At 42.0% G+C, this 58,104-nt stretch overlaps 1 protein-coding gene across 1 annotated transcript; it reads left to right on the top strand.

Moving 5' to 3' along the window:
• The first annotated feature begins 18,944 nt into the window (after positions 1 to 18,944).
• Positions 18,945 to 47,893, top strand: LOC140548811 (nuclear receptor ROR-beta-like). The gene is made up of 10 exons (XM_072671977.1): positions 18,945 to 19,416; positions 31,990 to 32,075; positions 33,768 to 33,909; positions 36,232 to 36,699; positions 37,502 to 37,623; positions 37,989 to 38,121; positions 39,473 to 39,580; positions 40,441 to 40,551; positions 40,706 to 40,818; positions 42,374 to 47,893. Exons 1-10 carry the CDS (start codon positions 19,410 to 19,412, stop codon positions 42,533 to 42,535), a joined length of 1,452 nt encoding a protein of 483 aa, XP_072528078.1. The 5' UTR covers positions 18,945 to 19,409; the 3' UTR covers positions 42,536 to 47,893.
• The last annotated feature ends 10,211 nt before the right edge of the window (positions 47,894 to 58,104 follow it).

Raw genomic sequence — 58,104 nt, 5'->3', positions numbered from 1 at the left:
TATTTTCTCTGATTTTCTTTTTTCTCTCTCCTTATTTCTCCTGTCCTCTCATCCCCTCCTTCTTTCACTGTCACTCTGTTCTCCTGTCCTGTCATATATTTATCCTGTCCTTAATTCTATTGTTCTTTCTTCTTCTTCTCCTCTCCACTCCTGTCCTCTCCACTTTTGTCCTTTTCTTTTCTGTCCACTCCTCTGCTCTGTCTCCTCATCTCCTTTATTCTATTTTTCTTTTCTCTCTCCCCCTCTCATCACCTCTTTTCTGTTCTTATTTCCTCTGTTCTCTCCTCTATTCTCCTGTTCTGTCCCTTTGTCTTCTCTCCTCTTTTCTTTTGTCCTCTCCTATTTCTCCCTTTGTTTCCTGTCCTCTACTCTTTTCTCCTGTCCTCTCCTATTTTCTCCTTTGTTCTCCTGCCCTCTCCTCTTTTCTCATAACCACTCTTCTGTTCTTTCTTTCCTCTCCTCTGTTTCCACTCTCTTCTGTATTGAGTAAGAAAGCATAGTTGGTCATCCTTGTTATGTCAGTCTGCTGCTTTCAGTGAAACCTTGCTTTGCTGACCAGTATGAAAGTCACCCACATGTCCAGCACTGAATTAGCTTTCCTCCCGCTTCCACCCTCCGGCTCTCGCGTTTTTATGTGCTAATGTCGGCCGCAACTTTCTGCCCAGTCTGTAATTTACTGTCTGCCTTTGCTTTTTCTGCCCTGTGGAAACAATAACACAAGACAGCAAGACTGGCACAAATGAGCCCAGATTCTGATCCGTATACACACGAATTAAGCTTGGTTAGCAAGTCTGTCATGTAGACGGGCCTTATGGAAACCCTAACTAGCTTTTACAGTAAAAAGCCACACCATTCCTGCAGCAGCCTGGCAAACAGAAGCCTGTGTGTGTGTGTATGTGTGTGTGTGTGTGTGTGTGTGTGTGTGTGTGTGTGAGTGTGAGTGTGTGTGTGTCAGTTTAATTATAAAATGAATGTGTTATGTCTCTTAAAACTGTTGGTTTAGATGTCAGAGCTTTTCTCCTCAGCATTTTCACCAGAGAAGACCTGATATAACCTTTTATAACATCATATGTCCATACCCAGTTAAACCTCTCAGCTTGTACTGCAGTGTGTGGTTAGGCCTTGTGTGTGTGTGTGTGTGTGTGTGTGTGTGTGTGTGTGTTGGGTTAAATGTCTGTTATGTAAGAGAAATGTTGAAATACTCAGTATTGCCAGTAGGAGGCTCCACTTACTCACCTTTCAATGTAGACTCAAGTAAGAAGAATGCAAAAAGGAGAGGACAGATCCCTGGAAAACATGAGTGAGACACAAAAAACAAGGAAACGATGAATATTAATAAAATCTAATCACTGCCACATTATTAGAAAACACCTACCTTGTTCTTTTACTCACTGGCCTCTTTATTAGAAACACCTACCTTGTACTTTCACTCACTGGCCACTTATTAGAAACACCTACCATGTTCTCCACTCACTGGCCACTTTATTAGAAACACCTACCTTGTTCTTCCACTCACTGGCCACTTTAATAGAAACCACCTACCTTGTTCTTCACTAACTGGCCACTTTAATAGAAACACCTACCTTGTTCTTTTACTTACTGGCCACTTTATTAGAAACACCTACCTTGTTCTTTTACTTACTGGCCACTTTATTAGAAACACCTACCTTGTTCTTCCACTCACTGGCCACTTTATTAGAAACACCTACCATGTTCTTCCACTCACTGGCCACTTTATAGAAACACCTACCTTGTTCTTCACTCACTGGCCACTTTATTAGAAACACCTACCATGTTCTTCATCTCACTGGCCACTTTAATAGAAACACCTACCTTGTTCTTTTACTTATTGGCCACTTTAATAGAAACACCTACCTTGTTCTTTACTTATTGGCCACTTAATAGAAACACCTACCTTCGTCTTCTCACTGGCCCACTTTATTGAAACACCTACCTTGATGTTTCTGATAAAGTGGCCAGTGATTGGAAGCACAAGGTAGGTGTTCTGATAAAGTGGCCCGGTTTGTGGATATATGCAGTGTATATAAATGTAACAGTGCAGAGCTATAAATAGATAGAATGAATAAATTGGTGTTATGTGATCCGAGGCTCTGTGTGTGTAACTCACTCAACCGGATCACTGTATTTATATTCAGCTGTTGTTCTGCTGTTCTGAGGGACGAGCAGAGGGAGTAAAAAATAGGAGTCCTTGTAAAAAAAGATGAGAAACATGAATCCGATGAAAGCAGAAATAATGAGGGAGGAGGAGGAGGAGGAGGAGGAGGAGGAGAAAGCAGAGCTGCTGAAGCTGCTGGGTGGAGGACGGAAGAGAGAAAAGACTGAATACAGACCAGAGAAAGAAACACTGCAGGAAGAATACCGTGGAGCACGATTACTCACAGCGATAGGGGATTTGAAAAGTGCATGTGTGTGTGTGTGTGTGCGTGTGTGTGTGTGTGTGTGTGTGTGTCAGTCAGTCAGAGTGGATACATAAAGGCATAGGGATGAACAGAGTGCCCTGTGCTGCCTCCAGGCAACAAGAGCGAGACAGGATGAGAGAGAAGAGAAAGAGACACAATAAAGAAGAGGAGAGAAAGAGAGAGAGAGAGAGAGAGAGAGAGAGAGAGAATGAGAGAGAGAGAAAGAATGAGAGAGAGAGAGAGAGAGAGAGAGAGAATGAGAGAGAGAGAGAGAGAGAGAGAGAGAGAGAGAGAGAGAGAGAGAGAGAATGAGAGAGAGAGAAAGAATGAGAGAGGAGAGAGAGAGAGAGAGAGAGAGAGAGAATGAGAGAGAGAGAGAGATGGAGAGAGAGGGAGAGAGAGAGAGAGAGAGAGAGAGAGAGAGAGAGAGAGGAGAGAGAAAGAATGAGAGAGAGAGAGAGAGAGAGAGAGAGAGAGAGAGAGAGAATGAGAGAGAGAGAGAGATTGAGAGGAGGGAGGAGAGAGAGAGAGATGGAGAGAGAGGGAGAGAGAGAGAGAGAGAGAGAGAGAGAGAGAGAGAGAGAGAGAGAGAGAGAATGAGAGAGAGAGAAAGAATGAGAGAGAGAGAGAGATGAGAGAGAGAGAGAGAGAGAGAGAGAGAGAGAGAGAGAATGAGAGAGAGAGAGAGATGAGAGAGAGGGAGAGAGAGAGAGAGAGAGAGAGAGAGAGAGAGAGAGAATGAGAGAGAGAGAAAGAATGAGAGAGAGAGAGAGAGAGAGAGAGAGAATGAGAGAGAGAGAGAGATGGAGAGAGAGGGAGAGAGAGAGAGAGAGTGGAGAATGAGAGAGAGAGAAAGAATAAGAGAGAGAGAGAGAGAGAGAATGAGAGATGAGAGAGAGAGAGAGAGATGGAGAGAGAGGGAGAGAGAGAGTGAGAGAGAGAGTTTAGAGATAGTGTCAGAAAAAGAGAAAACTGCCAAATCATCCACTCACTGGCCACTTTATTAGAAACACCCACCTTATAGGTCCACTTACTGGCCACTTTATTAGAAGCACCACCTTATAGGTCCACTTACTGGCCACTTTATTAGAAACACCTACCTTATAGGCCACTTTATTAGAAACACCCACCTTATAGGTCCACTTACTGGCCACTTTATTAGAAACACCTACCTTATAGGCCACTTTATAGAAACACCCACCTTATAGGTCCACTTACTGGCCACTTATTGGAAACACCTACCTTATGGGCCATTTACTGGCTCACAGACTAAACGCTGCTACTGTACATGCTCACATGGCAGCCTGGGAGTGAGAGAGAGAGATCTGAAGATATATAAGAGGAGAGAGAGAGAGGTTTACAGAAAGAGAAGAGAAGGGGGAGAGAGAGAGCTGTTGGAAGTAGGCCACAGGGGACCCAAAGAGACAGGGGGGACGCCAAAATGAAAAGATGGAGGACAAGATGCCTTACTGTGATGTGAAAGTGAGGTGTGTGTGTGTGTGTGTGTGTGTGTGTGTGTGTGTGTGTGTGTGTGTGATTAACCTAATCCCTCTGCTCATCAGCTCTGCCTGCTTTTTGGCTCTAATCTCTCAGTGCGAGCCCCCCGCTCTGCACATCCTGCCATTATTTTCTCCCAGCAGTCAAAGTTCTGAGGCTCGGCCTTCAGTTACTGTGAAGCTTTGATACGAGGGGTTTCTGAACTCTGATAATCAGCTCGTCCATCGACACTAGATCTTAGCAAAATGGTCTTGACCTTTTAACCTTTCATTTGCTTTTATGTTTGTCATAAAGTGCATTATCAAAAGTGATTTATAGTCTGAACAATTAATAGTAAATACTAAATAATTCATAGTGGACACAGACAACTTAATTGTAGATTTGAAATAATATATGCAAAATATGAAATAGTTAATAGTAAATACATTTATAGTGGATCATAAATAATTTGTAGCGATAAGGAAATTAATAATTCTAATTCTAATTCTTAATTCTAGTGGATGCTGAGTAATTCTTTGTAAATATTAAATTAATACTCATTTGTAGTAAATACTAAAAGCCATAGTGGTTACTGAATAATTTACAAAATAATAATATATAATATTTACTGAATATTTTATAGTAGTTACTAAATTATACATATAAAACACTGAGTAATTCATAGTGGACACTGAATAATTCATAGAAGTTTTTGAATAATTCATAATGGTTACTGAATAATCCATTAATAGTTACTGAGTAATTTGTACTGGATAGTAAAAATTCATAGTGGATACTGAAAAAGATCACAGTAGTTACTAAATAAGCCATATTGAGTAATTCATGGTGGATACTAAATAATTCATTGTGCACACTGATTAGTTAATAGTAAATATTAAATAATTAACAGTGGATATTGACTAGTTAATAGTAAATCCCAAATAATTCATACTGGATATTGCAACTTGTTAACTGTAGATGCTAAATAATTCATGCAGAATACTAAATAGTTAATAGTAAATACTGAAGAATTCATAGTGGATGTTAATACTTCTAGTGGATATTGACTTATTCACAGTGGATACTGAAATGTTCACAGTAGTTACTAAAATATCCATATAAAATACTGAGTAATTCATGATGGATACTAAATAATTCATAGTGCACACTGACTAGTTAATAGTAAATACTGAATCATTCATAGTGGATATTGACTTGTTAACAGTAGATACTAAATAATTAATGCAGAATAATAAATAGTTATTAGTAAATACTGAATAATTTATAGTGGATCATGCAAAATGTGTAGTAAATACTAAATGATTCATTGTGGATATTAATACTTCTAATGGATGCTGAGTAATTCATAGTGGATATTGAATCATTCATTGTGGATGCTGAATCATTGAATCAAATATAGTAGTAGTTTGTACCAGATTTAAAAATTCATGGATATTGACTAATTCACAGTGGATACTGAAAAGTAATTCATGGTGGATACTGAATAATTCATAGTGCGCACCGACTAGTTAATAGTAAATCCCAAATATTCATAGTGGATATTGACTTGTTAATAGAAGATACTAACCATTTATGCAGAATACTAAATAGTTAATAGTAAATACTGAATGATTCATAGTGGATCATGAAAAATGTGTAGCAAATAATGAATGATTCATAGTGGATATTAATACTTCTAGTGAATGCTAAGTAATTCATAGTGGATACTGAATCATCATTGCGAATGCTGAATCATTGAATCAAAATAATAGTAGTTTGTACCAGATAGTGAAAAATTCACTAACAGTTATCTAAATTAACAGTAGATACTAAATAATCCATGCAGAATAATAAATATTTATTAGTAAATACTGAAATAATTTATAGTGAATCATTAAAAAAGGGTCACAAATACTAAATGATTCATAGTGGATCATGAAACATTTGTAGCAAATAATGAATGATTCATAGTTGATATTAATACTTCTAGTGGATGCTGAGTAATTCATAGTGGATACTGAATCATTCATTGTGAATGCTGAATCATTGAATCAAAATAATAGTAGTTTGTATCAGTCATTCATGGTGCGCACTGACTAGTTAATAGTAAATCCTAAATAATTCATAGTGGATATTGACTTGTTAACAGTAGATACTAAATAATCCATGCAGAATAATAAAAAGTTAATAGTAAATACTGAATAATTTATAGTGGATCATAAAACATTTGTAGCGAATACAGAATGATTCATAATTGATATTAATACATCTAGTGGATGCTAAGTAATTCATAGTGGATACTGAATCATTCATTGTGGATACTGAATCATTTATTGTGGATACTGAATCATTGAATCAAAATAGTAGTAGTTTGTACCAGATAGTGAAAAATTCACAGTGGATATTGACTAATTCACAGTGGATACTGAAAAGTTCACAGTAGTTACTAAAATATCCATTTAAAATACTGAGTAATTCATAGTGGATACTGAATCATTGAATCAAAATAGTAGTAGTTTGTACCAGATAGTGAAAAATTCACAGTGGATATTGACTAATTCACAGTGGATACTGAAAAGTTCACAGTAGTTACTAAAATATCCATTTAAAATACTGAGTAATTCATAGTGGATACTGAATCATTCCGAGTAGTGATTCATTACAATGACCCACAAACTCACACAACACTGAAGTGGTGATCATGTTTAGCTCATCTTTAAGAAGTCGTCTACTGTATCTGTCCATCAGCGTGTCTGTCAGTATCTGTCCGTCAACTGTGAGTGAGTGTTGATGTGTGTGTGTGTGTATGTGTGTGAGAGTGTGTGAAGAGCATGTACGATGTGTGTGTGGGACACGGAACAGGCCTACATGCTACGTGTGCATGTGTGTATACATACAACACAGGTAAGTATGCTGATGCTTGCAGCTGTGTGTGTAGACGTGCTGGGGTGTATGGGTCTATCTGTCTTTGGGCAGTAGGTTTGGCCTAGGTGTGCCCGGACTTATTGTGAGTGTGTGTGTGTGTGTGTGTGAGGTGACCAGCATGCGTGTGTCATTTTAGTAAGTAGGTCAGTCTGTCTTCCACGTTGTATCGTGCTGATTCATCAGAGATAAACAAATCCCGGTTGTGTTTTCGGCAGCAACAGCTCGGTGCCCACCTCCTCCGATCCAGCGATATCGCTGCAATCACACGCTCGGCCTCACAGACATCTGGAACCATCCGCCGGCGTTCATTATGTTTACGGGAAGATGTCAAGACTTTGTTTGTCTTATATAAACGCCATCGTAATTCTGCCCCCATCGCTTCATCTGCTGCGTCGGTTGAGGACACAGGTCCATCGGGCCGGCGCTGGTTAGTGTTCATTACAGGCCGCACAGCCCAGAGCACAATATGCTGCTTGTTTACCTTTATGGTGCCAATTGTTCTCCAGATAGTTAACGGGAATTCACGTGAGGCCAAAGTGCGCTGAAAATAAAGGCCTTATCTGGAACGACGCTGCACTGTGATTACATTTCCTTCTTATAAAACAGAGCCGATTACCGTCAGCCGGCCGCACCTGTATGAAAGCAGGGCGTGTTGCTGGGCTGGTACCGAGCGCTCCAGGTTTACTTGAGGTTTTAAGGTTGCTGATCTTGCGCCAGTTTTAGCTTCGGGCGTGCAAAAACAGGCGGTGCAGGATCGGACCGAGTCTAGGCGGGTACCGTTCCTCCAGTGCTCAAAGCCTCAGCAGTGAGATGATGTGTGTGTGTGTGTAGGTGTGAGGTTTTAGGACAGATGTTGGCTCTGAAAATGCATCTGGAATACACGGTATATGGGCAAAAGTATTGGGACACCTGCTCATTCACTGTTTCTTCTGAAATCAAGGGGATTCAATAGAGTTGATCCTGCTTTTGTTGAGTAACTTTCTCTACTGTCCAGAGAAGAAGGGTTTCTAGATTTTTTAGATTTGGGAGTAACATTGCTGTGAGGATTTGATTGATTGCATTCAGAGACAAGAGCGTTAGTGAGGTCAGGTTGTTGGGTTGATTTCCACCCCATCCCACCTCATCATCCCCAACTCCCCATCAAAAGTACTGGATGGAGCTCCTCCACCATCATCAATCCAGAGAACACGGTTCTTCCACTGCTCCACAGCTTCTCAATGCTGGGGGGCTTTATACCCCTCTAGCCCACACCTGGCATTAGGCAGCATGGAGCCAATAGCTTCATGATCTGCTCCAGAGAGTCCTGTTCTATTGGCAGTACTTCTAGACAAGCTGTGTGTGTGTGTGTGTGTGTGTGTGTGTGTGTGTAGTGTGTGTGTGCGTGCATTTGCACATCTTTGTCAGCTGAATACATTCATTACAAGGGGTGTCCACAAATATTTGGACAGTGTAGCATTTGGGTGGTAGATCATTCTTAGGGTAGAGCTGGATTGGCCCAGTAAAGCCCAGTAAAGCCCAGTATGGGATTCATGTCATGATGGGTGTAAGTAAGTAAACTTCCAACCCATGTCCTGACACTGCATAAATACAGGTTCTAGAGTGTTCTCCCCATTCCACCAGGTTCTAGAATGTTCTTTCCATCCAGACTGTTTTAGAATGCTCTCCGCAATCTGCAGTTCTAGAACCCTTTAAAAAGGTTCTAGAATGTTCTCCCCTGTTCACACTGTTCTAGAATGTTCTCCCCTGTTCACACTGTTCTAGAATGTTCTCCCCTGTTCACACTGGAACTGTTCTCTTTACTCAACCCTTGAAGAACCCTTCTTAAAGTGTAGGAGGAAGTGTGGAACGTTTAAAGTCAGCAAGAACCACTATCTTAGAGTGTGAGTGTGTGAGTGTGTGTGTGTGTGAGTGTGTGTGTGTGTGAGTGTGTGTGTGTGTGTGTGTGTGTGTGTGTGTGTGTGAGTGTGTGTGTGTGTGTGTGTGTGTGTGTGTGTGTGTGTGTGTGTGTGTGTGTGTCAGAAGCCTGACCTTCAAGATAGTTGATTCATTACTACGACAGCTCTCTCCCTGGTTACCATGGCGGCCAGCAGAGACACACACCAAGGTTGGATGAGAGAAAGAGAGAGACAAGGATGGAGGAGAGAGAGCGAGAGAGAGAGAGAGAGAGAGAGAGAGAGAGAGAGATTAAGAGAGAGAGAGAGAGAGAGAGAGATTAAGAGAGAGAGAGAGAGAGAGAGAGAAGGAGGAAAGGATGGAGGAGAGAGAGAGAGAGAGAGAGATTGAGAGAGAGAGAGAAGGAGGAAAGGATGGAGGAGAGAGAGAGAGAGAGAGAGAGAGAGAGAGAGAGAGAGATTGAGTGAGACAAAGAAAGAGAGAGAGAAGAATGGATGAATAAGACTGATCGGGTAGAGTAAGAGAGAGAGAGAGAGAGAGAGAGAGAGAGAGATTGAGCGAGACAAAGAAAGAGAGAGAGAAGAATGGATGAATAAGACTGATCGGGTAGAGTAAGAGAGAGAGAGAGGAGAGAGAGAGAGAGAGAGAGATTGAGCGAGACAAAGAAAGAGAGAGAGAAGAATGGATGAATAAGACTGATCGGGTAGAGTAAGAGAGAGAGAGAGAGAGAGAGATTGAGCGAGACAAAGAAAGAGAGAGAGAAGAATGGATGAATAAGACTGATCGGGTAGAGTAAGAGAGAGAGAGAGAGATGGAGGTCAGCCGTTGTCTCTCAGACTGACGGTTATGATACAGATAACACGTCTCTTTGCAGCTCTTTCTCAGGGGCTCTTTTGTTACTTTTTACTTTGTTTCCTAATGTCTCTCTCTCTCTCTCTCTCTCTCTCTCTCTCTCTCTCTCTCGGATTCAGATTCTCAGAACTGGTTTTGGGGGCTTGTGTGAAATTGCAGAAAATGACAGTAAAATTACAGAACAATTATTTCCTCCTTTAATCAGGCTGACTATGTTTACCCGTATTTGCATTAACGGGCCACAGCAGCAGCCAAGCACACACTTAGTGAGGGAAAACACACTCCAGAGAATGACGGTAATAACCGGTGTTTCTGTGTCATTATTCCGAGGACAGAGCGTTCGTCCGCCCGGCGCTGGCTTCAGAGGCGGTTTACCGTCTGCTCTGCATGTCTCCTAAACAGAAAAGGCCGAGATGGCGTGCGGTCGCCCTCCTTCCAGAGCAGCACGGCGTCTCCCAGCTCTCCCTCTTCTGGAGATCCGCCGCTCTGCCACTTTTCCTTTGTTTCAGTCTCTGATTCGGATTCGGTGACTCATCATTCCAGCCATTATTTTTCTCCAACAAGCGCTCTCATGACGCACTCTCTCCATCTGGAGAGAACGTAGACGTTCGAGGAAAACATGAGCTCCAGCAGAAGACGGAGGAAACTCTCCCGCCAGCGGAGAAGCAGGACCGCTTTGGGAAAGATCGATGACCGTAATTAGCCACAGCCATTAGGGCGCGTGTCTTCGTCAGGCCTCTAACTGCACTGATTGTTTCTTTGTTGTTGTTACACGCCCCAAATTAAGCCACCCGGGATAGAAAGCAGGTCTTTGGCAGGGCAGTAGATCAGCAGAGGTGGTTGGCGATCCAGTGGGAAGCCATGACTATCAGACCTAGGCCTTCCTAGCCCTCCTATGGGTTTCTAGTTCATTCATTAGCACTAAGCTAATGCCAATACACCTGAACAGATTTCAGAGGCCGTCTACAAGACAACTTCGAAGAGAAGAGAAGTACTGCCAATAGAATAGGACTCCCTGGAGCAGATCAACATTGATGAAGCTATTGGCTCCATGCTGCCTAATGCCAGGCTGGGACTAGTAGCATTGAGGAGCTGTGGAGCAGTGGAAGAACTGTGTTCTCTGGAATGATGAGTTAGGGAGTTGGGGATAATGGAGGTGGGGTGCCAATCATAATCCAACACACCGACCTCACAAACACCCTTGTCTGTGAATGCAATCAAATCCTCACAGCAATGCTCCTCCTCCAAAATCTAGTAGAAAGTCTTCTCCCTGGACAGTAGAGACAGTTACTCCAACAGAAGCTCTTTTTAATACTCTTGATTTCAGGACAAGCAATGAATAAGCAGTGTCCAAATACTTTTGTCCATTATTCTATTATTATTATGTACATTATATATGCTTTTTTAATTTGTTTTTAACCATTGTTTTCCATGCAGTGAATCTGGCAGTTGTTCTTTATATCATATCAGACTTTTATGATGAACAGACCAATCGAAATGCCTCCAAAATGACTTTCTACCTTGACGTCTGTTGAAAGTTAAGAAGGTTTTTCCTTCTCCAGTAAGGCTGCAGTTCTGAAGATTCCAGGTTTCTGAGTGACAGTGATGATACCCTTGCAGTTTTGATGTGTCTCAGGGCTGCCTTTGCTGTTCTCCACTGGCTGAGGCCTTCTCACACTACTGCTCACACTCAACTATCTAGAATATCTAGACTATCTAGAACCTCCAGAAGGACTAGAGTGCAGTTTGTTTTGGACGAAACCAGTCCCACCTACCGGAAATCAGAACAGTCGGCCTCCTAATTTTGTTGGTGATCAATCTATATGCTCTGGATGTGGAGTGTTCGGGGTGCTATAATTGTTGGGAGTGTTGGAATAATTAGAAGTGTTGAAGTACTGGGAATGTTGGGAATGCTGAAAGTAAAATTGTTGGGGTTGTTGAATCAAATCAAATCAAATCAAAAATCAAATAAAAAAATTCGAATAGAATCGAATCCAATTTAACGGAATCAAATTGAATCAAATTGAATAGAATTGAGTTAAATCAAATCAAATGGAATCGAATCAAATCCAATTGAACTGAATCAAATAGAATCAAATTGATTTGAACTGAATCGAATAGATTTGTATTGAATTTAATCAAATTGAATTGAATTTAATCAAATTTAATTTAATCAAATGGAATTGAATTTAATTTAATCGAATCAAATTGAATTGAATTGAGTTGAATCAAATTGAATCAAATGGAATCTAATCGAATCCAATTGAACTGTATCAAATTCAATTAAATTGAATTGAATTGAATCTAATTGAATCAAATTGAATGAAAATAATCGAATCATATCAAATCAAATGGAATGGAATCAAATCCAATTGAACTGAATCAAATCAAATGTAATTGATTTGAACTGAATCAAATAGAATTGTATTGAATTAAATCAAATTCTCATTACTCATTGCTCCCAACCAGACACATATAAAGTACCAGAGACTCAGACCTGAGTAACAGTAGAGGTGCTCTGTCAGAAAAGGGACTTGAGTAGAAGTAGAAGTGTCTTTAAGCTCCAGACTTAAGTAAAGTACTAAAGTACTCAACATTTTCTGTACTTAAGTTCTGCAGGTAGTTAATTGTAAAATGTACTACTGAAGTACTGATAGTAAAAGTACAGTACTGTGTATATTGTGTAGTTCTTACAGAAGCAGTCAAAAGTTTGAGCATCAGTGTTTATATTAGTTCAGATTAGTTCAGACTGAAGGCCTGTCTCAGCTCCTCTGGCTGTAGTAGAAGGACAGGACTGTAGAAGACAGAGTTCATGAGCACGAGTCTTCAGTTCACTCTCTAAACAAACTCTCTCGCCCAAAAGAGAGAGAGAGAGCTGAGCAGACCTGACTCCACCCGCCACATACAAGAGCTTCATCTGTAAAACCAGTGAGGAGAGCAGCTCAAACCCCTGAGCTTCACTCTCTGTAAACTCTACTACAGCTGAAAGAGCTCAGGCCATATACTCATATACATATAGATCTCGGACACATACGAGGATTTGCAGGAGGTGAAGATGGAGGAGTTTCTTCTGGTGGTTCTTCTTCTTCCATCTGGGGAAAAACTAACAGAGCTCCAGCGTTAGTGTCCTCACTGCAGCAGCGGAGTGAGAGGAGGAACGGCAGCATTGATCGCCTGTTCTGCTCAATGCTGAGGCGGCTTCATCGAACCCGGTGACGGCGCCGTCTAGCGCTCTGGAGGTGATGATGTGGGTGGTGGGTGAAAGGATTCTGTTACTGATACTGATACTGTTTTTATAATTGTAGCGAGTAACAATGCAGCACATAAACAAACAACATAACAGAGTGAACGTATTAAACTCATCCAGAATATGCAGTGAATTAAACAATAATCCTCCAGTCGATCCAGATACAGTATTTTAGTACTTAAGTACAGTAGTGTAGTACTTCTACTTCCTTACTGTACATCTCTGCTCCCAACACTACTGCTTTTTCCCAAAAGCCGAAATCTCTCAGCATTCTAAGGAATCCAATTCCCAACATTCCCAATATGGTCAGCGATCCCCACAATGCCAGTACCAGCAACCACCCTATCAAACACTCACAACACCCCAGCACTCCCAGCATTCCCAATACTCCCAACACTAAACTAAACACTAAACACTGCTATTATTCATAGTCCTGGTCACTGAATCCAATTGAATTTAATGGAAACGAATCAAATCAAATGGAATGGAATAGAATAAAATCGAATCAAATTGAATCGAATCAAAACGAGTCAAATCAAATACAATTGAACTGAATCGATTTAAATCAAATCAATTTGAATTGAATTGAATTGAATTGAATTGAATTGAATTGAATTGAAACAAATTGAATTGAATGGAATGGAATCGAATTCAATCAAATTTAATTCAATTGAATCAAAACAATTTTGAATTTAATAGAATCTAATCAAATTTAATTTAATCTAATTCAGTCTAATTGAATTAAATAGAATGGAATTGAATTAAACTGAATGGATTTGAATCAAATGGAATTGAATCGAATGAAATTGAATCGAATCAAATCAAATTAATCAAATTAAATTGATTTGAATTTAATTGAATAGATTTGAATTGAATCGAATCGAATTGAATCTAATCCAATCCAATTGAACTGAATTCAATTGAATCGAATTGAATGAAATTTAATCAAATCAAATTGAATTGAATTGAATGGAATCTAATTGAACTGAACAGCCGATGGAGGTGATGTGGAGTAAGAGATGAAGAGAGAAAAGTAGAGATGCAGGAGGGATGAAAGGAGAGGAGGAGAGGATGGGTGAGATGAACTTTCAGCAGAGGGATTATACAGAGCTGGGAGAGGAGGGGAGGGAGGGGAGGGCGAGGCAGCAGATTAACGAGATAAGAGCGAGGGGGGGGGGGATTACAGCCATGAGAGCCGGAGCCTAAAATAATCCTCTCAGGCAAAAAAATAAAACCCTGCACTTTATCCACTGCTGGGAGTGCAGAGGAGAACAGCCCAGAGCGTTCTATCTGTATCCACATCTGCCTTTTCCACACCCTCTACCAAAATTCCCAATCCTCCAGCACTCCCAGTACTCCAGCACTCTCAACACTTCCAATACTGTCAGCGTTCCCTACATTGCTACCACTCCCGTTACTCCAGCACTCTGAATGCTGTGAAACTTTCCAACACTCCCAATCTTCCAACATTCCCAATCCTAGCAACACTTCCAGTACTCTTAATAATCTCACCATTGCTCCCACTCCTAAAACATTCAGCAGTACTAGTTTGTGAAACTCCTAAACCTGCATACTTCCAACAATTCCAACAGCATTCCCATCTCTCCAGGTAGTCTCCATGCTAGTATTCATAATATTCCCAACAGTGCCAGCTCTCTAAATCCTCCCAACACTCCCAACTTTACCCACCTGCCAAAGTATCTCAGTATCCTTAAAAATCCCAACATTCCCAACACTCCCAACTTTACCCACCTGCCAAAGTCACTCAGTATCCTTAAGAATCCCAATAGTCCCAACTTTACCCACCTGCCAAAGTTTCTCAGTATCCTTAAAAATACCAACATTCCCAACACTCCCAACTTTACCCACCTGCCAAAGTCTCTCAGTATCCTTAAGAATCCCAACGTTCCCAACACTCCCAACTTTACCCACCTGCCAAAGTCTCTCATTATCCTTAAGAATCCCAACATTCCCAACACTCCCAACTTTACCCACCTGCCAAAGTCTCTCAGTATCCTTAAGAATCCCAACATTCCCAACACTCCCAACTTTACCCACCTGCCAAAGTCTCTCATTATCCTTAAGAATCCCAACATTCCCAACACTCCTAATTTTACCCACCTGCCAAAGTCTCTCAGTATCCTTAAAAATCCCAAGAGTCCCAACAGTCCCAATACTGTCAACATTAACACTTACAAAGGTTCAGCAAGACCAACATTCCCATTCCCATTACTCCTAACAATGCTAAACACATGGAACATTTCCAGTACTTACAGCATTCCCAACACATTCCCCAAAAGGCCTACTTGTAACACTCCAGTATTCCAGATATTCCCAACACTACCAACAAGCATAATAGTTTGAATATTCCCAAGACTCCTGTTATACTCCCAACAATCCCAGCACTCTCAACACTCCTATTTATCCCAATACCGCAAATACTCCCAGCACATCCACATTCCCAACACCCCAGAATTATACTCCCAGCATTCCCAACAATCTCAGTACTCTAAAACTCCTAATTATCCTAACAAGACAAATACTCCCAAAAAATCTCAACATGCAACATGTCAGTGTTTGTTTTATCCTCTCTCTCTCTCTCTCTCTCTCTCTCTCAGTGGTGTGTAATCTGCAGAGTGGCGTACGTGCCTCCCTGTGCCCCCCCCCCCCCTCCCCGGGTTCTCTGAGCTCCAGTTAGGAACACTGTGCCACATGAGTTATATAAGATAGAGGGTCAGGAGGTCAGTGATGCTGCATGTGTGTACGCATGCGTGTGGGTTTGTGTGTGTGTGTGTGTGTGTGTGCGTGTAGGGGGGAGGGGGTTGTGTGTGTGTGTGTGCAGTGAGAGAGAGAGAGAGAGAGAGAGAGAGAGAGAGAGAGAGAGAGAGAGAGGAAGGGAGCGCCATTGAAGATGAGTTAGTGTGAGCAAGGGAAGGAAGAGAGAGAGAGACACTGTGAGAAAGAGGAAGAGAAATACGAACAGACGACGAATAAAGACGGAACTCAGGTTCTAAAAACACACATACACTGCATGTCCAAATGTTTGTGGACACTCCCTCTAATGAATGCATTCAGCTACATCAGCTGACACAGATGAACACGGATGAACCTATTGGCACCATGCTGCCTAATGCCAGGCGTGGGCTATAGGGGTATAAAGCCCCCCAGCATTGAGGAGCTGTGGAGCAGTGGAGGAACTGTGTTCTCTGGAATGATGGTGGTGGAGCGCCATGATGATTTTGATTGCTGAATGCAATCAATCAAATCCTCACAGAAATGCAATCCTCCAAAATCTAGTAGAAAGTCTTCTTCTCGACATAATAGAGACAGTTACTCCAACAAAAGCAGGATCATCTCTTTTTAATACCCTTGATTTCAGAAGGAACAGTGAATGAGCAGGCGTCCAAATACTTTTGTTAATATATTGTATAGAAGTTCTTTTCAAACACAGGCCTTAAAAAAGTCCACAGAGGTGAACTGAGGTGGGAGAGAGTGTAAAAGTCCCTTCTATATAAAAAAAAAGGAGAGCACACAACATACAGAGCAAACACACCCAGAACCGGACCCCCGGCACAAAGGACGGGCCACACAAGGGCGGGGGGGGGGGACTCACACATAAGGAGTGAACTCTTATCGCGCTGAGGGACGGTGTGAGTTATAAGAGGAAGACAGAGAAAACACAAGCTACACCGGACGAGAGACACAGGATGCCCGTTATAAACAAAGCAGTGGACGAGGGCGGGGGTGCGGAAGAAGGGAACGGGGGGGTGGGGGGTGGTGGTGGTGGTGGAGGGAGGGTGGGGTGGTGACAAAGCCCTCTCAGTTCCAGTCTTGTTCCACTAACCTACTTACTATAATCTCTCCTCTCCTCATTTCGTAATAGAGACTCCCAGGTTACATCATAGGCCCTCCATCTCACCCCCCCTTCCCTTCCTCACTAACTCCCTCCCTCACTCGCTCGCTCGCTCACTCACACGTCCGACCAACTATTATCCTTCACTGCCTTTGTTATTATTAAACACATGGTTAGAAATAGACATCATTCCCACACCATGACCATTCCCTTCTTTCCCCCTCAGCATTCAGGGTTCTAGATAGCTTTGTTGGCATCACTGTAATGAGAACAGCACAGCTCAAGCAAAGTACAAGCAGGCAGTTAGACAGTCGCTCCACCCCTGGGCTGTGAACGCACAGCCTAAGCAATTATTGGTTAAGCAATTATAAGGTGTTGTGAAGTGGTGTCTAAAGGGGTTGCTATGTGGTTGCTATGGTATTGATAAGTGGTTACAATGATATTCCATTTGGTTGTAATGGGGGTGCTATGCTGTTGCAAGTGGTTGCAATGATGTTGCTAAGTATTTGTTGTGGTATCCCAGGTGGTTTCTGTGGGGTGCTAGGTGGTGCTTTGCTGTGGCAAGTTCTTACTAGGGTGTTTCTAGGTGGTTGCTATGCTATTGTAAGTGGTTGCTATGGTGTGCCAACTTGTTTCTGGGGTGTTGCTAGGTAGTTGCTGTGGTGTCCCAAATGGTTGCAGATAGGTGCTCAAGGGATGTAGCTTGGTGGTTGCTAGAATGTTATTGTAAGTGGTTGCTATGTGATTCTTGGTGGCTGCTAGGGTGTTTCTTGGTAATTTGTGTCATTCCAGGCTGTTGCTAGGGCTCCGGCTTCTTTCTTACTTCTACTGTATCTCTCTCTCTCTCTCTCTCTCTCTCTCTCTCTCTCTCTCTCCCCCTCTCTACGTTCTCTTATTCGGCTCTTTTGAGGTCAACTTCTGGAGTGCATCAGGTTGTCAGAAGTATATGGACGCATGCCCCTCAGTGTTTCTTCTAAAATCAAGGGTACTATTAAAAAGTTTGTAACACTAGATGTTGGGACATTGCTGTGAGGAGGATTTGATTGCTTACAGCCCCGTGAAAGCATCAGTGAGGTCAGGTACTAATCAAAATGTAATGAGAACAGCACAGCTCAAGCAAAGTACAAGCAGGCAGTTAGACAGTCGCTCCACCCCTGGGCTGTGAACGCACAGCCTAAGCAATTATTGGTTAAGCAATTATAAGGTGTTGTCAAGTGGTGTCTAAAGGGGTTGCTATGTGGTTGCTATGGTATTGATAAGTGGTTACAATGATATCCCATTTGGTTGTAATGGGGGTGCTATGCTGTAAAGTATAGATTTGATTAAAGATTTGATTGCTTACAGCCCCGTGAAAGCATCAGTGAGGTCAGGTACTAATCAAAATGTAAAAATTGGGCCAATACTAGCACAGGGGAAACCAACTGCTGGAATGTGGAGACACTGGAGACACTGGAGACGGCGGGACAGTTTAGGGAGATGGGAAATTGACTGTCTTATCATTGAAACATATGGGGATGGGCGGAGCTACACATCATACTGCAACCAGCCAGCAGAGGCGCTAGACCTGTGCATCTTGTGCTGTCCATGTTTTATACAGTAATTTGACCGAACAATTGAGTTGGAAGGTAACATCCACAATAATAATAATAATAATAATAATAATAATAATAATAATAATAATAATAATAACAATACTAAGAAACAGAAGAATAATTATATAAATCGGATACCGATAAAGCTTTAAAAATATTGCTTTGCAATTTGCAACCATACAGCTTTATTATCATTATACTAATACAGGCGTGTGCCTCTCTGGTGCAGAATAGGTAGGACATACAGTAGTGCAAGGACAACAGACAAAACACGGGACAGGGTGCACGGACAATAAGTACAAAGACAATAAATACAGCAAATACAAAAATATACAAATATGTGCATTAAGTAATAATTCTTAATTTCATGGAATTGCATCATATGCAGTGTGTAATAACTGAGGCCAGAGTGTGTGACACATTGACCCCATTCTTCTGTTTCGCCTTGCCTTGACCTCACCCCTCTCATCTGGAGGGGAAGAAGGCAAACCGAGGCGCGAGCAGCCAGCATGCACGCATAAACACGGGACTGGGACTGGGACTGGGACTGGGACTGAGGCGCGAGGCGATCGCATTCCCACAGTCCTGCAACTACTGCCGGTGACACACTGCCATAGTTTCTCACACACACACACACGCACGCGCACGCACGCACACACACAAACACACACACACACACATACATACACCCGGGGGCACGAGGCGGGCTGGTCGAGCTCGAGATCATGTGAGAGTCCACGCGCCGAAAGTAGGTTAGAGAGAGACAGACAGACAGAGCGCGCGCGAGAGAGAGAGAGAGGGAGAAGCAGGCGAAGCCGCAGAAGAGGAGAAGTGCATCGTCAGAAGTGACTTTACTGCTAACAGCGCGTGCATGTGCGTGCGTGCATGCATGAGAGCAAGACAACAAACAAAACAACAAAAACAAAAACCTCGCGTGCGCGAGACTGACTGCATTCTGAGCTCGGGACGAGCATCAGGGAAACTTATGTGCTGTAGCTGCTTCGGTGTGCGTGCACTGCTCCGCTCAGGAGCCCTGAAGACTTCACCTGATTCAAGCACGCGCCGTTCAGATGTCCTGGAGTTGCATTATTATTCGCAGATAATAATAATAATAACAATAACAACAACAACAACATAGACCCGGCTTCAAGATGAGGGGTAAGTGTTGTAGGGAGGGGGTTCAAATGCTTCTGCAAACTTATGCATTGCCCTAAGCATTGATTATAGCAGCTGCATTGCTTTTGCACGACCGGAACCCTAAAAATCTCATTTCTGGGTCTTTTTAATGCATAAAATATACACTGCGCTTTGTTTTCGAGCATTTGCATTGCTTTAGGACTTTTATTTGTGTGTTTTGTGATGCGTACTTTGCTGAAAACCCTGTTAATAGCAGGGTTAGTGACATAGGAAGGGCATATGAGCTTTATAACGCTGTTATAAGCGTTTATAAAGGCACGTAAACAACTTTTCAGCTCGGTTTGGCACATTCGCTGCTCGCACCTGCAGAAAAAGTGAGCACAGGGTTGCAGGGTTGTGTAAGAGTGGGGCAATGTGCTTAAACCCGAGTCTAGGGTCGGTTCTGAAGCCGAGCTGTGGCCCTGGTCCTGGTCCTGGTCCTGGTCCTGGGTCCAGGCTGCGTGTTTATCCACGGCTGCTGTTTCCCTGTAACGCAGCGCACCCGCCATGTTGTTTGGGCTCCTCAGACTTTTCCGCCCTGCTGTTTCTGAGACGATATCGCCTTTAATACGCACGGCAGGCACTCCTGGACGGGCCAGGCTCGGTTTTTTGGAGTGTGTGAGAGTTTCTGGGTTGGTTTTAGGGAGGGGACGGCAGTGCTGGCAGTGTGCGGCGGCGGTTGTTGTCCTGCTGCTCCTCGGCATGGCCGCCCTGAGTGTGTGTGGCACCTCGCTGCTGCTCTATTGACCTACTTCTGTCACTGGGAATTAAGCCGCGGACTGAATAGGGGGTGGGGGGACGGGTCCGAAGTGACCAGCGACGTGGTGTTTGTCGACTGTCATGACTGTTTAAGTATGAAAAATGGGACGAAAGTGACCCCCTGTTGAATTATGTACTGTATTAAAAATGCGCTGGAAAGCGAAGTGGTGAAACAGCGCCGCGCTGGCGGCGAGGTGTCACTGCAGGTTGGATGTGCAGGTGTTAAAAAAATAGGTGAGGTGCAGGTATCTGTCAGTGCACTATGTACAGTGAAATGTGGTACTTAACACACACACACACACACACACACTAGTGATCTAGGGGCACTGAGCAAACACACACACATACCCCCAAAGCAGTGGAGGAGCAGAGAGGGTGCCAACAGTGGCAGCTTGCCGAGCCCGGGTTTAGAACCTACAACCCTGTCAACTCTAACAGCTGAGCCACCACTGCCCCGCCCCCCTAAAAAAAGAGGTCTGTGTGAAAATAATTAAATACTGGTTTGATTTTCCCCAATTAGATACTAGTTATCTTATTTTAAATTGCAGTCAATTACAATATAAATACAATTAATCAGTATTTATTTATATTTAGTGTTTATTGTAAGTGCAAATCTAAAGTGACAGTGCTAGTTAAGTGCTCAGCGCCCTAGGTTATTGATAACAGGGTTGTGGGTTTCATACCCAGGTCTGCTAAGCGTCCACCCTCTCTGCTCCAGGGGTGCCATAGCATGGCTTTCCCTATGCTCGGACCCTGACTTTCTAAGAGAAGTGCTTTAAAAGAATAGTGACAATAAAAGTGCCTAACTGAACTGAAGTGGCTGTATATATGGCTAATCAACTAATCAGCTCATTATCAAGAGCTTACTGAGTGCAAGTGGTTGGGACATCCCAGGGGAATCCCAGAAAAGGGCAGAAAATTATGCCTAGAAGTCCTATTGTGTCGTTCAGTATGAGCCTCCTAACTCGATACAGATGGGCATTGAACAGTACGTGCAATAGAGAGCTGCAAAATTTTAATACTGATTAGCATTAAAGTATAATAAAAATTAAAAAGCTGAAATTGGGAAAAGAAAGCAGAATTTAATTGCATTTAGGTCAAATAATTGCATAAAACGTTTTAGATATTTTTTTTATAAATAATAAATATATAGCTAAAATAGTATAAATAGAAACAGCAAATATTAAATAAATATTTAGACATTCTAATTAACACTCTTGAGGTAGATTTCTGTTTTTGTAGAGGATTGTTCAGATGCAACACTTTAAAACACGTTAAAATAAATAAATAAAACTTAGTTTAGTAGATGTTTCAGAGAAGTTTAGGAACAGGTTGGTTCACACAAAATTCACCAGTAATTACTGACACATTTATAAAATTTTAAAATGTTATGCAAAAAAGTTTAGATTTTTCTGTTTAATAAAATTTAATTATTTAAGACAAAAACAGCTGGATTTTTTTCCAAAGCTTGGAAAAACTGTTGACGAACTGATTTTATTATGTAGGTGTTTATTGTTCGCTGACATTTCCCACCCAGTACCCAGGAAAGTGCATTACGATAAATTGCATCATCCTGGTTATAAAATATTATCACACTGCCCAAGTGAGTCGGCCAACATGAGGTTAAACTGAACGTACAGTGAAATATTTACTTTGCTTGTTTTTAGCACTGCTTTTGGCTTCCAAGGAGAACGCACAGCTGGAGAACACAGCGTTTTCCAAGTGTATCCCGCCTCCACTCCTTTCATCCACCTGTTTGTCACAGGATCTGGCACTCGACTCACATCATTAACTAAAGATCACTTCTACCCTGAGTTGAACAAGGTGTGTTAGAGCACGAAACCACAGAGGTGCTGCGTGCAGGTGGACCGAGGGACCGGTTACACTGTGTACACTGTTGTCAGATTTAAAGGACATCAGAATTATGGGAAAAGGTAGATGGTGGAAAGGCCTTGTCGTGTCCTGGAGCCCCTAACCCAATTAAGTGGCCGTGCAGTGGCCTGTCCGTAGTCTATAAATGTCCAGGAATGCTGCACAGGCTTCATGAAGGTGTTCTCCTGACACCTGTTCTTGTTCCCATTGAGCTGCCCGGGCCTGAGCTGTTGGCAGAGTGTGTATGTGGGCTAAGCCACTCAACCGGCTCTGGCTCCTGCTCCTTTTCCATTACAAATGCATGCTTGGGGACATTGGCCTTGGCTTAAGGTTGAGCAGCCTCTCATTAAACACTTTAGGAGTGAGTACAGCATGGTAACACGGTCATTCACAATAAGACTGCAGTGATTAGCTGATTAAGTTAATCACGAGTTAAGGCTAAAAAAAGCTCTCTAGAATGCTATTGAAAGTTTAGGTCATTCTGATACACTGCAGTTCACCACAGAAAGGGCAGGGGGCGCTCTATAATGTTCTGTAATCTTCATAAGATTCACACGCTCATTCTGACAGAATGTAATACACTACAGGAAGCGTAGGGGGCGCTCTATAATGCTGTATAATGTTTATATGATCCACACGCTCATCTTGACAGACTGTAATACACTACAGGAAGCGTAGGGGGCGCTCTATAATGCTCTATAATGTTCATATGATCCACACGCTCATTCTGACAGACTGTAATACACTACAGGAAGCGTAGGGGGCGCTCTATAATGCTCTATAATGTTCATATGATCCACACGCTCATTCTGACAGACTGTAATACACTACTGGAAGCGTAGGGGGCGCTCTATAATGCTCTATAATGTTCATATGATACACACGCTCATTCTGACAGACTGTAATACACTACAAGAAGCGTAGGGGGCGCTCTATAATGCTCTAAATCTCTCCAGTTTAGTTGAAGACTGGGCCTAATCCCTGTGTGAGAAACTGACTCTTGGGGTTTAAAGGGTTAATTAATTACCTGAGAACAAATTAGAGAACAAGGCATATAAAGATGCATTTGAGGTCTTTAGCAGACCAGAGAGTCCAGAGATACCTCCACACTTAGGATTCTGCCCAATACAGTGGTTATCGAGATACTCAGCAGCTGCCTACATCAAACTGAGCGTCTTGCCCTTTGTGGAGCAGCTCTTCATACAGAGGAAACGTAGAGAGTAAATCAGGTGGGGGTGAGGTGGGGGTGAGGTGGGGGTGAGGGGATCGGCCTGATTTCATTAGTCGAGAAGGTTTTCGCACTCAAGTCCGTGACTGCTACCCAACGCCACCTCACGCCAGGATAATCAACAGCCATCAACGGCCACCCTATACCACCTGATCCGCTGCTCCAGTCCAGTGTCATTACTTCTACTGAGGAATGATTGAATCCCTGTGTGCATATTTAACCACCCTGCGGTGTCACTGCCCCAGATTACCTTACCAAACACAGGAGGGGTCCGATTTGAACCTGCTCATAATCAGCCATAGACTGAAGGATGTTCAACAACCTGTTATTAATGCAGCCTCGTCTTTATTTCAGTATTTATTTAATTATTTAGTTAGTTAGTGATTTTTTTTTAAAGTAAAAAATATGTTGTAGTTAAGTATCAGTGCATTATGGGTAGTTTCCTTTATTACCAGAAATCTCCTCCTCGATTACACTATACATAATAGTCTGTCTCTGTGTCTGTCTATCTATATCTATCTGTCTGTCTGTCTGTGTCTGTCTTTCTGTCTGTCTGTGTCTATCTGTATATCTGTCTGTCTGTCTGTCCGTCTATATACCTCTATGTCTATCTTTTTATTGATCTGTCTGTCTGTTTATTTATATATCTCTGTCTATCAGTTTGTCTGTCTATCTATCTGTCTGTATTTGTCTGTCTGTCTGTGTCTATCTATATATCTCTATGTCTCTGTCTATCTATCTGTCTGTCTATATCTGTCTGCCTGTCTGTGTCTATATACCTCTGTCTGTCTATCTTTTTATCAATCTGTCTGTCTGTTTATATATATATATATATATATATATATATATATATATATATATATATATCTGTCTGTCTATCTGTGTCTGTCTATATGTCTGTCTATCTGTGTCTGTCTATATGTCTATCTGTCTGTATTTGTCTGTCCGTCTATCTTTCTGTGTCTATATATCTCTATGTCTATCTATAAATCTGTCTGTCTGACTATGTCGGTCTGCCCGTCTATCTGTCTGTATCTGTCTGTCTGTCTGTCTATCTATTTCTCTGTATATATTATATAATGTTGAACGGACCAATAGAAATGCTCCAAAATGTAAATAACGTTACATAAAAAAATAAATCTTTTTTTTTTACATTCATTTCATTAAAGAGATTATTATTATATTATAATATAAGAAATTATTGATGTGTCTGATGTTCATCAAACTCTAGTAGTTCATCATTATTACATTACTTCTGGTAGAAAGATGCAAATGCAGGCTAAAAAACCTGATAGTTATGACCGTCCACAAACCTGTTTTGAAAACAGATAGTCGGGAGTCAGGCTCGCACCCCTGGGAAGAGCTGATTCTACGAAGTGCAAATCAAGAGAAAGCACCAGGTAAAAGAATACGCCACCTCCAGCATCTGCCCATTGACTTCTATTATCAGTGTCTTCCCAGTGAACAGGTGTCCTGTACTTTTCCGAGTTCAGGGAAACAGCTGCGATCATTGTTTGTGGTGATCGGCTGTACGCTCCTGATGCAGCAGGTAGAGGCCAGGTCGAGGAATTCTGGAATATCCCTTTAAGGCTGATGAACAGACCCGGGCCGAGGGAGTGGAGAGAGGCAGGTGTGTTCAGGTAAACACAGGGCTGGTGATTGTTACTGAGCTGTAACGTTGTTTGTGCGTCTCTGTTGAAACGCCAGCGTTGGACAGATTATTCTGACATCTGTCAGCATGCTCACAGAGAGGGGGGGAAGCGAGCCGCTCGGCTGTGATTAATGCATTACATTACATATACATTTTTCTTTACTTTTTTCTTTATTTTTAATAATTTCGACTTGTACTTGGAAAAACAGCCATGCATGTACCAACTGTGGGTATTTCAGAGGTGTTGCTCTGTTGCCGTGGCACAGTGTGTGTATGGGTGTGTGTGTGTGTGTATCTCTTTACCCTTTAGAGCCTTGAGACTCAGGAGACACAGCTGTCCAGCAGAGGTGGGACATATGTAATAGTAGGACATATAGCCAATACTGGAAGGCCTGATTGGACACTACATGTCACAAAACTTCAACACATCAACACTATTGGCATCATGCTGCCTAATGCCAGGCGTGGGCACAGCATCGAGCTGTGGAGCAGTGGAAGAACTGTGTACTTCCATCCAATACTTTTAGGATGAGGTGGGGAGGTGGGTGGATGATGGAGGTGGGGTGGTGGTGATCATCATCCAACAACATCCTGCCCTCACTAATGCTCTTGCTGCTGAATGCAATCAATCAAATCCTCACAGCAATGCTTCTCCTCCAAAATCTAGTAGAAAGCCTTCTGGTAGAGGCAATTACTCCAACAAAAGCAGGAGAAATGGTACTGTGTAAATGATACTGATTTGACAAAAGTATTGGGACACCTGCTCATGCCTGAGCCCCTTTTTCAGTGCCATAACTGACATTACCCGGCCAGCGCTCGCGGTGTGCTCTGAAAGGCGCACTGTGATGTAATTCATTTCGATGTCGGTTACACACGCTCGCACTGCCCACCCCTGCAGTCCTGCTGTAGTGAATGTGGGTTAGGCCCTGCTCAACCCATTATGCAAATGCAAAGTGCAAGGTAAACAGGACCTTTGTAACTGTGCTGATTTGTTTGATTAAAACCCGATAAAAGGCCAAAGTCTGCAGATAGAGCTGGACGTGCTGCTGACACACTGACTGACTGACACACAGACAGAGAGCAGAGCAGATAAGCGAAGCTAGATTACTTACAGCTTCTTTCCTGATAAACACGCCACTTTAATAAATCACACCTTAATTAGTTTTCTCTGGAATGGCGGCGGCCGTGCTGAACGTGATAAACCCAACAGGGCTGCTTTGATTAGGCTCGATTTACTTGTTTGATTATGACTGTATTGGATAAACAAACACTGACCTGGTTCAGGCCCAGCAACGTGAGCTGACCGGCACTGAGAAAGGTAGGGTGCTCCGCTTAGCCGGTTTAAATGTGCGAACTATTTATACACAAATTAAATATAAAAATATATATAAATATGTTTTATTTCATATTTATTGGCTTTTTGGGCTAATAATGACTCATGGAGCTCATTCAGAAGCAGAAATTGACTACAGTTCCCACAATGCTGTAAAAAGTCTGAACGCTCGTCTTCCATGGATCTTAAAGGATGGCGGGTCGAGCCGAGCCGTACTTGAAGCTGGAAGGGCTCTCGGTGCAGATCAGCTTTTGACCATCGCCATCAAGTACGGAGGGGCTGGCTGGTCCAGTCTTGGCTTTGTAGGCCAGAGTCAGGGGTCTGAATCTGATGAGGTCAGCAGCTGACCCACGTTTTCAGAGAGTCCACCAGAGATGTTCCTTAAAAACAATTTTTAGGAACTACAGGAGAGATGTGAAAGTCTGAGGAGTCTTAACTATGCCAGATATCTGCTGAGCTGAGTGAGTTCAGGAGCTGACCTCAGATTATTATTATTATTATTATTATTACTAATAATGACTCATGGAGCACATTCAGAAGCACCTAAATATATATAAAAAAAAACCTAACCCTAACCCTAGCCTCCATAATAGTACTCGTGAATTTACTACAGTTCCCACAATGCTGTGCAAGTCCTCACTTTACTTGCTAATGGCTACAGCCCAAGGTTTCCAGGTACCGTAAAACATGGAAATAACCGTAAGATCTTTTAACTGTAATTGCAGGACACACTGAACCGTCTGTATTACTGTAAAATTCTGACCACCACATTTTTGTTATTGTAAATACAGGGTAAATATGGGTGCTTTCTTACAGTAATGCACCATAAATATAGCTATTCTAGGCCATAGAATTAACGGTTGCCAAAATAAGAGATGGTAATATCTTGTAAGACACAGCTGCCAGTATTTATTTTTTTACAGTAAGATTTTTAACACCCCTGCACTTAAACTCTTGCCAATTCTTTGAGCATTGCCATAGAAGAATATTTGACTCCTTAAAAAAACATAAATTTAAGGGTTCTTCACTCTCACACAAAGAACAGGGTTCTTTATGGGCCCAAAAGTGGTTCTTCTATGGCATGGAATATGTATAATAGAATAAGAGAGCACTAGAGCAGAAAAGAAAAGTCAACACACCACCCAGACTGAAGCAACAGCAAACCGAGCAAATACATAAAACACCATTAATCAGCTTGAGGGTTTTTATATGCACTCAGCACTGGAATAAAAGCTGGCGTAAAGACATTTACCTCTTTGATCTTCACTTAATACACACACATCTATCATAACCAATGGTGTTTATCATCAGAAATAACGAAACTTCATATTTGGAAAGTACACACACAGCTTACATTTGCTTTGAAGGCCTTTAGCAGACCTTCGTCTCCAGACCGATGCACAGCAGAGCTTCACTCAGAAAGTAAAGACCCTTATCTAGTAAAGTATCAGCTAGAATCCAGAAGATCCTCTAATCTTAGACTTTACTAAACACAAGTCAATATGGGGACCATAGTACTCTTCTCTTCACCTGAGTACTCTCAGAAGAGGAGGGTCTTCAGTCTGGGTTTGAAGACTTCCGTGGATCTTAAAGGATGGCGGGTCAAGCCGAGCCGGACTTGAAGCTGGAAGGGCTCTTGGTGTGGTTTGGCTTTTGACCATCGCCATCAAGTACGGAGGGGCTGGCTGGTCCAGTCTTGGCTTTGTGAGCCAGGGGTCTGAATCTGATGAGGTCAGCAGCTGACCCACGTTTTCAGAGATGTTCCACCAGAGGCGAGATGTTCCTCAAAAGCAATTTCAGAGAGATGTCTGAGGAGTCTCAACTATGCCAGATATCTGCTGAGCTGAGTGGGTTCAGGAGCTGACATCAGATTAGGGTTTGGTGATGTGGCAAGAATAGAACATGTCGTCGCTGTCAAGCAAAACCTTATATCTCCATTTTTGTCGCTTTAATTGTTGGGGTTTTTTTGTTTTATGTTTTTTATGTCAAAATTTAGTTATGAATGGACCAATAGAAGTGCTCCAAAATGTTGAGAAGGCATTAAGCTACTTTAAGCTGCACCCATTTCTGACACAGATGTGCAAATGCACACACACAGCTTGTCTAGTCCCTGTAGAGAAGTACTGCCAATAGAATAGGACTCTCTGGAGCAGATAAATTACATGAACCTACTGGCACCGTGCTGCCTAATAATGCCAGGCGTGAGCTAAAGAGGGGTATAAATGCTGCTCCTCCAAAATCTAGTAGAAAGTCTCTTCTCTGGACAGTAGAGACAGTTACTCCAACAAAAGCAGGATCATCTCTTTTAATTTCAGAAGAAACAATGAATGAGAAAGCGTCTCAATACTTTTGTCCACATAGTGGACTTTACTATAGATACTTTGACATATGTAAAACGGGTCATTGTTAACTGCAGTATCTATAAGCCTTCCCAGTGGGGTTAGCTTTTTAGCTAAGGTAACGGCTAACGAAGGACTCTTCGTAACGCCACAGCCGGACCCTGCCGGAGAGCCTGAGTTTAAAAATAGTTTTATGATGGAGCTCAGCGTCCGCAGGCTATTGAATTCTTGACATGGTGCCACAAGCTTAGAGCAAGTGTAAGTTACTGGACATATCTACGATCCGTCCAACGAGGCGGAGCCGTGTCTTTTCCCTTTCGCTGTTACGTAAAAGAAAGGTCAGTGCATTTGCGTTTATTTCCTTTCTTTTTCTATGAAGACATCCTCATTGTTGCTTTTCAGCTCTAGATCAAAGCATTGCTGTCATGAGTTATTATAATATTCAGCTCTTCTGCAGTAAACGATGGATAAGTCAGTGTTTGTGCCTTTAATATCCTCTCTATTATAGGACCTCTCATTGTTTACACCCAAACATTCTAGATGGTCCAGATATCTGCACCACCCTGGACATGGATTAAGCCTAATCTTGGACTAAACTGTGATACCAGTGGTATTTTACCAAGTCCCAAATACAAGCTTTGGTTTAGATCTTAATCTGGATCTGGTAAACTGCCCCCTATTTGTCCAAAAGTCTCCAGACGTCCCCTTTTTAATGAGTGATGCCCCCTTAAGGTGCACCCATGGCTTTCAGAGACCGTGTCTGTGCAGACACACTGACCAATGAAACGGGAGAATGTACTGTTTATATACACGCTTGAATCCCTGCATGTTTCCTAAGTGCCCCTCACCATAAAAGGCTGAGCAGTGTGACCGAACTTCTGTGCAAAAAACGCAGGAAGCCATAAAACATTTTGCCTGTAAAACTCTATATAACATCCCCCACTTAATTACACATAGTCAGTGGTCAGTGAGAGTGTCTACCTGTAATTAACTCTATATCGCATTAGAACAAACCCAAATAAACATGTCAGCGGTCAGAACTTGTTGTTGATCAGTGGAATTCTTGAGATGTTGGTTAGACACACCTGATTTACTAAAATAATTACTTAAATTAACGTCTGTTTACTTACTTTTTTTACGGGGTTTAAAAAAAAAATCAACATCTCACGCTAAAGTAATTAAACCTTCTGAAAAGTTCAACACAAAGGGAGGGAAGGGGGGGAGAAACAATCAGATTAGGAGGCTTTGCTGAGTTTTTTTGAGCAGGCTCCGCCTCCAGCTTTGGACAAAAGTGTGTCAGTAGAGCAGCTCGTCCACATTATCCCGACCAGACTGATGGAGGGGCGAGCTGACCAGTCAGGAGCACGGCTTTGCTCCAGGGAGCCAATAGGAAGTGGAAATGGGTGGGATGGGGAGATGCTCGTCATTCTGTTGCTATGGCAACCTCCCCAACCTCCTTTGAATGAGTGCATTCGTGGAACGTGGCCAGACGGCGGTTATATAACAGGAGGGGGAGGTGGGGAGGGGTGGGGGTAAACGAGAGATAACCGAGAGAGAGAGAGAGGAATGAGGGAGAGCATTTTTCCACTGCCTGTGCTGTTTATTATGGTTTTACTGAGTTTATCCCGTGAAAAACGTCCCGATTATGCAGGCTGTCATGCTTTAGACCTCTGCAGAGACCATATTCAAGGACTTCTGCTGAATCACTGGTCACAACTTTCCCCTCTCGCTTTCCTTCTCTCGTGACGCACTCCGAAAGCCCCTTTGCTTGGCTCGGGTGAGTGTTGATTGCCCCTGAACGGTCAGCTTGCGCTGTCACAATAAATTAGGTGTTACCTAACGGCTTGCGTCACCTTCCAAACCTATTAGGGAGCGAAAAGCACGAGCACACACACACACACTGGGTAAGCCATAGAACGGTAAAGTGCTTTAGCAGACTTCTGGAAGAGTCCGCAGTGCCGGGGCCACCGGTGTCTTTCATAACGGTTTGAGAAGGACCTGCAGACACAAAACCCTTATATTATGCCCTTCCAGACTCTCTCGGCCTGCTGTGTCTGGACAGACTGACCACCAGAACAGCCAGGCTGTGGAGAGCCCTCAGGAGCAGAGGTTCTTCTGCCTGTGGACCATTACAGGATGGTTTCCTAGACAGGGACTTGTCCTTTTAATGGGCTTAATCCCTGTCTGGGAAACTTGACCTTACATGTCCAGAAGTTTGTAGATGCCTGAAGCTCCAGCATTTCTTCTAAGTCTTCCTCCAGAGCGAAAAGGGTTCTATACTGTTCTGAAAAAGGCTTTGGAACACATATGGTGCTGTGTAGAGCTATAACTAAGGGTTCTATGTATGTAGAAACTGAAGAACCCTTTTACCAGGCAAAGAACCATGGAAGTATCCATGTGGTTCTTTGAGTTATCATGAGTTTCCATGACTAGAGAACTCTTAAAGAACCTTTTTAAGGATATTAATACTAAATTTGTCGCCCATTTATTGCAGGGACAGCTTGTTCTCTTCCGGGACGGCTTCACACTCGATATTGGAACATTGCTGTGTGGGCGGTTTGAGTGCGTACAGCCTCACGAGAGCTATAATGAGGTCAGGTACTGATGTTGGATGGTCAGTTCTTTTGCTCCATCACTCCAGAGATCCCCACAGCTTCGCATTGGGCACGGAGCTCATGGTCAGGTCATGTTCTCATGGCTGCTCTAGAGGGTCATATCCATGGAAGCTGTGTGAAGCAAGGGGGTTCCTATAAAGTAGTGGAATGTATGGATTTGAGGGTCTGTATGGACATACTTTTGAACATAGTTGGCCTCATTTTGCATCTCGAATATATCATAAATATTCCAGACCTTCTGTTTTGCTGCAGTGCAACAAAGCCTATAATCATATTCATGTGCAGCAGTTTATGATTCTGGTACAGTGTATCCCAATCTGCTTAGGCCCTTATCAGCTGTGTATCAGCAGACCAAGCAGATCTCTATGAACTCTCTGTGACTGGTGTTTTTGCATTGCTTCATATCTCTAGTTTCATCACGTCATTGCTAAATATTGTAGGTCAGATTTTTGCAGATGTGGAATTGCAATTCCGCTGCTTTATCGTTCCTAATAAAGAGCAGCAGCTGGAAAAAGAGAGGCTGCTGGAAAATGTTTCCACTTGTTTGCTGTCAGAGGCGCCTGCAGCGCTGTTCTGGCCTATATGTCACTCATCTATTGAACCAGAGCTCAGAGATCAATGGGTCAAACCAAGGACCTCCACAGTCGCTGATTAACACTGTATGAAGGCTAAACCCTGAGTTCAGGTTATTTGGGTTTAGTTCTCTCTATCTCTCTATTGGGGTTAACTCTCTCTATCTCTATCTTTCTCTTCCCCAGCTCAAATTGAGGTGATCCCTTGCAAGATCTGTGGGGATAAATCATCAGGTATTCACTATGGAGTGATCACGTGCGAAGGATGCAAGGTAATGGAAATTCAACAGAAAGTCAAAACATGGTGTTTATCCTATAACAGTAAAAGTAAACATTAATATCCAGTATGAAGTTCTAATAACATTTAATATCCAGTATGAAGCTCTAATAGCATTTAATATCCAGTATGAAGCTCTAATAGCATTAATATCCAGTATGAAGCTCTAATAACATTAATATCCAGTATGAAGCTCTAATAACATTTAATATCCAGTATGAAGCTCTAATAACATTAATATCCAGTATGTAGCTCTAATAACATTAATATCCAGTATGAAGTTCTAATAACATTAATATCCAGTATGAAGCTCTAATATAATTTAATATCCAGTACGAAGCTCTAATAGCATTAATATCCAGTATGTAGCTCTAATAACATTAATATCCGGTATGAAGTTCTAATAACATTAATATCCAGTATGTAGCTCTAATAACATTAATATCCAGTATGAAGTTATAATAACATTAATATCCAGTATGAAGCTCTAATAACATTAATATCCAGTATTAAGCTCTAATAACATTAAAATCCAGTATGAAGCTCTAATGACATTAATATCCGGTATGAAGTCCTAATAACATTAATATCCAGTATGTAGCTCTAATAACATTAATATCCAGTATGAAGTTATAATAACATTAATATCCAGTATGAAGCTCTAATAACATTAATATCCAGTATTAAGCTCTAATAACATTAAAATCCAGTATGAAGCTCTAATAACATTAATATCCGGTATGAAGTTCTAATAACATTAATATCCAGTATGTAGCTCTAATAACATTAATATCCAGTATGAAGTTATAATAACATTAAAATCCAGTATGAAGCTCTAATGACATTAATATCCAGAATCCATAAGACTCTCTAATAATAACTTTAATAATATATATATTTAATAATATATAATAATAATATAATATATAATAATAAAATAACATAATATAATAATATAATATAATAATATTTGTAATGATTTAGTTTAAATAATGTTAACATCCAGAATTAACCTTAATTCTTTAATATCATAAAGAGTCAGTTATTCGGTTAATGTCTCATATTTCAACTTGACTAAATATTGTAAACTGAGGCTTTTATTAACTTATCATTTAGTAACTTTTTTCACAGAATTGCAACAAATGTTTTTTGAAATCAAAGGTATTTTGAATGGAAGTATGTAGAATGTCAGTTTAGTTATGTATAAAATGTAAATATTAATAGAAGTGATTTTAAACCTTGGTTAATCTGTGCTGTAATGATGATGTGTTTTATATTAATTATGGTTTATGCAGTGAAATATGATTTCAGGTGAGCTGCTGCTCAGTGTAGCAGGGCTGTGTTATTGTGAATGAAGAGTGGTACTGTGTGTTTTTCCTCTCAGTTCTGAGAGCTGATGGGAATTATAATGGGATCCTCTCTGAATCGCCAGTTTCCACTGATTCAGCCCCAGGAGCGAAGTATAGTGACTTCATCTGCGTTATGAAACTCCAAACAGGAACCAAATGTTTTCTCTGTTCCATTTGCGCCCCAGACTCCAGCAGCGCCGCCTTAAAAAATAGAACCCGTATTCTCGCCCTCCTCGGCCCTGACCCCGTTAGTTAGGAGCTGTTGTTAGTGGTCAGTCTGACCCCGTCCAGGCCGTGTGTTTGATTCTGGCTGTTTTCTTATTTTTCTTCTCCCGCAGGGTTTCTTCCGCCGCAGTCAGCAGAACAACGCCATGTACTCGTGTTCTCGACAGAGGAACTGCCTAATTGACCGCACCAACCGCAACCGCTGCCAGCACTGCCGCCTGCAGAAATGCCTGGCTCTCGGCATGAGCCGTGACGGTGAGTGACCCTTCGCTGACCGCCAAACCAAAGGGACATGTGCATGTCTCACATGTGCAAAAGTATGTGGACGCCTGCTCCTTCAGTGTTTATTTTAAATTTGAGAGTATTAATAGGGAGTTTGCCCCCCCTTGATACAGTAACAGCCCCTATTCTTCTCGAAAGGCTTTAAACTAGATGTTGGAACATTGCTGTGAGGTTGATTTGATTGCATTCAGCCTCTGAGCCGTGATGTGGGGGACCCTTCGCTGACCAGTGAAGCCAAAAGGCACATGTGCAAAAGTATGTGGACGCCTGCTCCATCTGTGTTTAGTTTAAAATCGAGAGTATTAATAGGGAGTTTGCCACCCCCAATAAAGTAACAGCCACCACTCATCTCAAAAGGCTTTAAATTAGATGTAGGAACATTGCTGTGAGGTCGATTTGATTGCATTCAGCCTCACGAAAGTGAGAGCCGGGATGTGGGAGGCCCTTCGCTGACTGCGAAGCCAAAGGGACATGTGCATGTCTCTCATGTGCAAAAGTATGTGGACGCCTCCTCCTTCAGTGTTTATTTTAAAGTTGAGGGTATTAATAGTGAGTTTTCCCACCCCCCCGATACAGTAACAGCTGCTACTCTTCTCAATAGGCTTTAAACTAGATGTGAGGTTGATTTGATTGCATTCAGCCTCACGAAAGTGAGAGCATCAGTGAAGTCCGGTACTGATGTTGGATGATTAGTTCTGCCACTAAAACTCATCCCAAGACCTAAGACCTCTGGCCCATGCTCTGCATTGCTCACAGCTTCTCCTGAGAATCCCATTCTACTGGTCAGTGCATTTCTATAGAGATCATATAAGACACCGGTGTATACATTATTATGGCCAATAGTATTTACTGTAGGATTTGCTGAATCTTGGTTCGTCGTTTATGCCATAGGAACCACTCTGGAGCATCAGAGGTTGGTAAGGATGCTCACAGTTTAGACACATTATAGAGAAAAGTGAAGAATGACATAAATGGAGATACAAGGTTTTGGTGTGGAAGTGACAGAGCTGTACCTGTATACAGCAGAGGCTATAATAGGCATGCAGGCTTGGCATCTGACTGGCATAACAGTCTGGTGGGGGTTAGCATTGCCAAGAACCGCCTGTTCTGGCACATTTGATTGGCAAGCAATTGAAACGGTCAACCAGGGTCCAACCTGTGGGAAATAAGGTGGGCTACAGTGACCGATTGACCGTGTTGGTGAACCCATAGGAGGTGAAGGACACAGTGGTTCTGGACGTTGTTTGGAAATGTGTTTTTTGATTTTGTGAAGGTGGGCGAGTGCCTCTGTGGGGTATTCCCACCCAGAGCTATGACCCCGGTATGAACTTTTGTAGTCGGAAGTGCAGAAGAGTTGTCTTCCAGAGACTCAATATAGAGTGTGTGTGTGTGTGTGTGAGTGTGTGTGTGTGAGTGTGATGGCGCAGCATTTGGCATTGAAATGACGTGGTGGCACCGTGCCAGGTAGAAACCCTGTCAGGCATGAAATTAGATTCAGTTTCGATCTCTCACACTTCTGACATGAACCTGGATGCTTCTGCTTTCTGAACACTTCTCTGAGCCGACGTGTCAAACCTGAGCAGCAGCTTCTCTGATCTGATCTGGTCTGATGACATTTACATGTAAGGCATTTAGCCGACGCCCTTATCCTAGTTTTTAAATAGGCTACAATCCAAACACACACTATATAGACAAAAGTATTGGGACATTGATTCAGTCCCATTCAGCCACAGATGTATAAAATCAAGCCTCTAGCCCTGCAGTCGGCCTTTCCTCCACACATCAGTGAAAGAACAGGAGGTTCTGAAGAGCTCACTGAACTCCAGCGTGGTTCTGTATGTAATAGGAGACACCGCTGCACCAACAACAACAAGTCAGCTGGTGAAATCTCCTCCCTCCTAGATCTTCCTCCATCAGCTGTGAGTGGTGTTATTATTGAACAGTGGAAGAGTTTAGGAGGAACAGCTCACAGAGAGCAGCTCAGTCACCGAGTGTCTGTCAGACCACGTAAAGTTACAGAGCGGGGTCAGGGCCGAGTGCTGAGCTCAGAGCAGAGTGCAGAAAAGCCTCCAACTGATTCAGTAACTGCAGCAGAGCTCCAGACCTGCTGCTGCTGGTAGAGCTTAGAGAAAAAAGGGACCAGCTCCATATTAATAATGCCTATGGATTTAGAATGAGATGTCAAAAAAGCTTCTGTAGGAGGAACGTGTAGGTGTCCCAATACTTTTGTCCATATAGTGTTCCTCAAGCTGTATACCGAGAAACGCAATATATATGTTTTTTTTTTTTTTTCAGCTGTGAAATTCGGCCGGATGTCGAAAAAACAGCGGGACAGCCTGTACGCAGAGGTTCAGAAGCACCAGCAGTCTCAGGAGCGGGCCGGTGGTCCTGGGGGCGTTCCCGTGCCCTCCCGCGTGTGCGATGATGTCGGCGAGAACGGCAACGGTGCGCACAACCGAGCGTACAGCCGCAGCAGCTCCAGCACGGCCCTCAGCGACCTGGACGACATCGGAGCGCTGCCAGACAACCTTCTGTTCGACCTGCCGCTGACGCCCGAGGGCGCCGGAGAGTACTGCAGCCTGGATCTGCTGGGGGGCAGTGGGGGGAGCAGCTCGTCCTCTCAGAGTTCTCCAGAACAGAGCGTACAGGAGTTCAGCGACACGCCCCACATCAAACACGAGTACCAGATGCTCCACGAGACCGGCATGTACACACACTCTCCGCTCAACGGCCAGCCTGAGGGATGCTCCCTGCTGGAGATAGGTGAGACTCCTCGGCACTAACCCTGATCCACTGCTGAGAGTCATTCATCCTGTCATTCTTATATATTCACTACCACTACCCTGCCTGGGTGGGGACTTGAACCCTGTTTTCTGGGCTGGCAGTGTCCTCTACCCTGCTATTGTAGACAGGGATCATGCCGATGCTCCACTGACTGTAACAGGGGGGGAGAACGACGTCTCCGTCATTCCCACTCCGGGGGAACTGCTGTGTAACGCTGCAGAACCCATAGAGTCATATTAGTGTAAAATCCTGTAGTATTACTCCACCGCCTCAGCCCACATGCTGCTACACCTTCAGATCAAGCTTCTGGAGCTTCTCTCAGCTTCTCCAGAAATGCATGTGTACAGTTGTCCATTAGGGGGAGCTCAATATGTGAATTGTATTTACTGCAGTGGAGTAAAAGCTTCGTGTTAAACCCAGCTGATATTAAAGTGCAGACAGGCAGGCAGATGGACTGACTGTATGACCTAGAACCACAGATTCCTGTAGCATGAAAGGTGTGAGCGGAGAAAGTTATGTAATTTGTGTCTCCTGGATTTCCATGCATGACTTCCGTGGAATGCTGTGGCGTCATACCAAGGCATTAACGCAGACCGCATGAGCTGGCAGGGTACAGTAATGCGTCAGAGCTTCCAAACATGCAGCAAAGTCAAACGCTGACTGCTGAAGTAATGAGTTACAGCGCTGACCTTCTCCCTGCAGGACCAAGCAGGACGGCGGGTGGCGGGTGAAGATTGCGTATGTTGACATGTTTTTGTTTGGGTGTGTGTGTCGTTCGCAGAGCGCATCACTCAGAGCGTGGTGAAATCCCACGTGGAGACGAGTCAGTACAGTCCCGAGGAACTGAAACGGCTCACCTGGAACCTCTACACAGCGGAGGACACTCGCACCTACCAGAACAAGGTACTGGTCTGGAGTACGCTGACGTGGGAATCTGAATCTGATACAGGTTATAGTATAGGACCCAGTACCCGCCACATGACCCAGTTTAGCCCACCTGTCATTCAAATCGGGGCTGTCACGCTAAAACCTTGTATCTCCATTTTTGATGCTTTTCACTTTTCTCCATAATGTGAATCGGGCAGTTGTTCTTTATACTGTATCAGAATTGAATGATTAATGGACCAATAGAAATGCTCCAAAAATGACTTATATATATATTAGAGTTATAATATAATGCACTACCACTCATTACCCTCCTTAACACATAGAGTCCAGTGTGAAGCAACAGTGGTCCTAACACACACACTCTCCTCTGGTTTCCACAGCCCACAGAGGTGATGTGGCAACAGTGTGCAGTTCACATCACCAACGCCATCCAGTATGTGGTGGAGTTCGCCAAGCGCATCACTGGCTTCATGGATCTGTGTCAAAACGACCAGATCATCCTCCTTAAAGCAGGTCAGCATCACTCATCACCATGGAAAAATGGCCCTCAGACGCTGTGTGTCATTCTCCAACTCAAATATTCTTATACACTCGTTTGGATAATAGTAATAATAGTAATAATACATATATACAATAATATACTGTATAGTAGTAACTTCTGCTTTTTAGGATATGTTTAGATGCTTTATATTCAATAATGATCTATTTATAGTTATTATGTGTTCAGTAAAGCCGCCTCTGGGTTTGATCACCACTTTTGAAATAACTTGAAATGTAATGGTTCTCACTCAGTTTAGAATCTCATTTATGTCCAAATATTTGTGGACACCCCTTCTAATGAAGGCATTCAGCAGCTTTGCAGAGTTGCACCCACTGCTGAGACAGATGTGCAAATGCACTCACACACACAGCTTGTCTAGTCCTTGTAGTGAAGACGTACTGCCAATAGAATAGGACTCTCTGGAGCAGATCAACATCATGAACCTATTGGCTCCATGATGTCTAAAGCGAGGCATGGGCTATAAAGCCCCCCAGCATTGAGGAGCTGTGGAGCAATGGAAGAACTGTGTTCTCTGGAATGATGATGGTGGAGCTCCATCCAGTACTTTTGGATGGGATAAATTGGGGATGATGAGGTGGGGTGGTGATCATCGAACATCCTGACCTCACTAACGCTCTTTTGCAGTTACTCCAACAAAAGCAGGATCAGCTCTTTTCAATACCCTTGATTTCCAGAAAAAATGATTAATGAGCAGGTGTCCCAATACTTTTGTCCATTTAATGTATCTCACACCAGACCTCTAGTGTTTTGTATTTTAAGGCTTTTGAGAGACGAGGGACTGTTTGGAATTGTGTTTTAGTGTAATTTTATTCTTTTATCTCGTGGAAATGCGTCATATCGTGGACAGAGGGCTCGCGGGGGGCTCGTTAAACCGATGAGTAAAGCAGAGTCGCTGTCTGTGTTATTCATTGTGTTTTTGCTCTAACAGTTGCTCTTTTTGTTTTCTTCTCTCCATCTCTCGCCCTCTCTCTCTCTCTCTCACTCTCTCGCTCTCTCTCTCTCCTGCTCTGTGCTCTCTTTGTGTATTGTGTGCTTTGCTTTTTACCCAATTTCACATTTAAATGAAAACAATACCCACTTGTCTTAATTTTCTGAAACCCATCTCTCTCTCTCTCTCTCTCTCTCTCTCTCTCTCTCTCACTCTTCTTTCTTTTCTTTCTCTCTCTCTCTTTCTCTCTCTCTCTCTCTTTTTTACTCATTAATTACACATCAATTTGGCTTTGTGCACGCTGGGTGGGCTGCTCTCTCTCTATGTCACTCTACCCCCCCCCCTGGCCTTTCTGTGCTGAATCTCTTCTGCAGGTTGTCTGGACGTGTTGCTGATCCGGATGTGCCGGGCTTACAACCCCCTCAATCACACGCTGCTGTTTGATGGGAAGTTCACGAGCCCACAGCTCTTTAAAGCGCTGGGTAAGGAACTCCGGCACTGTGCTTCTCAGGGGCTTACGTTTGGGGCTTACATTTGAACCCATTCACCTTCACTGGTCATTTGAGCTTCACGAGGAGAAGCTCCTCAGAACTTGCTCAGTCCTGGTCCTGCAGGAACACCTGTCCTATACATTTCAGTGGTTTCTTGCTCTACACACTGTGGTTGCGTCCCAATTGTGTACTAATTACTAGTACTAACTAGCACTATTATCCCACAATGCAACGCGAGACAGAAAGGGAGGAGCTACTCACATCTGAAACAATGAGCATAGAGGGCTGGAGAACTTGCAGTGAAGTATGTTGGCATAGCAACACTTCATCACTTCCTGTTAGTATGCTAATATTTAGAGCACTAATCTGCATAACCTGCACTATTGAGATTAGTGTATGGCCTATAACTCATAGTACTAGTGTGTAGTACACAATTGGGACGCAGCCTGCATCGAACTCTAGCTGAATCGGGTGTGTTGGGAGGAGGGTAGACACTAAAATGTGCAGAGCTGGAGGTCCTCCAGGACCAGGGCTGAAGAACTTGCAGTGAGATATGTTGGCATAGCAACACCTTATCACTTCCTGTTAATATTTAGTGTACTTATTAGTGTTATTAATACTTATTAGTGTTAATATTTAGTGTATTGGTGTGTAGTATGCAATTGGGACGCAGCCTACATCCAATAACAGGTTATTGGGTTCCCTCCAGGTTCTCAGTGCCAGTTGCGGCACCTTTCATACGCCTGACCAGTGTTTTCCCACACACACCTGAGTCAACTCGAGCCGTGTTTGGCGACTGGCTGATAAGCTCGGGAGTGACCCGTTTGTGTGATCTCCGCTGTGCTCCGCAGGCTGTGATGACCTGGTGAATGCTGTGTATGAACTGGCCAAGTCCATGAGCCGCCTGCAGCTGACCGAAGAGGAGATGGCTCTCTTCAGCGCCGCCGTCCTCCTGTCCCCAGGTGCTTCATCTTATTTAATTCACTTAAATTATTATTTTTATTATTATTATTTATTTATTTATTTATTTATTTCCTTTATTTTTGCTGGTGTCGACTTGATGTGAGGTGGAGGGAATAGGGGAATTTACAGGTGTTGTGGTTGTGTTTTCCACAGACCGGCCGTGGCTCACAGACAGCCAGCGTGTGCAGAGGCTTCAGGAGAAAGTCTACCTGGCTTTGCAGCGCTGCCTGAACAGAGGGGGCACCTCCGAGGAGAAACTGACCAAGGTACAGCAAACATACATAAAATTGCATAGGAGTGTAATGATTGGTCAGTTTTGACACTGCCAGAGGAATCAGTATCTTCTTCAGTATCTTCAGAATCTATCTATTATTAATGATTCTATATATATATATATATATATATATATATATATATATATATATATATATATATATATATATATTCTGTAACGATGTTACTGTTACTATGAATTGTTCAGTACCTTCTATAAATTATTCATCTTTTATGGCTTTATTTATTTATTTATTTTATTATTTTATTGATTATTCATTATCCACTAACTACGAATTATCCCATAACTACTATTAATTATTCAGCAACTTTTAATAATTATTAATAAACTTTAATAAATTATTAAATTGTCTGCTAAAGTTCTTAGTGTGATTTATTCAGTATCCACTATGAATTATTAATTTTCGACTATACAATATTCAACAACTGTCATTACTACTATTATTTAGTATCCACTATAAATACATCCATATCTACTGTACATTGTTCATTATCCACTATGATTTTTTCAGAATATACAATGAATAATCCCATTACTGATGATTTTGCACCTTCTATGAATTATTCAGAAATTGTTAAATTATTATAAATATTATAAATTATAGATTATTCAGTTGTCTGCTGTCAGTTGTTCTTAGTGTGATTTATTTAGTATCTGCTGTGAATGATTCAGTGAATTCCTCAGTACCTACTATGGATTTCTAGGTATTCACTACAAGTTTATTATTATTTACTGGGAATTATTCAGTATCCACTATGAATTATTACATTTATGCTAGGAATGATTACTATTACTAACTACAATTAATTGTTCAGTATCCACTGTGAATTATGTATTTTCGACTATTTGTTATTCACCAACTACTACTGATTATTTATGATCCACTATGAATTAATCCATATCTACTGTGCATTGTTCATTATCCACTATGATTTTTTCCAAGTAAACAATAAATAAGACTTATTAACTAAGACTTATTCATAAACTATTATAAATTATTCAAGTTCTTAGTGTGATTTATTCAGTATCTGCCGCAAATGATTCAGTATCCACTATGAATTCTCTACAAGTATTCACTACAAGTTTCTCATTATTTACTGGGAATTATTCAGTATCCACTATGAATTACTTATTTTCTGCTAGAAATGATTTATTAACTACAACTAATTGTTCAGTATTCATTGTGAATTATGTATTTTTGACTGTTATTCACCAACTACTTCTGATTATTTATGATCCACTATGAATTAATCCATGTCTACTGTACATACTTCATTATCCACTATGAATTATTTATTTTCTACCAGGATTTTTTTTATACCCACTAGAATTTTTGTATTATTTACTATGAATTATTTATTTTCTACTAGGAATTATTCACTAACTCCAATGGATTGTGCGTTATCCACTATGAATTATTCAGTTAAAGCCCCCAAAAACAGACATTTGCAGAGTCAAAGACTGAATGTTCATTTGGAAAACTGACCATATATCCAATAACTCCATCCCTGTCTTCTCTCATTCAGATGGTGGCTAAGCTGCCCATCATGAAGTCCATTTGCAACCTCCACATCGACAAGCTGGAGTTTTTCCGCCTGCTTCACCCCGACACGGCCTACAGCTTCCCTCCGCTCTACAGGGAGGTGTTCGGCAGCGAGATCACCTTCCCCGACTCCACTGAGGGCTAGAGCCAGGCCAGCCCTCTGACTGGTGCTAGAGAGAGAGAGAGAGAGAGAGAGAGAGAGAGAGAGAGGAAGTTAGACAGAGAGATGTAGGGATGAGGAGAGAGATATAGAGAGGCGTGGTAGATTTGAAGCGTCCAGCAGCTCACTGACAATCCTGCACGCAACACTTTAGGACTCCCACGATCCCTTTCTTCAGGTTCCCTCCGATAGGGGATACTGGTACCCCCCCTAGTTTAAATATTTCGCAATATTTTGCTAAAGCACCAGGCAATGTGTGTACGCTACCTACCTGTTTAACAGAGCGAGAGGAAAAAGGGCTCCATTTTTATTGGAGCCCGAATCTCTCTGAAATTGAAGTTCCCTAATACGGTGGATTGGGACACAGCCGCCTATTCAGTACCCTTTAGAGAATGTTGATGAATGTACCCTAGTGGACATGTGGCACAGCCTCAGGAACGAGACAGAATGTATTTGAGTGTATTTGTCCTCTTTTGTGTAAAATATGCTTTTAAAGCTTGATTTAACTCTGGAAGCAGTTTGGAGTCGCCTGATCCAAACCCAAATGTTTGGAGGGACCAACGGCAAGCGGACTGTGTAGTTGCTTTTAGCATTTTAGCATGCTAACCAGTGTCCCTCATTCGGTGTATGCCAAGCATGCACGTAGCTGTAGCACGCTCCTGACCGTAGAGCAGCTCCTGTGCATGCTTTTACACAGGGATGTGTGCAGACAGTGTTTCAGAGCATCTTTTTTTAATTCTTCTTCTTATTATTATTATTAATTAAAAAAAACAAAACCTCAGTCCCGCTACCTTTTCCCCTGCAAATGCCACTCTAGAATGAAAGACAAAGTATTTTAATATTTTTCTGCAATTAAAATAGATACTATAGAGATTTATTTAGGATAATAGAAGTGTTGGAATATATATATTATATATATTTATATGCCGTATAGATCATACACGTACGTTCAGATTGATAAATAGATAGCTAGCGAGCTAGACAGAGAGAGATGGTCCCGTAGAGAGGGCGAGAAAGATGCACCATTAAAGAATGAATGTTCTCAACACCCTTCAAAACAACTGGCTCAAGCTGACGGGCCGAGACACTGCCTCAAGAGGGCTCTGGCGGACAGCACTTACTCCAAGACTCAAAGAACTCAAGAACTCCACAAATCGGAGCACGTAGACCTCAACCTTCTGAACCGGCTCTTCCTTCAGCCTACATCAGCCACTCAGGATTTCCCCACCGCAACACACTTACACACTCCGTACGCAGGATGACTCTGTTGGCCAGCCTCAGCCTCACCCCCACCCCCCCATTCTTCAGCTCACGAGGTGTATCTGCTGAATTTACTCGATTCACATGTGTACATCATTTCGGTCAGCTGAGCTCACCTCACCAGGAGATCATCCTGGTTGGCTTGCATTGCTTAACGTGACGGGGTGGTAGAGGAAGGGAAGGCCCCAGCAATTCGCTCTTCTTGAGGACTTCTTGGCCTTGCCTGGCTGTGGCATCAAACCTAGGCATCTGTGTGCAGACCAGACTATTGCTTTTTAACAGTGCTAAGACTGACGCTTAGACTGTTGCGCCACCCAGGAGCCCTCGAGCGCCTCTCATTTACCATCTTTCGTTGATCAAAGCTAGACATCTATGTATGTGCAGCCTATTAGAGTAAAGTGGGTGGGGCTTGTGCTTTGCTATGCTTATGCACCACCCTTGCTGATATGACGAGACCTTTTTTTCTGTACAGCTTATAAATCCTAGGTGGGATTGTTTGGGGGGTATTTTGTTAGCGGGTGGTGTGGTGGCAGATCTGACCCCAGCTTGGGTAGATTGACCTACTTTATGTAATAATTGGTTTGATTTACCATATTTTACTAATTTGGGCACGATGTACACATGTGGATCCAGTAAATTCAGCGCATTGCTTCGGCCCGTGTGGGCTGTAGCAGCAGTTGGGGGCTATTTAGGAGGCCTGTGGGGATTACAGAGAGGAACCGGAAAGGAGGAACCTTGTGTTATGACAGACAACAAACGGTCCGGTTTCAGAGACCCAGCCCGGGCTGTCCAGGAGACAGCTGGGCACGGCCACAGCGGAAAGGGAAATGGGAGCTGCCGTCCACAGCCCGTTCTTGTGGAGGTGGTGTGGAGGTACTGCTGCTTCTCCACGCTCTGCAGAGAGACTGATGTGGGAGAAGATGATGCTCAGTGTTTCGTGGTGTGAAATGTTCCTCTCCTGACCTGTTTTGACCTTTTCCTGTCCTGCTAACTCAGTACGCAGTAACTCACAGATATAACCTCACAGATAGGACCTGCTATTGGTTATCACAGCCAGCAGCTACCACCACCACACCCCACCCACCACCACTCCCCACCCCCTCAGAGTAAAGGACTACTATGGTTAAAGTGTATATTCTATTTTTCATACTTTTGCAGAGCAAACCGAAGGACAAAACAAACCTTTCTATTTTGCGCAGATGTATTTTTCCACTTCAGTGTGTTAAGCTCCGGAGGAGAGGAGAGTTCAGAAGGTCGGGACGGCGAGCGTTTCATGGCCTAATCTCGAGAGCGAAGGCAGGAAGTCCAGCAATACTCGCTGGAGATTGGCATCAAACTCTAGGGAGCTTGGCGTGGCCAGAAAAGCCGCCCAGATCCAGTACAGAACACGTTTTTTCTTGTCGTCATCATTGTCCTTGTTGTTGTTGTTGTCGTCGTTGTTGTTGTTGTTTATTTTTTTTCTGTAGCATTGTACAAACAGGTCAGTGTCAGAAACTGACTGCTTCTGCCGCTGTAACCGTTAACCCCCTGACCCGAACCAGCTTCACTTTACCGTGTTTCCGCACTGCTGGAACAGTGCTCGTCTCAGTCCAGACTGAACACTTTTCTTCCTCTCAGCTTTTCTGAAGAACTCGGTTGGTTGTAGAACACTTAACACTTCTCCAGGTGCTTAGAGGAACAGTACAGTGCTTTCCTTCTCAGACACGTTTGTCCACGTCTGTTTTAGGACTGACCTTAAAGGGTTTTGTGCTTCGCAAACTGAGCACCATGCACAGATTACCTCCTATACGCTTCCACAGGGCATAGACCATAGTCAAATTACCAAATTTCCCAGACCTAATATGCTGCTGAGGCATCTCTAACAGTCATGCCATTATTTTGTAATCCCATTTTTATTAACCATTGAAATACATCAAAAATGCTCCTTTACAATTGACGCCAGGACCCTAGAGTGTGTTACCATTGCCCTGCTTTTGTTGATTATGGTTCTGTGATTGTCCAGATGCAGTTTTGTTCCACTAATGGACAGAAAAATATGAAAATATTACAATATATATATAAATAAATCGGGGAAAAGGTCATTTCTCAAAAAATTGTATCAAGTTAAAGGAACTGTACACATTCAGGCCACATTTGTTAGGCAGAATTTGGTGCAGATGCTAAAATAAGGACCTAAAATATGTATTTTATAGCATATATCGTTGTTTATATGCTGTAAATTACTGTGCATTAATATTTATTCAAATTGGTTTATGTAAATCATTTAGGGTAATTATAAATACATTAATTAATCCTAATGATCATATCTATTGTGTCTATATATAATTAATAATTAATACATTATAATAGTAGTCCAATTCTGATTTGAAATATAGTAGACACTTATTTTGAAAGGGAGATACAGTCACAATATTCCGTCGTGCTCCACTCTGGAAGCCTGTAGGAGGTCTCTCTCCAGCGTTGTGGTCAGAATGTGAAAAGTGGGAAAATGTGTTCTGAGGATCAAGCATTAGTACAGTCCTTTAACACAGTGTCATAATGGGACTGTGCAATAGTTCGCCTGTGCCCCGTTACGGCCTACGGGACCCCCAGAGCCAGGGCGGGTGGGGACATTTCACAAACACTCCAAAGCTCATCCAGTAACATTTCTTCAGCCCAGACGAGAGGCTGCAGAATCCTTTCTTGACTTGCACACACGACTAGTATTAACTCTCTGGCCTGGCAGGATGTGGAGGACGGTGTAGAGAAAGCTTGCAGGTAGAGCGAGTTCAGGTAGCGTCGGGTGGTGCTTTTAAAAAGTGGGACTCCACCAATCCTCCATTTTTTTCAGCAGAATTGTCTCCTAATTCAGTGGGTGAGATGTAAAGATAGTCATCAGAGTAAGGGTTTATGTGGATCCTCGCTTTATTGAAGAGAAACGTCAGACAGCCAGATGTCTGTCGCCATGACTACGACACAAATATAGGCTTTTTTATTTACTATCAAACCCACCAGAGAAGCTAGACGTGTCTTCTGGGATGTGTCTATGTGGAATGGTGATGATGGTGAAATGGTGAAGCCTGAAAAACAGTGTGTTTCTTTGGAGGACTACTTTATCGCACATCACCCCGCACCCTGTATCCCTCCACCCCCAACTTAAGAGTCTCAGAACTCAGCAGGCAGCAGAACCTTCTGTGAGGAGCTTTTATTAGAGCTTCAGACGTCTGCTTCCCTTCACCTCCACTGTAGAACTCCAGCTCTGACTTGGGGAGCTTATCTAGAACCTCCACTGTAGAACTCCAGCTCTGACTTGGGGAGCTTATCTAGAACCCAGCCTTTCACACCAAACCCCCACTCTGACTGACTGTGTTTACATCCCAGTGGAATACCTGAATTCACCCTGCTGTTGAGTTGATGTGTGTGTGTGTATTGGTGGGTGGTGCTTGGTGGGTGTAGTTGCATTGACTGATTGCATACACACACACACTCACACACACACACTCAGGGAGTTGGCTGGGCTCACCTCTCACCCAGTGGCAGACCATAACCCTTAAGATACACCCTTCATCTCCATGTGTTGGTAGCTGTTCTCCTCAGTGTTCTCCTCACTGAGGAATCAAAGATCTCCCCCCTGTGTGGTTATCAGGACCACCGCGGGACGTCCCGGCCTCGTCTGTAGAGGAAACAATAGGACCTCTGAAACCATGATAAACTATATATATATATTCATGTATAAGAGATGGGTTCTGATCTTCTGAATCCTGTGTTGTATCTCGTGATCTGTCTCTCTTCGTCCTCCTCCTCTTCCTCACCTGCCTCGGGTTCTCCACCCCTTCATTACGGAGAACTGTACTTCTATTTTTTTAAGAGCGTTTTTAAAGCAGCAGAATCTCCCGGGTTGTTCATCGCCCTGATTCCTTCTGTGTTTCCTTTCGTCGTTCTGAGTTTATTGTTTTAAAAAAATAGATTTTAATAACTGTAATTTATGGCGTATGAATTTCTGAATATGGAGATGATAAAAAGATGAAGACGATGAGCTGTTGTACATTGGGAATATGGTCAATGGATTAAGAATGTAATAAAAGTCTTTTTACAGAAAATAAACCTTTGTTGTGTCCATTAAAAAAATAAAAATTAATAAAAGAAAGCTAAGTGTCAGCTCAGCCACAACACAAGCTGTCCTAAAGTATGTGGACACTTGACACTTTCTTCTGATGTTGAGGATTTAAGCTGGGCCTTGTTTGCTGCAGAAGTAGCCTCAACTCTTCTGGCGAGGCTTGACACTAGATGTTAGATTGGGATTTGATTGTATTCAGCCTCATATGAGAGAGGCATGAGGGAGGTTAGGTTAGGTTCTGATGTTGGATGATTAGTTCTGGCTTGTAGCAAAAGTTTTGAGTGGCAATGATTGACAGGGAGGGCTTTTATACCCCTCTAGCCCATGCTTGTCCCTGGACATTGTGACCTTAGGGTCATGTGCTCAGGGCGTCTCCAGAGCACCCTGTTCCAGTGGTCAGTGCTTTGTAATGGGCGCACCTAAAAGTAGCATTACTCTCTCCGTACGTAAGTGGTGTCCAGATACTTTTGGGCGATCCGATCGTGTCATTGAGACAACTAACAGGCCTTATGTCTGGCACCAGCACTGTTGTACTAATCACTTTACAGGGATTTACTGTTTTAGGTGGGTAGTTACTGCCCTCATGTGGTGATCAGGTGAACTGCAGTGCTGTGACAGTGACAAGAACCAAAACTGTGAGGTTCTAGACAATGACTTGGTCAGAACATCTCCAAAACATCTGCATTCCCGGTATGCAGTGGTCAGTACTGACCTACCAAAAGTGCTCTAAGGAAGGAAGATAAGCAGAGAACCGGCTGCAGGGTCACTGAGGTTAATGGAGGGGGGCCTCAACGTCTCAACTTACAGGACTTAAAGGAGGGGAACCTACACAATATTGGGCAGGTGGTTTTAATGGTGTGGCTGGTCGGTGTATTCTGTATTACCACAATTTAATCAGACACTAATAAGAATTCATATTTTATCCTAATTCCTTTTAATAGGAGGAACCATTTTGTCTATTTCGCTTTAATATATAATAATTACATTCATATTAATTTATTTATTTGTAATTCTATTCACAGGTTCTGCTTGATTTACTGGTAAATATTGAAATGTAATTTGTTCAAATTCAGTTTTTAAATGTTTTTACATTCCGGCGTCACAGATAACCGCGGCCAAAGTCCACATTTATGTTCACTGGAGCTGCAAAACCTCAGATAAGCGAAATCAGTAAGGGAACAGCTCTTAAAGGAACAGTTCAACCCCACATGCTAATGTTGCTAACAATGAATGGAAACCAGTAGTAACCTGTTAGCATGATGTCATTTCAGTAATGCTAAGATTAGCATGACTGAACTGTTGCTGGTAACAGTTCAGGGGATGACGAGGCCCAATGGATGAGCGCTCACTAAAAAGGATATTGAGAGACGATATGAGGGAGGGCCTTTCTAGGTAATGACTGGTAAGAGGGAGTGGCTAAACATGATAATTTTGGATAATATTGTTGTGCCCCGCCCACAAGTGCATAATGATGTCATCAAAAACTCAGAAGATGATTCTGAGGCAGTGAAGGCCGCTATATTTGGAAGAAAGACTGCAGGATTTAATTATTATTTTTTAATGATCTGCTCTGATTGGATTATTATTATTATTATTATTATTATTATTATTATTATTATAAGTATTATTATTATTAAGTATTGTTATTATAAGTATTATTTGTGTTTTCGTGGGAAGTTAAAGTTAATGTTAGTATATTAATAACTGAGTAAATATTTTATACTATGTCTGGGGGGGGGGTTGTAGCTTGTAGCAGCTCAGAAAAGTGTTTTATTAATAAATAATGTGCTCGTATGTTTACAATTGATCATCGCATGACGTTTAATCCACTGAGAAAAAAATGAACAGCCATTAAAAATCCAGCTTGCTGTCGCTGTTAGGAACCAGCAGATGGCGTAGTTCTGCACCTCCTCTTCGCCTGGTGTTTGTACTGTGCTAATGCTGAACATTTGGATGATGGATTTACTTTATCATCACTGAGTTTAAAAGTATATGAAAGTGTGAGCTGAGTTTATAATGTTTAACAGATAGTGAACCTGTTTTTTATTTACTAATGAAAATGCCAATCATACACTTCTCCACATTTTTGGTAATTATTGAAAAAAACTGAAAAAAAAACTGCATATTTATAAATTGAGATTTACTAGGTTTGGTTGCTAATTTTTAGTAAATATTCTACTCTATTCTTTATTTTTATAATAGGAAATATAAGCAGACACGTAGTGCATGACTCTCTCGATAATTCAGAATACTTGCACCACTGCATATGAAGTCATTTTTTATTATTTATTATTTATGTAGTAATTCTTTATTTTTTGTAATTGTGCATTTTTAATTATATATCTGTATTATATGTATATTATAATTAAAAGAGGTTATTTTGTCACTTCTTTCTATCTATATCTATATCTATATATATATATCTGTCTGTCTAACTGTCTATCTATCTGTCTATCTGTCTGTCTGTCTGTCTGTCTGTCTATCAATCATTCAATCAATCAATCAATCTATCTATCTATCTATCTATCTGACTGTCTAACTGTCTGTATGTCTGTCTGTCTATCTATCTATCTATCTATATATATATATATCTGTCTAACTGTCTATCTATCTGTCTGTCTGTCTGTGTGTCTATCAATCAATCAATCAATCTATCTATCTATCTATCTATCTGTCTATCTGTCTATCTATCTATCTATCTATCTGTCTATCTATCTATCTATCTATCTATCTATCTGTCTGTCTGTCTGTCTGTCTGTCTGTATGTCTGTCTATCTATCTATATATATATATATCTGTCTAACTGTCTATCTATCTGTCTGTCTGTCTGTGTCTATCAATCAATCAATCAATCAATCTATCTATCTATCTATCTATCTATCTATCTGTCTGTCTAACTGTCTGTCTGTCTTTCTGTCTAACTGTCTGTATGTCTATCTATCTATCTATCTATATATATATATATATATCTGTCTAACTGTCTATCTATCTGTCTGTCTGTGTGTCTATCAATCAATCAATCAATCAATCAATCTATCTATCAATCAATCTATCTATCAATCAATCTATCTATCTATCTATCTATCTATCTATCTATCTATCTATCTATCTATCTATCTATCTATCTATCTGTCTGTCTGTCTGTCTGTCTGTCTGTATGTCTGTCTACCTATCGGTGCATGTCCAATGGCGCCCTCTTCTGGCCAGCAGGATAACTGCACCGGTCGCTGTGTGCACTACCAGTAGTGTCCGGCAGAGGCCGCTGACCGCCCATGCTGGAATTCGGGAATGTGCCTGCGTTGCGCAGGAAACGGTGGTGGGTGCGTGTGGGGACCGCTAGCCGCTCGCGCTGCAGCTACACTCGAGTTGTATACAAAGTGGATAAAACTGAACTTCGACTGCGGACATTTCCAGCCAGCGCTGGACACGTTTAGAGACCCGCGGAGCTGCGTCCATCCCGGAGAAACCGTCCACCGGCAGCGCTTCTGGGAGCTATTCGTGCTCGTCTCGTTAACCGTTTCGTGTCCTGTGCCGTGGAGGCGCTGCCGACCCGGAGCAGAGAGCCGAGCTCAGGAGCCTTTCCGCGGGTCTTCTGCCTTTATTTGCAGCGCTTCTCTGGTTCCGCAGCGCTTGGAGGCTGTATCGCTCTCTGTCCGTCGGAAACAGCGGCCTGAAGATGTCGGTTGCGGGCTTGAAGAAGCAGTTCTACAAAGCCAGCCAGGTCTGTTAACTTTCTGCGCCTCGGGTTTCCGGCTGAAGCGGCTCGGTTTGGCCCTTAAAGCCCTTAAAAGTGTGTTTCTGAGACACTTATGCCTGTTCAGGTTTCTTACAGCTGCGAGTTTAACTGTGTTGCACTTTTTTTGCATTGTAGTTCTGTCCGATATATCGATTCAGCTCAGTATCGCGATATTCCTTTGAATTTACCGCGGTTTCACGATATCAGACGATGTCTAGGTTTACATTAATAATCCCATAAACTCCAAATAAGTCTCCTACGAAGCTCATACAGTTTATTTCATTATTTTATTCTCTTTAAACAGTATCATAACTTAATATTAACCAGAAATAAGCGTTTATTTAATGTTTATAGAGTTAAATTGTGTTCAGAAGCATTTAGAAAATTACAAACGGTAGTTAAGAACAGTTAGGAACGTGAATTAAGCCATGTTTAATTGGTCAGAAATGGATATAATGCCAAAATATTGCTTAAATTATGTGGCATTGTGAGTATCGCTGTGTTTTACCATCAGAGATAAATGAGTTATGACTGTCTGTACTGCTTATAGCCTCTTTACTAGACCTCTGGACAACCTCCTCCACTATATATATATATATATAAATATGTATATATATCGATACAGCTCAGTATCACGATATTTTTGAATTTACCGCAGTATCACGATATCAGACGATGACTAGGTTTACATTAATAATTCCATAAACTCCAAATAAGTGTCTTACAAAGCCAAAACTGTTTATTTCATTATTTTATTCTCTTTAAACAGTATCATAACTTAATATTAACCAGAAATAAGTGTTTATTTAATGTTTATAGAGTTAAATTGCTACAAACTACAAATTACTACAAACGGTAGTTAAGAACAGTTAGGAACGTGAATTAAGCCATGTTTAATTGGTCATAAATGGATATAATGCCAAAATATTGCTTAAATTATGTGGCATTGTGAATTTACCGTGGTATCACGATATCAGACGATGTCTAGGTTAACATTAATAATCCCATAAACTCCAAATAAGTGTCCTACGAAGCTAAAACTGTTTATTTTGACATTTTATTTTCTTTAAACGACCCAAAATGAAGCCATAAACCGTATCATAGCTAAATATAAACCAGGAATAAATGTTTAATTAATGTTTATAGATTTTAAATTGAGTTTGGACACATTTAGAATATTACCGGCATGGAAATTAACAGTCAGGGCCGTGGATAATCAGTTATGACCGTCTGGACAACCTTCTCCACTATATATATATATAGTATCACGATATCAGACGATGACTAGGTTAACATTAATAACCCAATGAACTTCAAATAAGTGTCCTACAAAGCTAAAACTGTGTTTGTGAGCATTTAGAAAATTACAAATTAAAGTCAGGAACAGTCAGGAATGTAAAGTAAGCCATGTTAAATTGGTCATAAATGGATATAATGCCAAAAAATTGCTTAAATAAAATTGATTATAGCCTCTTTACTAGACCTCTGGACAACCTTCTCCACTATATATATATATATATATATATATATATATATATACGGTATCACGATATCAGACGATGACTAGGTTTACATTAATAATCCCATAAACTCCAGATAAGTCTCCTACGAAGCTGATACAGTTTATTTCATTATTTTATTCTCTTTAAACAGTATCATAACTTAATATTAACCAGAAATAAGCGTTTATTTAATGTTTATAGAGTTAAATTGTGTTCGGAAGCATTTAAAAAATTACAAACGGTAGTTAAGAACAGTTAGGAACCTTAATTAAGCCATGTTTAATTGGTTATAAATGGATGTAATGCCAAAATATTGCTTAAATTATGTCACATTGTCACTATTACTGTGTATTCTCAAATACGGTGTATCGTCCATCAGTAATAAATGAGTATAACTGTCTGTACTGCTTATAGCCTCTTTACTAGAGCTCTAGACAACCTCCTCATTGTAAAGCTGTCCGATATATATCGATACAGCTCAGTATCGCGATATTTTTGAATTTACCGCGGTATCACGATATCAGACGATGTCTAGGTTAACATTAATAACCCCATAAACTCCAAATAAGTGTCCTAGAAAGCTGACACTGTTTATTTTGACTTTAAACGACCCCAAATGAAGCCATAAACAGTATCATAGCTTAATATTAACCCGAAATAAGTGTTTATTTAATGTTTATAGATTTTTAATTGCGCTTGTAAGCATTAAGAAATTGACTGAAACTATACTTAACAGTCAGGACTGTGAATTAATCAATGTTTAATGGCCATAAATTGATATAATGCCAAAATATTGCTAAAATATGTGTCAGTATCGTTGTGTTTTCGCATAGATGATATATCGTCCTCAGTAATAAAGGAGTTATGACTATCTATACTATCTATAGACCTTTTTACAATATACAGGTTCGACCGGACAGCTTTTTGCTGTTTGCTTCTCTTTAAATAATCCTGAAAGGCAGGTAAACACAGTGCTGTATCTCAATATTACAATACAGAAAGCACATTTCCAGAAAAGACACTGTTTATTTACATTTTATGGGATTAAATTGTGCTTTAAAGCATTTAGAAAGATGAGACCACAGTTAGTTAACTGTATAATGGTCATAAATGGATGTACTGCTCATTAAATATATTAATATCACAAATATATCACTAAAACAGTCAGACAGAAGTCGTGTGCACGCTGTGTTGCTGTGTATTTGGGCAGCCGATATATCGTCATTAATAATAGAGGAGTTATGACTGACTGATGACGGACTGAGCGCTGGACAGCCTCCTCCACTGGCGTTGCGCTCCTGCCAGAGAAGTTAAGTGAAGTCTCCTAAGTGGTGTTTTAACGTGTTTCCATTACTCTCTCACCAAACGTGTGTTTTGCAGGTTGGCGAAAGTACATTGGAGCTAAATTAAGGAGTTGGCAGGGCAGGGAAATGGCAGGTTTGTGGAGAGAACGGCTGAAGAGAGGCCAGAAAGCTGGACAGCACTGAGGATGCTGCTGATTATTACAGCTGCTTTAGGCCTCAGTCCTGCTGAACAGCTTCCGGATAGGTTTGAGTGTCATGCCTGATCAACCAGCGGTGTGCTTTTATGCAAAGCAGTTGGTCAAAGGATCTTTTTTCCTGTTCGTTCCGGTCCTGGGGTGTTAGATCTGGATCCATGTCCAAATATTTGTGGACACCATATCTAATGAATGCATTTAGCTGCTTTAAGCTGCACCCATTGCTGGGACAGATGTGCAGAGGCATAGACACACATAGCTTGTCCAGTCCCACTGCCAATAGAATAGGGCTCTCTGGAGTAGATCAACACTGATGAAGCTACTGGCACCATGCTGCCTAATGCCAGGCGTGGGCTAGTAGAGGGGTATAAAGCCCCCCAGCATTGAGGAGCAGTGGAGCAGTGGAAGAACTGTGGTCTCTGGAATGATGGTGGTGGTGGAGCTCCATCCGGTACTTTTGGGATGAGGGGGTTGTGATTAGGTGTTAATTGCAATCAAGGGACATAGATAGACACTCTATGGACAAAAGTATTGGGACACCTGCTCATTCATTGTTTCTTCTAAAACCAAGGGCTTCTGTTGGAGTAACTGTCTCTACTGTCCAAAGAAAACTTTCTACTCCTCTTGGAGGAGCTGTGAGGATTTGATTGCATTCAGCAGCAAGAGCGTTAGTGCAGGCCAGGATGTTGGATGATGATCACCACCCCACCTCATCATTCACAGCTCCCCAGCTCATCCCAATTATAATGGATGGAGCTCCACCACCATCATTCCAGAGAACACGGTTCCACTGAGCGATGCAGCGATGCACTTGTCTCTAGCACAGCGCCCTCTGGCATCCTCTAGGCGCTATTAGCAGGTATTATTCCCAGCCCACAGCAGTGAGGAGCGTTGTAGTGTGGAACAGTTTTACAGTGGACCGTTAGAACTTGATGTAATTTTGGGGGTTCTACTACTACTTACTATTTACCACCCCCACCCCGCACCCCCTGCTGTGATTGGTCCTGATCACCACCTTGTTTGTTCGGAGACCTCCACCTGACTGCTCTTGGTTCTAATCAACACCTGTTTGTTCTCCACTTGACTCTGATTGACCCTAATCTGAGACCTCCCCTTTGCCTATGATTGGTCCAAATTGGGTCTCCAAGAGAACCAAGCCTTTTGGCCTTGGTCTCGGCCCCTCAAGGACTCTATTTAAAGTCTTGGCTCTGTTTAGGACTCTGCCTTTTCTTGATGTTGGCTTGCCCATGGTCTTGGACTCGTCTTGGTCTCAACAAAGGTGATCTTGACTACAGTGATCTGATCTTTCACATGATCCGTAGCAGTTAAAGAACCAAGCATCAGTACCGAGAACCGTTTAGGACTGTGGTTCATAACCTAACTGGGTTGGACGTGCTGTTAGGATCAGGGTAGATGAGATAATATTTATGACATTGCGATATCAGGAAATGTTATTGCTTTCACTTGGATGATTTCCTGCCCAGAGGGTAGCAATCAGCGCATACGCTCCAGCGTGTGGTTCCTGTTTGGTGCTGTGGAGCAGCGGAACTGTGTTCTCTGGGATGATGGTGGTGGAGCTCATCCAGTACTCTTTGGGATGAGTTGGGATGAAGAGGTGGGGTGATCATCGTCCACCATCTGACCTCACTAACGCGCTTGTCACTGAATGCCCTTGATTTCAGAAGAAACAATAAATGAGCAGGTGTCCAAATACTTTTGTCCATTAGGCTGGATTCCTGTTCCAGTTTTAAGCCTATTCCGAGACTAAATCTTCCTTTTAATGGACCTAATCACCATTCAAAAGGCCCTGTAGTCCAAGACTAGGCTTAATCCCTGTCCAGGAAACTGTCCGGATAGTTTTCTTACAGCAGTCTTACAGTTATCAAAACCGTCAGGGTGGGAATCTATAGAAGATTTGAAACAGATTCAGGTTGGAAAGGTGGAGTCATAAACGGTTCTTTACCCACATGTACTTTTTTTATTTAAGTATTGTCCAATCACAGTGGATCTACTTCTGAGTCAGGATGTTTCCCAAGTATGACAGTGAGAGTCATGATACCCTTAAAACAGCAGTCATCGTATGGTGACATATTTACAGAACATGGAGTGACTGTGTATCATTGATCTCATGCTAGAACCTTGCATCAGTTTTCCTTCGAGGAAATTCAAATCAGCAAGTTCTTTATCGTAAGTGTTGCAGTTTCATCAGACTCTTCATAAACCCAGCAGAAAAGTCACATATATAATCAGTTATTCAGAGGGATTCAGTATCCACTATGAATTATTCAGTGTCCACTATGAATTATTAACTATCCATTATTAATTATTCACTATCCATTATTAATTATTCACTATCCATTATTAATTGTTTAGTATCCACTATGAATTATTCAGTATCCATTATTAATTGTTTAGTATCCACTATGAATTATTCAGTATCCACTATGACATATTTAGTATCCAGTATGAATTCCTTACTGTCCTTTTTGAATTATTTAGTATCCACTATTAATGATTCACTATCCTTTATGAATTATCTAGTATCCACTATGAATTATCTAGTATCTACTAAAAATGTAATGAATTATTGAGTATATAGTATGAGTGATTCAGTATCCCTTATGAATGATTCTCTATCCCTATTAATGATTTAGTATCCCATATAAGTGATTCAATATCCCCTATTAATGATTCAGTATCCCATATAAATGATTCAGTATCCCCTATTAATGATTCAGTATCCCCTATTAATGATTCAGTATCCCCTATCAATGATTTGGTATCCCCTATGAATTATTCAGAATCTACCATGAATGATTCAGTATCCCCTATCAATTATTGAATATCCACTGTGAGTTATTCAGTATCTACTATTATTATTCAATAATTATAATACATTAATCAGTAAACAATGTGAATTATTTTCAGTGGTAGATTTTGGAGCATTGCTGTGAGGATTTGATTGCATCAGGCAACAAGAGTGTATTAGTGAGTTCAGGATGTTGGTTGATCTCACCCCACCTCCATCATCCCCAACTCATCCCAAAAGTACTGGATGGAGCTCCACCACCATCATTCCAGAGAACACAGCTCTTCCACTGCTCCACAGCTCAATGCTGGGGGGCTTCATACCCCTCTACTAGCCACGCCTGGCATTAGACCGCATGGAGCCTATAGGCTACAGTACAATGCATTCATTAGAAGGGTGTCCACAAACATTTGGACAGACAGTGTGCACGGTATGTAGGAATCTGTCAATCTCTCCAGGATTAGCAGAAGTCGGGTCCTGCACATTAAAGGGGTGTGCAGATGGGAGGGTTTAGGCCAAAAAGGATTGGGGGGATGGTGTGGGTGGGCTTCAGAGGTAGAGTAGGTGGGCGGTGGTGGTTGTGGTGGTGGTGGTGGGGGGGTTAAAACCTCTTACTTCCTGTCTGCTGATCTTAGCGGGAAACAAGTCTGCCA

The sequence above is a fragment of the Salminus brasiliensis genome, unplaced genomic scaffold, assembly GCF_030463535.1.
Source record: "Salminus brasiliensis unplaced genomic scaffold, fSalBra1.hap2 scaffold_118, whole genome shotgun sequence".
Taxonomy (NCBI): Eukaryota; Metazoa; Chordata; class Actinopteri; order Characiformes; family Bryconidae; genus Salminus; species Salminus brasiliensis.
Note: the sequence above shows the minus strand (reverse complement) of the source record. Positions and strands in the feature narration are given on the sequence as shown.

Coding starts and splice junctions, on each gene's coding strand:
- LOC140548811 (XM_072671977.1), top strand. Junction 33,910..36,231: donor TCTCGGCATGAGCCGTGACG/GTGAGTGACCCT, acceptor TTTTTTTTTCAG/CTGTGAAATTCGGCCGGATG. Junction 37,624..37,988: donor CTCGCACCTACCAGAACAAG/GTACTGGTCTGG, acceptor TGGTTTCCACAG/CCCACAGAGGTGATGTGGCA.